General features: G+C 36.5%; 1 protein-coding gene across 2 annotated transcripts; it reads left to right on the top strand.

Annotated features, from left to right (window-relative positions):
* Positions 1–30016: 30016 nt before the first annotated feature.
* IRF8 (interferon regulatory factor 8) lies at positions 30017–67526 on the top strand. 2 transcript variants are annotated; one of them, XM_003758467.4, is made up of 9 exons: positions 30017–30144; positions 40321–40495; positions 46856–47039; positions 51939–52027; positions 56237–56342; positions 57525–57572; positions 60243–60629; positions 63092–63207; positions 65301–67526. In XM_003758467.4, the coding sequence occupies exons 2-9, from the start codon at positions 40322–40324 to the stop codon at positions 65475–65477; spliced, it is 1281 nt and encodes a 426-aa protein (XP_003758515.1). In that variant the 5' UTR covers positions 30017–30144; position 40321; the 3' UTR covers positions 65478–67526. The 2 variants fall into 2 exon arrangements, with proteins under 2 accessions (XP_003758515.1, XP_031806034.1); XM_031950174.1 differs by lacking the exon at positions 30017–30144 and adding an exon at positions 30850–31066.
* The last annotated feature ends 4563 nt before the right edge of the window (positions 67527–72089 follow it).

The raw sequence follows: 72089 nt of genomic DNA, 5'->3' as shown, positions 1-72089 counted from the left end.
AACAATGTGAGAACAAGCCTCAGTCTTCTGTTTAACCAAAACTTTACATTAAATGTGAAAACTGGTGTGATATTGACAGGAAAAAGTTTGGATTGGTGGGAGAGACTTAGTCTTGTTCTATGCATCTCTTAAAATAGCAGAGCGGCACCAAATTGAGAGAGATCCATCTTCTTGTGAGCAATGAGTGGAGAGAATGTTACAACTGAATCTCCAGAAAGGAAATTGCTTCAGGTGGGATGAGAGAAGCATTTTGGCTCGGGCTTGGTTTCCTTCTGTGAATTCTGCTGACCAGAGAGGCATCTCATGAATTTAGGAGGTCCTAATATCTTAGCAGCATCTCTATAGAGATGATGGAAGTGAAGGACATCTGAGCATTTCATAATCGGTACCAAAAAAACTACCACCATTTACATTCCAATAAAGTGACTTGATACTAAGGAGAAAAAAAAATTACAACTTTATTCACAAATTTTTAGGTCTACAAAGAATAAACCAAAGAAGCGTCTTCATAAATATGGGAAATTTCTTAAGCTCCCCACTCCCAAAAATCGAGGGGAAAGGATTTCTAGAAAATGGGAGCTATGAGTTATTACTTTGTCAAATGGATTCTCTAAACTTAAACTCACTTTGTAATGGAATCTTTATGTGCTGGTGAGAGTGTGTTATAGATTTGGGGGAAAGCTTTTATACCAATTTATTCCCTATTAGTATGAGTAAAACTTATCCCTAAAACTCTGAGGGGGTGTCATAATGGGCACTTGACACCTTAGGTAAGAAGGGAATTGAGAAAGTCAACTTAGAGTATGTTCCAGGGCTAAGATAACAACAGAAATAGAGGAAATCCTCCCCACATCTGAAATTTACAATGCACATCCAGTTAAAGATGGGCCATCTAAAAAATGCTCTTTCCCCCAGTGACTTGATTGTGACACTGAATCAACAATTTACTCTTATACAATTTTTCCGAATTATTTTTCTTTCTTAAAAAAATCCCCTAATAATGACCTATTCTCTTTTGAAAGAGGGAAAAATACATTTCCAAGTTTCATTTCACTTTCTCCAAGTGGAGATTTTCACTTATTTTCTTGTGTGATTGACTCATCCAATGAAAATATCAGATCATTTGTATTTCTAACTCAGTGAATTCCAATCCTGCCTCTGATACATATCCTCTCTGTGATCTTGAAGGACTCACTTACCTCTCAGACACCCAGGCAGCTCTTTTAGTAGCAGAAAATGTGTTGTTTTGTGCTGATTGAGGGGAGTTTCCTCATTGGGACTTCCTAATATCAGTGGCATCATATGTCTAGTATAAAAAGAAAACAAAAATTTCCAAGAATGATGCTAGGATTAAAATGAAGTATCTCTCTTCTTTTTCAACCCAGTTCTTTGTTGTTTATCCTTCTTTTCTTTCTTTCTTTCTTTCTTTCTTTCTTTCTTTCTTTCTTTCTTTCTTTCTTTCTCTCCCTCTTTCTTTCTCTCTTTCCTTCTCTCCCTTTCTTTCTCTTTTTTCTTCCTTCTTCCTTCCTCCTTCCTTTCTTCTATTCTTCTTTTCTTCTTTTGATTTTTATTTATTTTGTTAATTTTGAAAATAATAATGACTTTTTGTTTTTCAAAATACATGCGAAGGTAGTTTTCAACACTCACCTTTGCAAAACCTTGGGTTCCAAATTTTTCTCCCTCCCTCCCCCTTTCCCCTCTCCCCTGTACAGCAAGTAATCCAATAAAGGTTAAACATGTGCAATTCTTCTAAACATATTTCCACATTTATCACATTGGGTAAAAAACAAAATCAGATCGAAAGAAGAAAAAGGAAAAAAAGGGAAAAAAACCCCTAGCAAATAACAAAAAAGGTGAAAATGCAATGTTGTGAATCATATTCAGTCTCCATTGTCTTCTCTTTACATGAGGATGGCTCTTTCCATCACAAGTATATTGGGATTGCCTTGAATCACCTCATTGTTGAAAATAGTCAAGTCCATCACAGCTGATCATCACATAATGTTGTTGTTGCTATGTACAATGTTCTCTTGGTTCTACTTATTTCATTTAGCATCAGTTCATGTAAGTCTCTCCTGCCTTTCCTGAAATCAGCATGCTCATCATTTCTTACAGAATAATAATATTCCATGACATTTATATACCATAACTTATTCAATTCCCCAACTGATGGGCATCCACTCAGTTTCCAGTTCTTTGTCACTACAAAAAGAGCTGCTACAAATATTTTTGCACACACGGTTTGTTTTCCCTTTTTTATGATCTCTTTGGGATATAAACCCAGTAAAGACTGCTGGATCAAAAGGTATGGACAATTTTATTGCCCTTTGGGTATAGTTTAAATTGCTCTCTTGAATGGTTGTATCAGTTCACAACTCTATCAACAATGTATTAGCATTCCAGCTTTCCCACATCCCCTCCAACATTTATCATTATCTTTTCCTGTTATCTTAGACAATCTGATAGGAGTGAATATATCTCAGAGTTGTCTTAATTTGCATTTCTCTAATCAATAGTGATTTGGAACATTTTTTCAAATGACTAGAAATGGCTTTAATTTCTTCGTTTGAAAATTGTCTTTGATAATTTATCAGTTGGGCAATTGCTTGGTTTCTTATAAATTTAAGTCATTTCTCTATATATTTTAGAAATAACTCCTTAGGATGCCCATCAATTGGAGAATGGCTGAACAAGTTGTGTTATATGAATGTTATGGAATATTATTGTTTTATAAGAAATGATCAGCAGAATGATTTCAGAGAGGCTATGGAGAAATTTACATGAACTGATGCTAAGTGAAATGAGCAGAACCAGGACATTATTATACACTGCAACAGCAAGATTATGTGATGATCATTTCTGATGAACATGGCTCTTGTTAATAATGAGGTGATTCAGACCAGTTCCAATGGTCTTGTGATGAAGAAAGCCATCTGCACCAAGAGAGAGGATAGTGGGAACTGAATGTGGACTACAATATAGCATTTTCAATCTTTTTGTTGAAGTTTGCTTTTATTTTTTTTTCTCATTTTTTTCATTTTTGATCTGATTTTTCTTGTTCAGCATGATATTTGTGGAAATATGTATAGAAGAATTGCATGTGTTTAACATATATTGGATCACTTGCCAACTGAGGTGGGGAAAGTAGGGGAAAAATTAGTACATAGGGTTTTGTAGGGATGAATGTTGAAAATCATCCATGTATATATTTTGAAAATAAAAAAGCTATAATAAAAAGCGAAATTAGGCCTTAATTAGAAATATTGGATATAAATCCCTCCCCCACTTTTCTGCTTCCCTTTTAAAATTGGCTATATTGGTTTTATTTGTATAAAACTTTTTTAATTTAATATAATCAAAATTATCCATTTTGCATTTCAGAATGTTCTTGTTTTTCTTTGGCCATAAATTCCTCCCTTCTTCACAAATCTGACAGATAGACTATCCGTTGTCTTGCTCTTCTTTCCTGAAGAGTTCCATGACATCAGGGAGGTGGTCCTGATGTCCAATACACAAATGAGTTGGATTTAAGTGAGGGAAGGCTGTATAATAGGCTTTCTTCTCCAGAGCCATCTGGGTCTAATGGCAAGACATAGATCAGGAGGACTGGAGAAGCCCTCTACCCAGCTTTTAAAGTCCAAATGAAATATCATCCTCTTTTAGAGTCCTTCTCTGGTCTACCTCCCATGGCCCAGACCTCCCATAATATAGCATTCACCTCTTTTCTAATTCTCTACTGTTTGCCCTCTCATTGCTTCATGCTGCTTATTATGAGCCTGAGTTTTGTGTGTTGCTCATAGTAGGTATTTAATAAATGTTTGAAGCCTTGTACTCTATCACAATATATAGGTTCAGGCATACATAACACTTAAATTTAATAGTATATGTTACAAAATGCTATTAAATGCAAGGATGCTTGTAAAAAAAATCCAAGAACTTCTAGAGATTCTGAAGCTGAAGTTTATGTTCTATAAAACTGGTCTTTAGTCTTCTCTCCTGGTTAAGTTCTGTCATGTCCTGTGGGTCAAGAGTTTGAAAATTGGGGTTCTATGTTTTATCCTTCCAGTTTGCTGTTGCCCTTGTTTGAATTCATCTAATTTAGCTCCTCCACTCTCCAGAAGAGAAAGGGGAACCTCAGGGAGAGGAGGGGGCTGGCCCACTCTCACCCAGCTTTAAATCCAGGTCCTCTGATTAAAGCATGTGATCTAGTTCAGAGGGAATCGCATTCTCATGATTATGCAAATCTTACTTGGATTGTACTGGAAAGGACCAAGTTCCTTGTTGGAGAAACTGTTAGAATAATTAAGGTTAGGAACGGCTGAACAAAAAAAAAAGTTTTTTTCTTGAGAATCAGTAAAAGGTATCACATGTTAGTTACCAAAACCAAGGCAAGAAACAAATTTCAAAACATGGCATTGGAGATTCCCCCACCTCTTTCCTCTTCCTCCTTCCACCCCTTCAACAATTCCAATTACTGTTTTGAGAGGTGCTTGACAGAAATTTAGGTCCCTAATTATAATCATGGATAGGGCACTGACTGTATAGCTTTTCTAATTATAAGATCAAAACTTAGAAACTACTTAAAATAATAACTGGCATTTATATAACACTTTCATGTGTGCAAAACATTATATATATATATATATATTTATACACATATTTTATATACATTTATCTACATTGTATATATTATATACATTTTTATATATATTTATATACATTCTACAGAGTTAGAATAGAAAGGGAATGAATGAAAGCATTTAATAAATGCTTATTATGGGCCAGGCACTGAATTAAGCACTGAACATATAAATTTAAGCAAAGAAGATGGTTCCTGACCCCAAGGAACTTACATTCTAATAAGACAATATAACACATATCAGGAAGTGGTGGTCAGGGAAGAGTTTTTTTGGAGAGGGACACTAGGAATGATGATTTGTGTCATAGGGAAAAAAATAATTGATGTGTCCATTTTAGAAACAGTGTATGGCTTTGAATACTTTTCTCAGAGTTATACTTGGAAAGGGGGAGGTAAGATAAGGTTAATGCTTACCAATCAGAACCTGGGATCCCAGGGACAGTTTTACTCCAGGTTGGAAGAGGATACTGCAACGCAGGGGCCATGACACAGAACCTCTGAGATCATCTTGTTTATTTTGCAGATGAGGAAAATGAGGCTTGGAAAAATGAAATTATGTATCTGGGATCTCATATCTGGAAAGCAACGGAGGTGGGATTTGAACTCATGTTTTCCTGGCTGCAATTCCACCAGACTACTCACAGGCTGAGGGACAACTAGTGAAACCCAGGGAAACACAGAAAGCCAGGCTAAGAAGACCTGAATTCAAAACCAACCTCAGACACTTATTAGCTGTGTGATCCTGGGCAAGACACTTAACCTTGTTTGCCTCAGTCTCCTCATCTGTAAAATATGAGCTGGAGAAGGAAATGGCAAAGCAATCCAGTGTCTCTGCCAAGAAAATCCCAAATGGGATCAGGAAGAATTTGGTATTATTGAAAGAACTGAACAACAATACTCATAGCCTCATGTGACTTTCATGTGCCAGTTGTAACAGGGCTTAGAAATAGGAGGTTTGTGTAAATGAAGTTAAAATTTTCTGTGGATAGAATGACTTCCACAAATTCAGGTTCTGAATTTTATTCATTATATCCCTATGTACTCCCTGAGGAGTACATTGAAAATGATCATTCCTTAAGTACTTTTTGAATTGAGTGAATCTGAACTGAATTGGAACTTCAGGAAGATGTGAAATTCAGCTGAGGGCTTCAGTGCAATGTTTTAATGGAAGAAAGATTTGTGGTTTAATCAAGATTTGAGTTCAAATCTGTCACTTAAAAATTCTTTGACCTTGGCTATAAATCACCTTATCTTCCCGGTCCTTAGTTTGCTCATCTAACCAAGAGATTAGAATATAAAGTTTCTTTAATAAAGGCTATGTCCAACTTCAAATTCTATAATCTAGAGATTATATATACACACACACATATATGTATATATAGATATAGATAGATATCTTAGTGTGTAGAGTATGAAACTAAGAAAGGAAAGTAACAAAAACGTGCAAACACCTTTCTAAATTACTGCTTTCCTAGTTTGGGGTATTCTTGCCCTACATCCCCATCTCCTACCTCTTGCATGTCCCAGAACCATGATATGGTGAATGACTCCTCAAGAAGTCAGCTATGGCACTCCACTTGTGGCCCCTCAGCATCTTGGAGTGGAGGAGCAGAGCTAAGATTTCCCATTTGAATAAAAAGAGAGGGTTGGGCTAATGTCTAATGACTTTTTCACATTTATTGAGTCTTGTCATTATGTCTAAGAATAAGAATTTTTTTTTGAGTGCTTTGGGATTATGTTTTACATCACTTAGATGCAAATGTTAGGTGGCACAGCGAATAAAGAATTAAGTCAGGAATCAGTTTAAATCTAGTGTCAGATGCTTCCTAGCTGTGTGACCATGGACAAGTAACTTAACCACTGTCTCCCTCAGTTTCTTCAATTGTAAAATGGGGTTCATAATAGCACCTACTTCACAAAGTTATTGTGAAGATTGATTGAAATAATATCTCTAAAGAAGATGACATGGATCATCAAGTTGACAATGAATCATTAATGGCTAGACTCTGGGTCTAGTCATTCAAAATATTTAAATGTGTGCAAAGTACTTCATATGTGTTATTTAATTTTTTTAAAATTTTATTTTATTTTATTTTTTTGCGTTATTTAATTTATTCTCATAATAACCCTTTGAAGTAGGTGTTATTATCACCTCTCATTTTACAGATCCCAGAAACAAAAACCTTTGTTCAGGGTCACACAGCTAATTAAACTTTAAATGGAATTAATTTAATTTACATTATTCATAACATTCTATCTACCATACTATGCAGGTTGCTTAGTCAGAGAAAGGGCGTTTAGATGGGCCCCATCTAAGGACTTAAGGGGACCCTTAGTAGAAAGAGGGGGTGAGGAATTCAGAGATTCTCTTTGAGATTGCTCGCTTGTCAGAAATACAGAGATGAGGAAAACTCTGGGGCCTCCATTGTAATAGCAACATATGGGAAGCATTCACTTATAAAAGCAAGGGATCTTATATTAAAAGGGACCTCAGAGGCTGTCAAGTTTAATCTTGACTTAAATAGTATTCCTGTTGGTAACACTTCTGACATCCTTTAATTAAGAGAAGCTCATGACTTCTGAAGCATCTCAGTGTCATTTGGGGGCAGCTTTAATTATCACAACATTTTTCTCCTTTGTGGAGACAAATTCTGGTGTCATGAAGATGCAACTATTCCTCCAAGTTCTGCCCTTGAAGACCAACCAGAATAAGCCTAATCCCTCTTTCAAATGATGACTCAGTGATCATATTTCCCTTAAATCTTCTGATTTCCAGGCTTAAATCCCCAGTTGCTTCAAGAGAATCACTATGACATGATATTAGAGTCCCTTGTCACTTTGTTCAATGCTTTCCCTCAAATAGGTAATGAACACAATATATTAAGTGTAACCTGAATAGGAGTAACAAGAGTGGGAGACCCCTGGTTCTGGACACTATACATAGACTCTTTTTTTTTCCAATTTTTAAAAACATTTTTATTTAAAGTTTTGAGTTCCAAATTTTATCATTCTCTCTCACCTTCTTCACCCCACTTTCTGAGGTGGTAAACATTCAGATATAGATTATACATATGCAATTATGTAAAAAAAATACCACATTTTGTACAAGAAGACTTGAATAAAAGAAAAAGGATGAAAGAAAGAATGAAAATAGCATTTATCAGTCTGTATTCAAATAATATCAGTTCTTTCTCTGGAGGAGGATCGTATGTTTCATCATCAGTCCTTTGGGATTGTCTTGGATAATTATATTGCTGAGAACAGCTAAGTCATACATAGTTCTTCATTGTACAGTATTGCTATTACCATGTACACATTCTCCTGGTTCTGTTCACTTCACTTTGCATCATTTCGTGTAAGTCTTTTCAGGTTTTTTCAAATCATGCTCTTGATACACATTGAACTTGTGGTCCATTAATCCACATAAATATTTTTCAGAAAAAAAAAGATCTTATCCAGTGATGTCTCTTTTCCATTTTGTACTTATGAAGTTAAGTTTTTGAGCTTAAGCTTTAGACATTACATGTACTCCTGATCAATTCCATCCTCTTAGATTTGGTCCAGTATCTTAACCAGTCAAGATCTTAGATAACCATCTAAGAATATGTCTAAGCCATTGATGCAGATTTTAAAGGATGGTGTCAAGCACATATTGTTGGGGAGAGAGACTTTAGTAGCGATCTCCTATCAAGCTGACATTGAATCATTAACAAGTCTTTGAGTTCAATCATGAGTTCAAATACAACTTCAGATATTTACAAGCTATGTGACCCTGGACAAGTTTCCTCAACTGTAAAATGAGCTGGAGAAGGCAATTGCAAACCATTCCAATATCCTTCCCCAAAAAACTCAAAATGGGGTCATCAAGATTAAAAAACAAGAAAAACTATGTTATCATATAGCTCACATCTCTTTATCTTGTCCATAAGGTCAGCAGAGGAAACTTTGTCCAATGCTTTGATAAAAATCTAGATGAATTTGACCTACAATGTTCTCATTTAAAAAAAAATCTACTTATTGTGTCAATAACTCTAATCATTATTTACCTTTAGTTAGGTAGCATCATGTATAGAGTGCTAGACTTAGAGTCATGAAACCTTGAATTCAAATTTGACCTGATATTTATCAGCATGTACGACTTTAGACAAATCATTTTTATTTGCCTCAGTTTCTTCATCTGTAAAATGGGGATAACAACACAATCTACCTCTCAGGATTGCTTTGAAATAAAAAATAAGATAAAATTTGTAAGTGCTTGGCAAACCTTAACGTATCATATATATTCTAGCTATTATTATTATTATTATCACTAAAATAAGATTATAATGGCATGATCTACTCTTGATGAAGCCATTCTGGCTCTTTGTGATTATCACTTTTTTTTTGATAGATGCTCATTAATTATCTATATAATAAAATATTCAAAAAATTTGCCAGTAATAGAAATCAAACTCATTAGCTTATAATGTACAATTTCAATTCCTTATTAGCTTTTAGTTTTTTCCATTATAGTTAGAAGTTTATTTTTCTTGGCAAGAAAATAAAGAAAAGCCTATATGTTCATATATATTAACTCTTATGTTCTGCCTACTAGGAACAGGATGGTTTCCAAATTGAAGTTCTCTCTTTAAAGTCACCTGGGAGAGATAGCCAATGAAGTTGAGGTGAAGGGCAATTAAGAGTTTCTCTCATTTATGCTGCAAGTCTCAACCAGATGTGGCCAGTCAGAAGTCATCACCGAAAAAGCATCTGGGAGGTAAAGTCAAGGGCAGGAGAATGTGATGGAATCAGAGGAAATAGTTTGCTGTCTGCACCCCTTTACAATCTGCCTTTTGATTTCATCACTTAAATGAAACTTCTCTCTCTAAAGTAAATAACTATTTCTTAATTGTCAAATCTGATTATCTTTTCTCATTTTTCATCCTTCTCAGCTTTTCTACACCATTTATGACTTTCTTTTCTTGTAGACTCCCTCTTTTCTGAATTTTCTTTTTGGACATCTCTCTATTCTGATTCTCCTGCCTGAATGCCTACTTCTGTCAGTTTCTTTTGCTTGATGTTGATTCATATAATACCCAATAACTATTAGTGTACCTCAAAGTTCTATCTTGGTCCCTCTTCTCTTTTCTTTCTATATTCTACTTGTGACTTCTTAGCCCATATGGATTGAACTATCATCTTTCTATGGATGACGCCTAGATCTAGGTATCCAGCCCCATTATTTCCTTAGCTCCAGTCCTTTATCATCAATTACCCATTGGACATTTCACATTGGGATGCCCTAGTGACAACATGTACATATTTCCAGAACAGAGCTTATTACTTTTTTAATTCTCCCTTCTTCTGAGCTTCCCGTTTTTGTCAAGACCAGCACCCTTATTCTAGTCTCCTAGAGAGGTAACCTCATAGTCAACCTTTTCTTAATCAGCTTATTTAGTTTGTTGCCAATTGTTTTAATTTTTGTCTTTTGTGCCTCCTCTTTTCTCTACTATCTCCTCTCAACTTTATGCAGGAACTTATTAATTGGTTTAATTCTCTCAAGCTTCCCCCTACTCCAGTAATTTTTTTCAAGCATAAATTTGGGGCTCAAGGATGGACTGGAGCCAATTTAAATAGGCTCATAAGGTGATTATTAAATTTTTATGCTTTGAATATATATATATATATATAATATATATATATTCCAACATAAATACCACTTATGCTTTGGAAATCAATGAATGTCACAAATCAGGACTTGCTTTATTATTGTGTTGGTTGTCTAGACTTATGAAAGTAATGGAGAAAATATAAATAATAAAGATTCAATTTTGAAATGTGATGTGATTTCTGAGATCTGGGTAACCATTTATCAGGACACTCCTGATTCTGACCATAATCTCCTCCAATGAATCAGTATTGCCTCCAGGAAAAAATAAAACTATTTTGTTTACATAGGTTAAAAAATAGTTGTGTAAGGCTTTGCATCTGATGTTTTTATGGACTCCTAAATCTTTACAGACACATCACAGCTTTAACCATTATTTAGCAATTATATCATTAATGCTTTGTTACTCAACTCCACTCAAAATTTGTGAGGTCTTGTAGTAAAACTGTTTAGCTAATTGCTCATTCAAACTCTGAATGACTATTTCTAGGTTACTGATAGTAAATGTTATTTTGCCCAACACCATATTTCCACTTAATCGACGAATAGTGGTAGGCAAGGTATGCCTTAACATTTCTTGCATGTGACTAGGAGGACAGAGGTATCCCTAACTATAGTAAGGAAATTCAGAAGAGGAGAGAGTTTGAGATGTCTTTGGAACATCTGATTTTTGATGTCCAATAGACTTCTGGTGAAATAGGACTTGGGTGCAGGAGTGACATGATTGGGATCTGTGGTTAGAAGAACTGGGTTTTAATCCATATTTATTCTCAACTTCTTGTTGTCAATCATCTCATATACCCAATCAGTTACCAAATCTTGCCTTTTTTACCTTCAGAATTCTGTGGTATAAGTAACCTCTCTATTAACAAGGTCATCACCTAGTTCACTCTCTAGTATCACCTCTCTCTTAGATTAGCGTAAAAGCCAATGCACATTTGAAGAAATGACTGCAAAATAATTAATTAAGCACTCCTTATGTTCCAGGTACTGTGCTTAGCACCAATACAAAAAGAGATAATCAATCCTTACTGTCATGGAGTTTATACTTTAATAGGGATAAATAATACATACAGAGCATAGATGGCTAGGAAAAAGTGTTTTGGTCTGAGAAGTCATAAGAAAGTTGAATGGAGCCATATGAATTGTATGACTTAATGACCCTTTCCCCTAGGACTTGATCCATCCACACTCACATATTTATTCATATACTTACCTGTGTTAATCCCTTACTAGGCTATAAATTCTATTTGGACAGGTAAATTTTGTGTCTCCCTTCCAACCTTGTGTATAGTATCCTACACACTGTAGGTACTTAACATATTTGTTGTGGGGATGAAAGACACATTTGTGGTGTATTGCTACACCACAGAGACAAAGAATGTTATTTTTTCTGTGCTGTTATTTGTTAGTGCTTAGTAATCCTTCTATGTAATCCAGTTGGCCATTTTTTGGACTTTCAAGTTTTATTCCTTTAAAAATTTGAGGAAGTAAAACTTGAAATGTTACACTAATGTAATCTCAAGCAAAGTGCTCTCCACACTTTGGAAAAGTTTACTGTATATAGATGACAATCTGGACAATAGAATTATCATTGATAACATACTGCCTCATCTATGGATGATGAGAGATAGAAAACCCAAAATCACTCCTGGAAATCCCCAGTTTCGTAGCCACCCACTGAAAATTTTTCTGTATGACACAATATAGCATTTCAGAGGAAGACTGAGGGACTGCTAAAGAGGAAGAAAACACCTAGCAGACCTCGAAAGTATTCAGAACTCAGTGATAATGTGGATGGTAGCTGACTCATCTCTGATCCTGTCTACCTTTTCTTTCTCCTTACTGTTAGGCTCCACAAAAGAGCTTTTCAAATTTAAGGATCTGTTTAACATAAATAGGTTGATAGTATTTTTACCCATAATCAAAGGACTTAGAACTGAAAGAGATCTTAAAAACCTTCTGATATAAAGTCTTTTTAGACAGGGAGGAATTAAGAGTCCAGAGAGGTCAAATGTTTGGTCTATGATCACAAAGGGGATTTGTGGCACAGCTGAGATTCAAACCCAGGTCTTTTGACTATAGGTTCAATATTATAATAGTGATTCTCCTGAGATCTGGACCTGTAACACCAGTTCCTACATGGAAACCTCATATTGGGTGCCCATAGTGCAAAGATATATTAGTTCCCTTTTATTCCTATAGAAGGTACAACATGTTTCTCCTTGATGTAATTGGAGCGACAATTGTCATTGTTGGAATTGGAAGGGCCAACACCATTTCCTAGATAAAGACTGGTTGAATTCTTGATGACCCTAAAAGGCTGACCTCAACTGCTCAGATAGGAGTTCAGATAGGAACAGCTTTGTGGAATGACCACTGTGTTTATGCCAGAGGGGAGCAGGAGAAGAGAAAGAGAGATAGTTACCTAAAAGAGAACCAGCATTGGCAATGGAGAATTAAGGTGCAGAGATGAATAGACACAGGAAACCTATTTGAACCACCTGCCCAGGAGTTTGGGAATGGGGAAAATTTGGGGTGGGGAGGAGCTGATAAAGGACATTGAAACCCTGAATTACAGGAAACATAAAATGTTTTTTTTCCCCACTAATGCTTCCTACATATGTGCCTCACTCTAGTTTGTGTTTCTTTGGGCACTGTATATATTCATGGAAGAGAAGACCTTAAATTTTGGGATGGAGGACATTTTTGAAGCTATTGCTTTAACTATAAAATCCTAAGAAATATCTTTGCTTTGATCTAATTGTGTCGGCTCTCTGACTGTTAATACGAAACTCACTATTGTGAGCTATTCTTATGCACAGATAAATATAATGGATATAGTATAGATATACTATATCTATAGTAGAGATAATATAGAGTACTTTAAAATCTGGGAGTAATAGCCACTTTCTGGGAAATTTAAGTCAGCAAGGATTTGCTTGAAGCAGATTGAACACTAGGCATTAAGTAAAGGTAAAGCAAAGCAAAACAAAGCAAAAAATAAAATAAAAACAAAAAATTAAAAATTCTTGCTCTAAGGAACCTCATAGTTTAAAGCAAGACTCCTTTTCCCACTCATGACCCCTTTTGAGGTGACATGGGATATATAGGTATATAAAGTAGGTACACAAATCAAACATTTACTGATAATAAACTGTAATTTCGCAACTCCCACATTCAGTTATGATACCCCATATATTGTTACAAACCCCGGTTTAGGAAGTTGGGATCTAAAGTAACTCAGCTAAGATGTTACATTTTATTTTATCATACTTCATTTCACATTTATAGATTGATTTCAGGCCTGGTCAGTGAAAATTAATGCAAGCAATTTAGCACCACACCATAGTCACAAATAGGTTTGGTAATGAAGGAGCAACTTACACAGTTGTAAGCTGAACAATTCTATGGTAACCAAGTGAGATATTGTAACTTTTTAGGAAAGCTAACAGTACAGGGATCACAGAGACTAACAGAGTTGGTTTGGTGACTCAAGTAGAAAACTACATGTTATGCTTTCTTGCTGGATTGCTAATATAGTAGCATGTTGTTTTTCTATAAGTTTTAGGAAGACAATCCTCATGTCATACATTTCAACGATTCCAAGTAGATCAGTGCCACATTTGCATCCCCTATATTTCTTAAAACAGCACTAAACCTATATGCTGCTGTATAAAGGTCTTAATTGAATTGAAAACATATAGTTAGCCAGCCAATCAACAAATATTTATTAAATGCTAGGCACTATGCTAAGTTCTGATAACACAAAAAAGAGTAAAAACACAGTCTCTGATCTTAAGGAGCTCCCATTCCAATGAGAGAGAATATATAAACAACTAATGTACATACCAGCTATTTACAGTATATACTGGAGGTCATCTCAGAGGGAAAACTCTAGAACTGGTACCTGGGGAAGGGATGACTAGAAAAGTCTCACAGAAGATACAATTTGGATAGTGTGTCCAAATAAGCCAAGGAAATCAGGAGGCAGAAGTCAAGACAAAAGCATTCCAGACATGAAAAAAAATAGTCAGGGAAAAAGCATGGAATTGGAAATGGTGTGTTGTATGTGAGAAATAGCAAGAAAACCAGTGCCACTGGATTACGGATCTTCTGTCCTCAACAATTCCAAATCCATGCATTTGGAAGGTTCTAAGATCTGAAAGTGAAGAGAAGTATAATTTGTTTCAGATCCTTAGAGCCCATATGTTTTACCCTTCCTCCATCTTTCAAATACAAGCATAATATTCCTTTTAAAAAATAAACCTTAAATTTTTTCACTTAATATTTTATTTTCTCCAATTACATATACAGAGTTTTCATCATTCAATATTTTTTAAGCATTTAACATTCTTTTAAAAAATTTTATTTTACAATCAATAGTATTTTAGTTTTCAAAATACATATATAGTTTTCAACCTTTATTTTTGTGTTTTCTTTTTTTCTTATTTTTGTTTTCTTTTATAAAAAAAAAATCAGAGCAAAAGGAAAAAATTACAAGAAAGCAAAAGCAAAAAAAAAAAAAGTGAAAATAGTATGCTTTGATCCACATTCAATCTCCACAATTTTTCTTTGGAGGTGGATGGCATTTTCCATCCCAAGTCCACTGGAATGGTGCAAGTACAGTATTCTTCAAGTATTTGTATGATTGACACTTTCTGAAGAAACTTGATGACTTCAAGGATAAAATCCCAGTGCTTCAGATTGACATTTCATGTCCTTCACAGCTGGCTTCCCCTCCCATCTTCTCATCCTTATTTCACTTTCCTTCATTTTACTCACTAGTCTCTAAACAAATTAGCCTAACTTGATCTTCCTCAACTCTGAATTCTAGCTCTCAACTTGACACCTACACACTATGCCTCCTGCTTGTGACACAGACTCTGCACCTCTATTTCTTAAAATTCTCAGCCTTCTTCAAGGCTCAGAGCAGGTGCTATCTCCTAACAGAAGTCTTTGCTGATTCCCTCAATTACCTACTGCTATTGCTCTTTCCCTTCCCAAATTATCTTCTAGTTACTTCTCTGTGTAAATGTCACATTCTCTCAATAGAACATAAGTTCCCTATAAGAAAAAAATAGTATAAGATGATATAATATAATGTCATGTAATGGGACATGATATAAAACAATGTGAATGTAATTGAGGTGGGGAGACATTACATAATAGAATATGACTTGGCATATGATATAATTACATTTACCCAAATTATTTTATATTTACATCTCTGTGTAAATGTCAGCTTCCTCCCAAGAGAATATAAATTCCTTGAAAGGAATAATATATGATAGGATATAATGTAATGTTCTACAGTTGAAGTGGAAGACATAAGATAATATGCAATAGCATGACATATGACAATATAATATGACACATAAATATGACAATAAAATAATGAATAAATAAGATAATATGAAATAGTATATGATATAATGTAACATGATATGATGTAATGATATAATGTAGAACAATGTAACATTCCACAGTTGGAGTGGAAGATATAACAAGATAATATGCAGTAGTATGACATGACAATATAATATGACATATAAATATGACAACAAAATAAATAATGAATAAATAAAATAACATGAAATAGTATGACATGATATAAATATAAAAATTAAATAAACAATAAATATGATAATATAAATATGATTTAGTATAATATAACATTTAATCATATTTATCAAAATTATGTTTTTATCTCTGTATAAATGTCATTTTTTCCCTAGCAGAATGGAAGCTTCTTAAGATAAAGGGCTTTTTTTTTTAAATATCTGATTGGAGCAGCTAGTTGGGATAGTAGATAGAGCACCAGCCCTGAAGTCAGGAGTACCTGACTTCAAATTTGACCTCCAACAGTTAATAAATACTTCCTAGCTGTGTGACGCTGGACAAGTCACTTAACCCCAATTGCCCCCCCCCCCAAAAAAAAGGATCTGATACCTTGCACATGGTGGGTAGTGTTTAATTCATGCTTATTAACTAAATGCTCTGAGGTATGTGTGTATAGTGGGTAGAGGCAGGTAGAAGGAGATGCCGTATGGTCAGGGGAATTATTGATATTACTTAAAAGTTTTCATTTTAAAAATAATTTTACCTACAGTTTTTTTTAAGGTCTCTCTAGTCCCAGACTAGCTTATTGCTCAGGTGTAGATACACCTTGGGTTTGGAGAACTGTTTCATCTTTTCTTTCTTCATATGCCTCAGGGGCTTTGGAAGAATATGGGATGCTCCTCAAACCTCAAACTGGGTGCCTTCTCAAACAACAGTAAAGAATCTTTGGACTCTCCCACTCAGTGAGAGTTTTGAAAAATACTCGTGGTCAGAAAGGCAGAGACTATTTAGCCTTTGCCTTTGTACCTCCTGTGCCTTGTAAATGCTGCATCATCATCTAAATCATTTTAACATGTCAAATGTTTCATAGATGATCCTCAAAACAACCTTGGGGAGGATCTGCTGTTATTAACTCTCATTTTACAGATAAGGAAACTGAAACAAAGAGTAAGTGACTTGACCAGAGCCACACAGCTAAAGAGTGTCTGAGGCAAGTTTTGAACTCAAATCTTCCTGACTTTGAGTCCTGTGTTCTATTCCTTGTGCCACCTGATTTAATATATATTTTTTGAAATTCTTGGTTGTAGGGCTGTGATCAACATGGGTCCAATTATCATATTTCCCTGCTTTAACTACTCCATATCTGTCTCTCACTCATCTTACTTCTGCTTTTTTAGTGAGAAAGAGCTAATGTATACAGATAAAGAAAGGAAGGAAATGAGCATTTATTAAGTCCCTATTATGTATCAGACACTAGTTAAGCACTTCACAAAAATCATCTCCTTGATTTTTGATCCTAGAATTGTGCAAGGTAGATGATATTATTATCCCCATTTTATAGTTGACAACACTGAGGTAGCTACAAGATACTTAATGAAAATATCATGACTGACTGATATGTGGACAGAGGACTAAGTGAGGAGTCAGAATATTTGTATTTAAGTCTAAGGTATGTTATAGAGAAGCAGTTTAGGCTCAATATAAGGAAAACTATTTCTAATAATTAGTTAACCAAAGGCAGAATAGGATTCTTTTGAGGTAGCAGATTTTCCATTATTAGAAGTCTTCAAGAGGATGTTAATGAGTCTTTTTCAAGGATGAGAAGAGGATTCTCTTTCACTTTAACCTCTATAAACTAAGGCTAGAGGGAACCTGTCTTGATGATCGCAGAGCTAGGAATGGCTTTCACATTTTTAAACATAATAAAATTTTCTTAAAATATAAATATGATTCTTTCTTTGGAGTCATGCAAAAAAGCTGTAGTTTCTGACTGCTGGTAGACAAGTTAACCTTTGAGGTTACAGAATCACAGAATCCTAGAGTTGGAAGGATCTTCAGATGCTATCTAGACAAAAAAAGAAACCTAGCAATATATAGCTAGGTTTATGAACCTAAACAAGAATCTATTTTACAACTCATCCCATAAGATGTCCTATTCTCTTGGTTCAAAGATGGCTAGTGAAAGGATTTGTTCTCTATGCATTTGGGATTCTGTGATACTTGCTACTTTTGTTACCCTTGGCAGTATTCATTAGCATTAGCTCATTCTGGCCTTTAGCACTCTTGGCAAAATTCTTATAGAATCATTCTTCTCTTGTTTTTAATGCCCATTATTTTCTATAGATTTAAACACTGAACTTGCAAGGTCCTATAAGCAAAAAACTACAAGGCTAAATTTTAAAGAAGTCACAATGAATTAATTGAAGGGCAGAGATTTACATATCACTAAGATAACCAAAGTTTTGCTATTAGGGAAATTACTCCACAAATGTTATCTTTTAGGAGGTTTCTTCCTTCCTTTTTTTTTTCCTTTTATTTGGTTTCTTATCTCAAGATAGTGAAAAGTCTTCCCTTGGTATTATCATTCTGTGAGTTAGATTTTAATTAAGCTAGGTTAATATAAGCAGGAAATAATCTTCAGTCACCCACATATTTCAAAAGGAATTACATAATTTAATTGAATAAAAGGAAAATGAAAAAAATTCTCAGCATTGTATTAACGGTGTATAAATATTGGATGGGTGGTAAGTGGTGGTGTAAAGTCTGAAATTTAAGTGCTATGTGCAATCAAGGAAATTATAGTACAATTGATTATGAAGGAACCTTCAAAGTCAGATAGTCTAGTTAATCACCAAATGAAGTTATATCACTTACAACACAAGAAGCAGATACAAATCCAATCTCTGAACATTTCTGGTCTTTTGTCAATGTTTTAAGATTTAGAGCTAGGAAAGGGCCTTGTACTTCTAGAGTATTTCCATTGCAAATAATTCTGACCTTTAGTTTTAGATATGCACTTTTCATGATATTAAAAATGGAATTAAAAATTAAAAATGATAAAAATTCTTTGCCTTTGCTGTGCACTTTTAAAAGCATAAATGAGTGTTGTTGTTACGGTTGTTCAGTTGTTTTCAGTCAGGTCCAATTCTTCATGATCTCATTTGGGGTTTTCTTGGCAAAGATACTGGAGTAGTTTGCCATTTCTTTGTCCAACTCACTTTACAGATGAGGAATCAAAAGGGTTTGTCTAGGATTTGTCTAGGATCACACAGGTCGGAAGTATCTGAGATCACATTTGAACTCATGTAGATGACTCTAGGCCCAGAATTCTATCTACTGTAATCGTTACATTTCATTAAAGACTTTCTCTCTTGATATTGATATAATTATGTGTTTGGGGATACTTACATTTTTAATATGATTATCTTAATCATTTTCCTAATATTAAACCACAATAAACCATTATTTTGACATCTTTCCTCAGTGCTGGTATTAACAATAATTCTGATCAGCTCAGATTGGATAAAACATTTATTAAGTATTTACTATATGCTAATTACAGTGCCAAGTGTTGAGAATTAAAATATAAGTAAAGAGAGACAAACTTTGCTCTCAAGGAGTTACTAATCTACTGGAGAAAGGCAAATAGGGAGCTGGAAAGAAGGGTTGGGAAGGAAGGCATGGGAAAAACCCAGGCTGTGTTAGGTTAAGAATAAGCATGGTAGAATGGGCATTTCCTCAAATGGAGGTTTTAGGGAGGAACTCATCAGTTGAAGGAGGAGGCTATAAGCAAAGAAGTATTGCCACCATGAGAGGACCTTGAAGGTGGAGGTGAAAAGTTCTGGGGAACTGGGGTGGAGTCTGTTTAGATGAAGTAATGAAAACTAAAGTGAGCAAAACCAGGAGAATGTTATACTTAGTAACAGCAATATTATTCAATAAAGAATTGTAGCTAACTTAGCTGTTCTCAGCAATACAATGATCCAAGCCATTCTCAAATGACTAATAATAAATCATACTATTTAACTCCAGCGAAAGAACTGATATCATTTGAATACATTTTGAAATTTACATTTTTCTCTTTCATTCTTTTTCTTTTGAGTCTTCTTATATAAAATGACTAATATGGAGTTTTTTTTTTACATGATTGCATATGTATTAAACTATATCTGATTGTTTATTATCTCAAGGGGGGGAACAAAAAAGGGGGACAGTGCAAATCTGAATCAAAATGTTAAAAAAAAAAACATCCAAATGTTAAATAGTGTTTTAACATGCAGTTTGGAAAAAAAATATTAAAAAAGAAATGAGTATAATTGATGTGTTCACTTCCTCAAAAGCAACTAAATTAAAGCCCTACAATCATTTGTTGTATATTTACTCTATGCATTACTCTATACTATGCATTAAAATGAATCAAATTGGATATGAAATAAATAAGATGTGATTGCTGCCATCATGAAAATGGAAAGAGCACTGGATTTGGCATTAGAGCACCTGGTATTTGGATTGCAGCTCTTCCAATTAGTTATGTCAACTTAGTCAATCATTTAATAATAATCTGGGTATTAAATGTAATAATATTTAATTTATATAGATTTATTAAATTATTAATTGATTATTTTAATTATTAAATTGAATTAAGTTATTATGAATTTTTTTCTCATTTATAAAATGAGGGAGTTGAAGCTGAAACTCCTCATTTTATAGATGTCATTGAACTTGACTTCAAAGATCCCTTTCAAGTCTAAAATTATTATTTTATGATCTTGTAAGTCTATATGATTGGGAGAATGATAGTAGTACTGACAGACAAAGAAGGGATATAAAAAAGAATGTGAGTTTTGGGGAGACATAATGAACTTGGTTTTGAATAATTGTATTTGGAATTAAAGCAGAATAATTAAGTAGAGATGTTTAGCAGCAACTGAAGACTAAGGCTGGAAATAACATAAATGAGCATCACTGACTTACAAGTATTTGCTGAAACTTCAAGAGATAATGAATTATTTTAAGGAAAGACTATTTAGAGAAAGAAAAGAAAGGAGAAAATAATTTTTACTCCTGTTAGCGCCCTCCCAGAATTGTTTTGAAGATCAAATGAGATAAGCACTTTTGTAAGCACTATCCAGCATATAGCAAGGGCAACATAAATGCTAATTGTAGTTATTATTATTGTAAGATGATCTAGAGAAAACATAAAACATATTTGAAGTTGCAGATAAACTAAGATAATGTACTTTTATGGAAGTCAAAAAAGAAAAAAAAAAGAAATAACATAAAAGCTGGCAGAGAAATCAGTAAATATATACACAGAAGAGGATACCAAATTGCAATAAAGAGGTCATTGATAGTAGTTTCTTCAGAACCGTCTTGCTAGAATGGCGAGAACAGAAGTCAGACTGATAAAAGAAATGAATAGTAGGACAAGGAAATAAGGTATAGATCACGGCAAGAAGTTCGAGAGCACCAGAAAAGAAAGGAACAGAACAATAGTTAGAGGCTATAGGATGAAGAGGTGTGAGTTGGGCTCTTCCCCCACCTCCATTTTGGGAGATATACTAAATTCATATTTTAAAGCAGAAAGATAGGAACTAATGAAGAGAAAGATTGAAAATGCAAAATTTGGGACCCTTAGGAAGTTGTAAAATGAGTGAAATCATAGCATGATGTAGGACACATTCTCCAAGCCTTAAATTAAGAAAAGGAAGTAATGAGATTAGTGAGTGAAGAGGGAATCACCAAAGTTGCATTTTTAGATGTCAGGATTAGAACAAATTGCGTTTGCTTGACTCATAAGCAAGCAGTAAAGACTTAGTGGATAACATTTCAGAACTTATTTTAATCAGTCCATTGTCTATTAGTCTATTTTAAGACAGTCCATTGAGAAAAATTCTCAAAATGTATAGAGTGACACCTACTGCCAACATTAGTGTTTCTCACATAGTTCAGAAGAGAGTTCTAAGAAAATTCTCATTAAAAGCAATTCTTACAATAACCTCTCTGAAAAAAGCCATTAATTATCACCAATTATATCTGGTTGTTGAAAGAAATTCTATTAAAATGTTAATTGACATTTACTACAGTTCCTCAAGGAAAGACTGGGATGGCCTTTAGGTTGGGTATGTGATGGAGTATTTGTTCAAATACTGAGGTCAGAGAATCCTAGATTTAGGACTTGCTGGGATCTCAGAGATCTTCATTTTACTGATAAAAAACAAACTGATGCTGAGAGATTAGTGACATGCTAAGAGTAACATGTCTGTCTTGGGCTATCACCAGTGATCCTAACTTTTGTATGGCTATTGGATCTCAATGACTCTGTAGGAGAAAAAGAGAGGCTGATGACTTTTCCTAGTTCTGGCTCATTTAAATCCAATCCCTGGCAAGTCAAGATATCATGACTTTGATCTTCTTCAAAAACAAAGAATGAACAATAATAGCTAGTAATTGTCTGAGGCAGGATTTGAACTCATCTCCCTGTTTCTGAGCCCAGATCCCTTTTGTCTCTGAGATTCTGCTGTTCTGTGATCTGTTAGAAATATAATAGTAATATTAAATCTGTATCCCCAAAAGATCATAAAAGAGGGAAAAGAGGCAAAATGTTCATGGCAGATCTTTTTGTAGTGGCAAGGAACTGGAAATTGAGTGAGTGGATGCTTGGAGAATAGCTGAATAGGTCATGGTATATGAAAGTAATGCAATATTGTTGTCCTATAACAAATGATGAGCAAATATTTCAGAAAAGCCTGCAAAGACATATAAAAACTGATCCTGAGCAAAATGAGCAGAACCAGGAGTACATTGTACATAGTAACAGCAAGATTATGTGACGATCAACTCTGATGGAGTTGACTCTTCTCAGCAATGTGGTGATTCAAAACAATTTCAATAGACTGGGATGGAAAATGCCATCTGCATCTAGAGAAAGAACTATGGAGGCTGAATATGGATCAAAGCACAGATTTTTCACTTTTTTGTTTGCCTTTTCTTTCTTGTGGTTTTCCTTTTTTGGTCTAATTTTTCTCGCACAAAATGACAAATATTGGAATATGTTTAAAAGGATTACACATGTTTGCTGTCTTGGGGAGGGGGGAGTTAAGAGTAGGAAGGAGAAAAATTTGGAACACAAAGTCTTACGCAAATGAGCGTTGAAAACTATTTTTACATGTTTTGGAAAAATAAAATATAATTGGAAAAAAAAAGAAATATGATAGTGATGACCATCTCAGCAGTGTCATTGGGGAGGGAGTGGAATAGACAAGATAAGCAAACAGTTACAAACAAGTAAGATTACATCAATTCATGCATGAATAATAATCAAGAAGATAGCCTCCTTATGCTGTTACTTTGAATAACTCATTGTAGACCTTAAATAATCAGGATTTGGAGAAAGGAAAAAAAGAGGTATAATACATAATAAATATCAAAAGTAATAATGAGCTGTTTTAGGTTGCCTGTATTCAAGGCTAGTAGGTTGGCATTAAAGTCTGTCACTAATACTTTATAACAGTGTGGAGAGAATCTTGGATTTTTGAAGGTGACATCAAAGGAATCTAAGCTCTGACAAATTCTACTGACACAGAAGGGCTTCAAGTACCATCCTGTAGAGAGCTGGATACCAGTGACTCCATGGATCTGATGTCCCAGCACCAGCCTGGTGACTGGGTTTGAGATCTTCAATTTTATGAGGCAGTGTTACCAGGCAATTCTAGTAGGAAGTTTGACTACTCCATGATATTTTATTTTTGGCCACGGCAACTCATGAAGCATATGTTCTGCTATATCAGGTGTTGGGGTTCGGGGTGGGAATGGGGTGAAGTAACGTTTTTTTTTTTTTTTTTAGGTGGAGGGAATGTCTATACTTAAATCATGAATCAAAGACATTGCTGAACAAGTTATGGTTATATAATTGTGATGAATTATTATTGTGTTATAAGAAATGAGAAGCAGGATCATTTCAGAAAAACTTGGAAAGACTTACATGAATTGATGCAAAGTAAAGTTAGCAGAACCAGGAGAAAGCTGGATACAGTAACAGCAATATTGTTCAACGACTTAGCTATTCCTAGCAATACAATGTTTCAAAACAATCCCAAAGAACTCATGATAAAGCCTGGTACCTTCCTCCAAATAAAGAACCCAATACATTCTGAATTACAGAATGAGCATGCTATTTGTACTTTGTTTTTATTTAAGTCTTTTTGCAAAAAAATGTCTAATATGGAAATGGTGATTTATGTATAAATTGTCTTAATTGCTCACTGTCTTAGGGAGGACAGAGGAGAAGGAGAGAGGAAAGAATAGAATATGGAATTAAAACTTTAAAAAGTTTGTAATTGGGAAATATTAGATGTTAATATATTGGGAAAATAAAATTATTAAGATGTAAGCTAAAAAAAGAAATCACGATCCCTTTGAATTTTTGACATACATATAAACATTGGGCAAGGGCTAGTCAGGTACCTGAAAATAGTAATACATCACTAGGGGGTGACCACTAGGGAGTGCCATAGTGCACAGAAGCAGACCAGGCCTGAAATCAGGAAGACACACTTCCCTAAGTTCAAATCCTGCCTCAGACACTTACTAGCTATATGCTCCTGGGCAAGTCACTTAACCCTGTTTGCCTCAGTTCCTCATCTACAAAATAAACTAGATAAGGAAATGGCAAACCATTCCAGTATCTTTGCCAAGAAACCCCCAAACAGGGTAATGAAAAGTCAGATACGACTGGAAAATGATTGAAAAATGAAAATTACACTGGAAAATTAAATTTCTTCAGGTTGCTAATGTTCATTGTTAAAAATAATTATTATGAAGATTGGTAAAATGTTTTAAAGTTTGATTTTTTGGGGGAAATTTTAGCAAAACCTAGTCAATTTTGACATTAATTTGAAATTTATGAGAAGTCAACATCACCTGGAATCAAGTTTTACTATTTATGAGAAAGGTTGTCTGAGAAAATTGATAGGATTATTATTCCAGAGCTAGAAGGGACTTTCTTCCAGTCCCTCCCTCCCCAACTTTGTTGATATCAATCAATAACCTGGATTACTGATTTTAGGACGTTTCACCTAAGGTCTTCATTTTAAGTGTGAGAAAATTGAGGCCTGAGGTTTTTAAGTGACCCTCCAAGGTCATAGTTAGAAGCTGAATTTGAGCATTTCTTTAAATTTCTCCTATTCCTCAGTTCACAATCTAATGTGGGAGATAACACGCAAACAACTGTGTGCACATGAGATATATAAAGAATAACTAGGAAAAATCAACAGAGGGAGTTAAGAAAAAGGCTTCCTTGTGTAACACAGACCACTGTGGCACTCTGTGCCTGAAGAGATGTGTTACATATTACTGCACTCCCCAAAGGTTCTCTGGTACCCTTAAATTGATTTGAGGGTTCTGGGTTCTCTGCAAATGGTTCCAGTCCCACTAATGGTGTTCCCTAATCATAGAAGGGTTCCCCTGCATCTCAGTCTCATTTGACTGTGAACAGATTAGCTTTTACATAGAAATATTTCCTTCAAAAGGCACAATCACAAATATACAAATTTATTTCCTGGCACTTGGGAGGCTCCTCTCTCAAACCACCTTGGCTTCTCAGGGCTTCCATGCCAGATTGGCTGGTGGCTCAAACTCCTTGTCTGTGAGAATCATCTCTAATACCTGAAACTGAAAATAAATAACATAGAACAGAAGCAAACATTCCCTTCTCCACCCCCACCCTATCTAGGAGCAAGAGCAAAAGAAGAGCAGGGAAAGCCAAGTCCTTCCTCTCTCCCCAGTTCAATTCATGGCACCCATCCTCTGGCTCAGCTCTCATCTTCACCCTTTGTATACATCAGATTAGAGTTGAGGAAAAGACTGCATATAAGAGAGACTGAATAGCAACCAGGAGGCAATGGAAATGCATGAAGTAGCTGGGCCCTATATCAGGTTGGGAGCAGTATCTAAAGAGAGAAGGGGGATTATTTGAGGTATTAAATTGATGGACCCTGGCAGCAGTTTGGAAATGGGAGAAAAGAGAGAATGAGATAAATGGATGACACTTGTATTGGAGATCTAGGGTTGGAAAGATTGTGGTCATCCTAACAATAATTGGGTGATTTCAAAGAGGGCAGTGTTTGGGTGGAAATAGATTATAAAAAAATGACTCAAAAAGACATTATAATTTTTAAGTGTGGATAGGTATAGAGGAAATCTTCCACTTAAGCCATTTTCCGATAGTGTGTTGTCACAGAGTGGTTGATTTGATTGACTTATCAAATTTGGATACTAATTTAGAGTAAAGAATCTGAGGAAATGAAATAGAGAAGAGATAAGTTTCAGTGGTTGTGTTAGATGTTGGTGGTAATATACATGGCAGAGATATGTCCTTGATAGCAAAGGGCCAGTCAAGTACTTGGCTTAAAAAACAGGTCCTAGGTGGGTGTCAAAAGGGGAGACAGGGCTTTTAAGACAAACTTCACCTGCTTGACATTTTTCTTTGGCTCCATAATTGTCTTTTAGAATCTACCAGGTTCTGGCATAATTGCTAATTGTTAATTAACAAAAGATGCATCACATTCATTTGGGGAATAATTAAAAGCAGGTCTATTCTCACCACTAATTTTGATCAAATTCTCGTATGTGTGTATATTTAAAGATGAAAAGCAAAAATGGACATTAAATAGTTCATGGGACTTTGATATTGTTTAAATGATCTACGGAGTGAAAAAAAATGTTTGAGAACTACTCTAAAGTGACCAATGAACTATTTTCTATTAAGTCCATCTCTTTGTAGGTATAGATCTATCAGGGCAATAGAAATATACCTTACTAATCTTTTGTCCAGCTTTTTCTACCAACCCCGTCACCACAATCTCAATGCAGCCCATATAAAAGTCGTCAGAAGAGACCATTCCCTCTTTTATTCTTTCAAGCAATGCAACAGATTGGCTGATCAGCATTATTTCCTTCCCTTGGCTCCCCTTCTTCCTTTCCATCCCTTCCCTACTCTCCATTAACTTTTGTTTCCCTTTCCTCCCCTCCCCTCCAATTGCTCTCATCTGTTTCCCTTCCTTTACCCTTCTTTTTTCTTTTTCCTTTCCTCCCCTTTCTTCCCTTCCATTGATCCTTCCCTTTCCTCAATTCCCCTCCTCTTTTCCCCTCTTCTCCTCCCCCCTTTCCTCCTCTGATCCACAATAATCCTGTGAATTACACAAGGTATAAAGTAGCATATAAGAAATTTCTATGAATAGCTGTACTTTATACTTTAGGTTTATTATCTCACTTGATCCTTACAACAACCTAGTGAAACAGGTTCAATTTATCTTATTATTCTTATTTTATAGATAAGGAAATGAGGGTTCAGAGCAATTCAGTGACTTGCCCAATCATAATTAGTAGGTAAAAAGGAGGATTTCAGAGAGAGAGAGAGAGAGAGAGAGAGAGAGAGAGAGAGAGAGAGAGAGAGAGAGAGAGAGAGAGAGATCCGTCTTCCTTGCGTCTAAATTCAGTGCTTTTTCCATTACACCACAATACAAGGGGTCTAAATCGAGAAATGCTCATTTTAATTTGCTCTTGTTCATTTGGTAGTGGTTCCAATCTCTTTAGCAGGAATAGTTTTACTGACATTTCCCTATAAATACTTATTTAAATGATTCCCTTTGTGAGGAACAAAGCATTCTGTAAAAGGAATAGAAAGCTCTTTACATAAAGCTCTATTTGATTCTTACATGAGGTGTTGAATAAAGTGTGCAAGTGTTTATCTTTCCACAAGAAAGTGATTTGCCAAAGATTGCACAGAATGAAGTCTGGGGGGTCTTCTTTCTATAACTATTACTACCACTATCACCAGTATCACTACTATAACTCCTATTACTATTATTACTTCTACTATTACTACTACTACTACCACCACTAATACAATTACTAATATTAGTACCTACCACTACTGCCACTACTACTACTGCTACTGCTACTATTATTACCACCACCACTACTACTGCTGCTACTGTTACTACTGCCGCTACTACCACTATTACTACTACTATTGCTGCCACTATTACTACTGTTGATACCAACTACTACCAGTACTACCATCACTACTACTACTACTATTAATATTACTTACTGCTACTATTACTACCACCACTACTGCTACTACTATTGCTACTGCTGCTGCTGCTTTTGCTTCTGCTGCTATTACTACTACTATACTAAATCCATTTCAATGGCTCTTTAACATTTGCAAAATACCTGCTTCACAAAAATCTTATAAAAAAGCAGTGTAGCCTCCACTCCCTGGGGAACCTAGGAAAAATCAGCTCCCTTCTCTGAGTCCCAGTTTCCTCTTTTATGAAATAAAAAGCTAAGATTAAATGAGCCCTAAGTTTTAAAGAGTCTTCAGGTAAGTAAAAGCTCTGTTCACAGAGTTAAAAAGTGAGCCCAAATTCTAAAGCTAACCAAAAGAATTGTCATATAGCTCTACAATACATTATATATATGTCACATATATCTTTCTCTTTATATAGTTGTCTTACATACATATATCTCTGTATATACAGTTAAAGAAGGAAATAAACAGTCTAAATTTCCTTGGTCAAGCCTGATTTGGAATCTCTAATAAATGAATTCTTGTGGTTTAATTGGTTAGGGTATATCCCTCAGCCCCATGAAACTAATCAGTGCTTTGAAGGTCACTATTTTTCTATTATCTATTCATCTATCTATCTGTGCATCCCTCCATCCATCTATCCATCTATATATATATATATATCCCTCTCTCTCTCTATATATATATCCCTCTATGTATGTATATATATGTGTATGTACACATAATGGATATTATATATAGATCTGAATGTTACATATGATATACAATACACATCATATACACATACAATCATATAATGGTATAAATATGTATACATGTGTAATATATGTCATATATCTCTACAATGTTATTTCTATGTATAGTTGTCATATACACATATATTTCTTTATATAGTTGTCATATATATGACACAATATATGTACATATTATGCATCTAAAATATGTGTGTGTGTGGCTTTGGATCTGGAAGCTCAAATAGTAAATTTTGAGAGAGGAATCTGTAGTCCAGAGATGCTAAGAAAAGGCAGCTTGACTCTAGTCAGGTAGTGGGGGAAGGGAGGAGATAGTTTATTTTAAATGGAAGTTAATAGGGTGTGTTTATGCTTTGAAGAACTCCTATGTGTAGTGAAAGGTGGCTTTTATCTAAAAGAGATTGAATGACTTTGGGGCTGAGATAACCAATTCATTTTGTAGAGGGGACTGTTCCGAGGTCACACAATTAGTGTATGTCCATATAATTTAAAGATCAAGTTTAGTGTCTAATGGGCTCCCCTTCCCACTATGAGAATGAATTATAAGATTTTTTAAGGACTCAGAGGAACAGAGGTGGAAGAGGATTGACCAACTGCCCCTAAAAAGTTTCCATTCGGTTCCCCGGTTCCTAATTCTTTTGAGCAGCTTTGGAATCTGGGCTCACTTCTTAACTCTGTGAGCAGGGCTTTAACCCAAGGACTCTTTGAGAGTCGGAGCTCATATAGTCCCACCTCCTCATATTTACAAAAGAGGGAAACTGAGAAGGGAACAGACTCTTCCAAGGCTCTTCAGGTAGTGTGAACTGCTCCGCTTAAAAAAAAAAAAAATCATACAAGCCTTTTAATCGATGTGTTTTATTTATAGGTAAATAACATTTATATTTTTAAACTTTATAAAAATAAATACCTTCTTCCTGCCCTCCTAGACCCTGCCTCTCTTTTCGGGAATAATTAAACAAAGAAATCCCTTCTCCCCCCTCCAAGGGCCGGGAGACGGGCGCTGGGCTAAGGCCAGCATAGCGTCGGGGTCGCCGGTGGGGGCGGTTCACTGATCAGCTCGGGTTCTATTTTTCCTCCTGGCAGAGTCAGTTTAGGGTCTCGGGACTCTGATTTCCAGGAAATTCCCGCCTCCGCCTCCGCTCGGACCCGGCTGAGCCGAGTCACTTTCGGCCATAGCCTCCCACCCCTGGAAGCCCGGGACCCCAGTCGTCCCACGCTCCTCCGAGCAGCCAGAGCCGCCCACGGGCCGCCCCCTCTCAGTCCTCAGGCGGCTTGGGCTCCAGGAGACCTGGATGGGGAACGGTGAGCTCTCAGTAGGAGGGGGAAGTTCCCGTAGCCACCTCCAAGCTCACAATTACGGCCACGGCCGCCTCCTGGACTGCACTCGTTTCTCGGAAAAGCTGCGCTTAGAAGAAGGGTCTCCGCATGGCGGGCACCCATTGGTCCATACGTTCCCCTTTCTTTGGCAGCCATTGGTCCCAGTCCCCGTCAGTCCGGTCAGGAGGCGGGACGGTCGGGACACTCCCCGAGCTCATATACAGCCCCGCCCGGGACTACTGTCACCCTCCGGGTCTCAGGACTACCCAATTACTCTCTAGCTCCCGATTTCTGCAGCCGGGAAAGCTGCTGCAGGCTAGGACCTTTTTCTGACGCTGCTGGCTAACAGGTAGGGACCTTCCCCTCCCCCTTTCTTCTGAGGCTTTCCCAGGAAAAGAATTGACAATGGGTCCTTATACATAGACAACTCAATCTAGTGCCTCCTAATATAATGGGCAGAATAAATGACCGTACGCACATGTCTTTATATGTTATGGCACTAAATTTGGAGACAGAGGACCGGTGTAGCAATCTTAGTCCTTCTGTTCTTCTTCCTCTTGTGGAGAATGAGTGGACTGGTCTAAAGGCTCTCTCTAAATGTGCTTTCCAGCTTTCTAACTCTATTAGCCTATAATCTGAGGCTCTACTGAGAGAGGTCAAACGTCCAGAAAGAGGAAGGGATAATTCCTTTGGCCCGATTAGACATAGAAAATAACTGTGTTTGGTTCTGTATGTCACATTTTAGGAGGAACATTGACAAGCTGGGGTCCTCCAGAGGAGGGAAACCATTGGATATTGACTATTCTTAGTATCATATTAGATAAGGTCTGCTTGGGGAAAAAAATGGAAATATTTAGCTCAGAGAAGAGAGAACTTGGTGGTGGCGAACATAATCATGCTAATACTAGGTGAGATCTGCTGGAAAAAATTGGAAATTTTTAGCTCAGAGAAGAGAGAACTTGGTGGTGGTGAACATAATAGTTGTCTTCCTTTATTTAAAAGACTTTCTGAGGATGTGGGTTTTGATTTATTTTGCTTGGGGAGGGTTGGGATGGAGGTGGGGGGAAGGCAGAACAAGAAGCAAAGATTGGGAAATTGCAGAGGCTAATTTAGGCTTCCTATCAGGGAAAACAAAAATCTCTAACAATTAGCACATCTATTCAAGAATGAAATGGGCTGCCTTGAGCCTTGGGTCCTTCTCCATTTAGACACCTTCAAGCTAAGACTGGATGATCATTTGTTGGATAATTGTAGTGGAGATTCTCATTCAGGTAGGGATTGGACTAGTGACCTCTGAGGTCTCTCACCTGTGAAATTCTGGGAATCTATTCCTTGAAGCTTGGTCTATAGTCTTTGTTTTAAGGCTCTTTTTGGTGCTGGCATTATGTGTTTTATATTTCTTTTAGCTCTGCCATTGTCAAGTGTTTAAATGTCTCAGCACTTCATTTTCTTCATCTTTTTAAATGATCTTTTAAATGAAAGACAACTCAGTCTCATCTTTTTTAAAATGATGACCATCATTTTAAAGTGAATTTTTTTTTTTTTTATGAAGAGATCTGATTAAATTTTTCAGGCCCCTTCTAATTCTAAATCCCATAATGGAAATCTCTCAAAGTGCCTACATATTATATTTCTTGATTCCTCTCTTTGGTCATTTAGTTTAAGGGTTTTGAAGTACTTTATTTGTTGATTCATACTGAGGTGAGCTCCCTGAAGGCAAGAATAATCTAAACTTTGGTATCTTTCTCAGTGCTACAGGGCTTTGCAAGTACAAATGTTTAAACTATGCCCAACTTTGTAAGCATTCTTTAGCACCCAACTCTGAGAAGTTTTGTTTTCTTTCTTTCTTTCTTTCTTTCTTTTTATTTTTGCTTGTGCAGCTATTAAAAAATTAATGCTTTAACTTCCTCTTTGGAAGTGGGATTTGAACTCTGCTCAGGGTTAGCAAAGTGTCTTTTCAAACAACTGAGCCAGAGGAAATAAACTTCTTGTCTTTCTTTTGTACTCCTGCATTCTTCTTTCACAAAGTCACAGATCATATGAACTAGGAGGGATAAAACAGACCATCTAGTCCAACATCTTCATTTTACAGATGGAGAAAGTGAGATAGAAAAAGGCCAAATTACTTGCTCAAAGTCACACAGCAAGTTAAATGTAGTTTAGAAATCTATATTTGGGTTTTTTGACTTTAAGATTTATTCCTCTATTACTACATATCCTTTGAATGTCATTCTTCTATTCTCTGTATACTTGAAGAAAACTCTAATAGACCTCCATGCTGTCTCTGGTTAAAAATTGCCCATACCTTTCTGACAGTGGGCAAAGGCTTCTGATAAATGTATGCACAGAAGTGGTATTGATATCTTACAACTGGTTTAATCTATCTTTTCTAACAGGTGTCAAAAATCACTTAGTTTCAGGTGTCAGTGGGCTGTTCCTTCAGAGAAAGACTCCCATTAACTAATTAAATAATAATTTTTTTTTGAGGTTGGGTAACATAGAGTGGCTTCTGGACCTCTATGTGTCCATGTCGTACTGAAGAAATGAGATGTTCCCATTCAGGGATACCTTAGACACAATCAGAAACTTGTGGATCAAAAAGGCATCCTGGATATTGCCTGTTTTTTGGACAAGATTTATTTGAAGCTGGCAAGTGATGTGTGTGCGTGTGCGTGTGCGTGTGTGTGTGTGTATGTAACAGTATCAAACACTTTAAAAAATGAGGCAGGTAAGTCCATTTTGTAGAAATCTTTCTAATTTGACAACATGGGATAACGAACCCCATTTGTTCTGGTTGGATTAGTGGAATTTGTAGCTGATCTTAGACTGATTTGGCCAACTTAATGCCACTTTTCTAAGCATAATTCCCAAGAGAGTCTGATTTAGGAAAAGTGCTGCCCAAAAGGAAATCTCCAACCCTCACTTGTATTTTGTACCCTTGCTCATGGCTAATCATTTGTGATGAAAATAAAAATGAAATATGGTATTATTCTCTCCCCTTTCTCAAGTGTGACAAACTAAAATAAGAGGGAAATTGTGTCTCAAATCTCTATCTCTCTTTGAAGGAAAGTTGGATTTCTCTGCCACAGAGATTAGGGGATTGGGAGAGAAAAGAAAGACAGAGAAATAATCACTCTTTCGCTCCATTGCCTAAGCATATGTCTTTTAAAAACTCAGTTTTGTCTATATACTTCCTCATTTTTCCTATTCTTCCCCCACCATAACCATCACCGAAGTGATTTTCATTGTCTAAATGATCCTTTGTTTTTATTCACCAATTCCTCATCACTTGGTAGAGTTGATCTGGGATTTCAAAGACTGTGTCTATGAAGTTTAGATTGTGGTAGATCCCACTTAGCTGGAGGAGCTTCAGATTCCAGTTGTGTATTTATTATGCATCTGTTGATTCAAGAGCAGTCTACTTAAATTCAGAGAACCACCTCACTCTAAGGTGGCCACCAGGTGATCCACTTACTTCCTCTACTCCCTAACAACTCATTAACACCATCTATATGCCAAGGGACTGTGTTTCACTGGTTGAGGGGGTGGCCCCATTGTTGAAATCATGTATTACTAGTAATTCTTTTAGGGAATTTTCAGATGCCAAAAGAATTGTATTAGACCATCTCCCTCATGATGGAATTTAGAACCAGAACGAACCTTAGAAGTTTAAGATCTTGTCCAACACAGATGAGGAGACTGAGGTCTAAGAGAGTAGAGTGTGACTTGACTAGATCTTGTATGAGTTAAACCAGGTCTTGGATTTCAGAAGCAGCATTTGCATTCCTGCATACCACCTTCCTATATTTAACATTCTGTCCTTTTTTTCATCTCCTATCTCAAACTAAATTTAAAGTGATTATATAAAGATGAACATACATATCTGGCTCAGGTAAATTTTCCCCATCTCTCCACTTCTTCACATGGCTTTCTGAACTTTGATAAAGGTCCATCATTAGAATCTTACTGTTACCAAACTCCAGACTTTTCTCCAGTAGTGGAATGAATGTAAAGTTCAGAGCAGGGTGGTTCATACTGGGTGTTTGAGAAATGTTTATTCTTTCCCCCCCTTTCTTTCCTTCCACCCTTGCCGAGGTTCATGAAGGTAGTTAAGTAGTAGGATCAAGATTTGAATCTAGTTCCCCCCCCCAATTTTGGATGGTTGGATGGCACGGTGGATAGAATGCTGATCTTGGAGTCAGGGGAGACTGGAGTCTAGCCTCAGTCACTTATTAACTGTGTGACTGTGGGAAAGCCACTTAACCCTGTTTGCCTCAGTTTTCTCATCTGTTACATGAGCTGGAGAAGAAAATAGCAAACCACTCCAGTGTCTTTGCCAAGAGAACCCCAAATGGGGCCACTAAGAATTGTACATGATGAATCCAATAAACAACTTCTTCCCAATTTAGATCTCTTTCTAATGAGTTGTGTTTCTCAATCTTCCTAATATTTCAATTGCTTGAATTATATAGAGGCTGCTCCACTTAGGCACCTGACTTTTTCCTCTTTTTTCACAGTAAATACAATGGTATTAAATACACTGTCAAGATTCATATTTATTGGTCTGATTTTAGGTCCTTTGCTTTATGTCCTAGGCTCCCTCCTCCCCACTACAACATAACAATGATTTCCTTTGCTGGTTTATTGCTTCTGATCAACTTTTGTGCAAATCACCCAAAATCATGGTTTGATTTAATAAGATATTTCATATAATTAATAGCGGGTAAGGTACTTTCTAACTGATGAACTATTAATTGATTCTTTTAAATAAGAGTTTGTCTACATTAATCTCTATCACATTGGATTATAAAATCCCCAAGAGCAAGAACTATTTTTGCCTTTCTTTCTATCTCCAACTCTTAGCACAAGGTCCTGTTGAGTCCTAAGCACTTACTAAATGCTTGTTGCCTATTGCTTGCTGGACAGCACTTTATAACCATTATTATCTCATCTGAGCCTTGGTTGTTTTTCCCCAAGGAGAGGGTGCTTGATGATTTGTGATTATAGATCGATACCTTTAAATTTGGCATAAGGTTTTCTGAAATAAAACTGGAATTGTTCTTATCAGTTCAAGAATGTTGAGGGCCAAAAAAGAAGGAAAGAAGCTGAAGCAGTTTCCAAGCTTTTCTGGTAGAATAGGAGGGAAGAATAGGGGAAATTATATGCTCAGTCCAAAGGGTACTTGATAGAGTGAGTGCGTTACCTTTTCTCAGACACACCTCTGCTGTTTAGTACATGGATTTCCAAATTGGATAGAACTGGTTTAATCCTAGATCTGGGGAGCTTTACTATCTGACAGATTTGTAGGGATGCAGATTATTTCTAGATAGGACTTGGCAGGTAGGAAAAATTATTATCTTGAAATTAAGGAAGAGGAAGTTAGTTGTAAGCACATGATCCTGTTTCTGAATTGTTCCTGCCAAGGCATTGGGTTAGGGTTGGCACATAGGTAAATTTATCAGAACTCCAAAAAGAATTTTCATCCTGACAGTTAATAAAGACAATAAAATAATAGAATTTCATCACGGAAATGTTGTTTCTCCCAGCATTTGGAATCTAATTTGGAATCAGAAATTTATCTCTGAATCCTATCCTCTAATAGGAGATGTGGATTTAAGCAACTCATCTTACTACTTGATGCTCCTTTTTTCCTTTGTAAAAGGGAGGTTGTGACAATAAAATGAGGAACCAATGTTATCTAAAGAACTTCACAACACAAGATTCTAAACAAGTTGAGCTGGCTCCTATTTCTATCACATTCTATGGCTTCCAAAGAGCATTCCTCTCAACAAGCATAGATGAGGGAGGGAGGTAGCTTTCCATTTTACAAGTGAGTAGAGTGAGTCCTCAAGAGGGGAAGTGACTTGCTTTCTAGTGTTGGAATTAGAGTTTCAAAACAGTTTTCCTCTGATTAAATCCAGACCTTCTTCTTTTGGACCACAGTCCAATGAAAATTAAGATAAGTATGCATATGTGCTAAAAATTTAAATCTTGCTTCTTCCTTTTATTACTCTGCTGTAGTGTAAAGGATACTCACTAGACTGGGGAGATCTACTTTCAAGGTTGGATTCAACCAACTGTTGTATATCTTTGGCCAAGTCATCTTATTTTCCAATTCCATTATTTATTAAGTGCTGAATAGGGTGGGGTGGAACGGGGTGGTAGAGGTTAGATTAGCTCAGGAGTTCTTAACACTTTTTTAAAGTATCAAAATATTTTTCACTTCCATGTTCATAAAATCTCTGAAATCCATTAAGAACTCCTGGTATTAAAGTGAGCTGGATGGTACAATGGATGCCACCCTTAGTGTTAGGAGGACCAGGATTCAAATCAAGTCTAAGATAATGTATGATCCTGGGCTAGTCATTTAACTCCATTGCCAGGGGGGAAAAAAGAACTTTTAGTCTACAGGCCATCTAAACTGAATTTCAGAAAACCGTTTAGAAAGATAGGCAAAAGTGATATATAAATGCTAATGACTTTAGATGACTAATTTAGTAAAAGGAGGAAGCAAGGAGCTTCAGTTGTATATTGCGTGCTTTCCTCTCATCATGGAGTATTCCAAAGAGCAATAATTTCTAAATTTTTTTTTTTTTTACTTAGGCAATTAGGGTTAAGTGACTGTCCCAGGGTCACATAGCTAGAAAGTATTGCCTGAAGCCGGATTTGAACTCAGGTCCTCCTTACCTCAGGGCCAGAACTTTATCTAGCTGTTCCAACAATTTCTAATTTTAATGAAGTCTCCTATGAGATTTTTCCTTATTCTATACATTGTGTTATTCTGTTTCAGGAGGTTGTTTGATTTTGTTTTATTGTTCTAGCACAGCTCCCCTCCATGATGCCTTCCCTTCCGTGATAAAGACACTGATTTTTCTTGGCTGTTCAGCTGGCTGACTCAGTCAAGCTTCATCTGAAAGTTTATAGTTATAAGACATAACATACTGAAGAATATAATCCTATTCAAAATAAGACTGCATTTAATAAAATTGCAATATTATCTCACACTTTCACAATACTTTAAAATTTATAAATATCTTCTGGATAGTCCCACTAATGCATGTATTATTCTCATTTTATAGATGAAGAATTTGAACTTTCAGGGAAATAAAGTAAGTTAGCTAAAATCATACAGCTGCTAAGTGTTGAGTCTGGAAGTTCAATGTTTATTCTTCCATACTCATCCCCACCATGGGAAAAGGATCACAGTTAGAATGATTTTTTAGAAGTATAGAATCTTTCATTTTATTGATATGGAACTTGTATCACTTATTCAGTCAGTCATCAGTCACTCTTGTGGATAGAACACTTTCTCTCTGGGAGAGAGTTGAAGTCTTAGTCCTTAACCCTTAGGAGACTGATAGCTGGCAAACAACAGAAAGATTGAAAAATGATGTTTGGGATATATGTTAAGGATAAAATGGTGCTAAATGAAATACTCTCTGTAGCCCAATTGAGAACATCACTGCTGATAGGGAGAAACAGAGAAACCTTCAGTGCAAGGCTAGTTGGTGACCCAACAGAAACTGCATTCCTTGATTTTTAAATTCATTAAGCAACAACAGAGTGGGATGAACTAAAGTTTTCATATGAGTTGGACAAAAGTACCTTTGGCAGAAATTTGACCAGAAATTCTTTGTCTTCTCATACAATGTAAAATGATCTTTTAATATAAGTGGATCTCCAGGCTACAGAAAAGTGGAACCTTTCCCTGAGGATAATGGGCAGTGTCATCTTAAGGATTAGTTTACCTCGGATGGTATCCAATCATGTTTTGTGTTGTGCTTTGTAACTATTGATTATTGCCCATCAGGAAGGCAGGAAGAGGTTATATTTTACTCCACAGAACATATTTTATGTTATTTTCTGGGTGGGCGTCTGGCTTAAAGTCTAGGGGATTTCTAGCTGTTGTTTTTGTAAATGATTACTGTAAGATAATAAAGCATGGTTGACACTCTTATGATTCTTGGGAAAATGGACATGTTCTGGCATGGTGTTTAGGTTCCAAAGACTGTTCTTACAAGAGATAGATCTGAGAAACTGGAGAGAGTTATTCCTGTTTTTTTCCTATGGTTGGTTTGTAGCCCAAATTGCTTAGAAAATGGTGCTAAAGAGATTAATGGGTTTGATCACTAAAGAGACAGTTGACTTTGTTCTGTTCTTGTACTATAGCTATGCCCCTTGGTCTTCTTGGCCAGTTACCTACCAGGTATATATGATTGATATTATAAAGACATAGAAGGAACAGGTATTTTAAAGTTATAATCAACTTATTCATTCCACAATTCTCTTCCATAAACGTTTAATAAGCTGTGTGCAAAAACAGTGTGCTAGATCCTGGGAATACAAACACAAAAATGAAATAATTCCTGCCCTCAAAGAAGTTACATTCTATAGGAGGGGAGGCAGAGACAGTATTACATGTACACAATTAAGTAAATAAATGGTTAAGTAAATGAAGTAATTTCAAAAAGGAAAGAAAACTAACAATTGGGTGGAATGGGGTAGGATGGAACCATGTGAGTTGATGTATTCATGGGTATCCCTTACCTTAAAGTCATCTTGGTGACTGTTGTGTTTTTAATAAATATACTTAATTAAATTAATTAAATCTGATCACTCCACAGGAATGACAAAATCCTGCATCTGAATCTTAGCTCTGTTTTGTACTATGTGATTTTAGGCAACATACTTTACTTCTCTAAAACTGATTTTCCTTTTATGTGAAGTGATAGCTTTGGATGAAGTGAGTTCCAAGATTCCTTGCCACTCTGAATCTTATAATCCTATAAATTGTGGCTCTGATACTTGTTAGCTTTGTGACCCTGGGTCAGTCATACTATCTCTCTTTCCTCAGTTAGAAAATGGGAGTAATAATAGACACACTATCCGCATAATAGGGTTACTAAAAGAATAAAAAGCTTTTTGTGAATATCATAGTATTATATAAACATGATTTAATATTACTGTTCTAATGGATCAAAGATATTAGATAGAATATGTCATTATTGGAAGAGAAAAACCCCCCCCTCAAAATCTCATGTTCTACATATTAGATCAATGATGTAATTTTGCTAAGTCAGGGACAATATTTTATCCTATTTTTGAATTATAATCAATTTATTCATCCAGTAATTCTATTCAGCAAACATTTATTAAGCACTTACTATGTCCAAAACGCTGTGCCACAAGCATAAAGAAAAAATTGAAATCATTTCTGCCTTCAAAGAGCTTGCATTCTCTGGTGGGATGGGGTGGGAATATTACATGTATACAAGGTAGTACATAAATATAACATACAGTAATTTCGAGAAGAATAGATCACTAATAATTGGGTAGAGTGAGCAGGGTTCAGAAAAGCTCTTCTATAGGAGGCAGCACCTGAAAGATGCTTAGGATTCTCCTGGACCTAAGTAAGGAATGAATGCATTAAAAAAGATCATTGCATCTCAGATTTGGAGCTGAGGCCATTAAGTCCAATGTTTGCATTTGACAGTTGAGGAAACTGAGTCCCAGAGATGTTGGAACTCAGTTGTTGCCCAAAGTAACACAAGTAGGAAGGTGAGATTAGCATTAGGTTACAAACTCTAGGGTTTTCCTCTTTAAGTATGAAGGTAGCTTTCCCAAAGGGGTGTATTCTATGTTCAGGGAGGATGAGCACCTCTGATGTGAGCTCTTTTCAGCGCTGCTTATCCACCTTTGGTGTCTACTTTCATCCAACTCTCACCTGTAGCTCCAAATAATTGTAGCATGCCCAGCCGCCATATGCCAGTAAAACTCTTTTGGCAGACTGGCTAAATCAGGTTCAGGATAACTGACAAGCCTCAAACTCATTAGTGAGTTGGGGGTGTTTACCCTAATTTTGTGAAGACTTCCTTCCCCCCTCAAAATGGACTGATTAGAGTAATTTGTTCCAACCGTCATGAAAACAGTTGTGGAATATTTAGAACTTATTCAGGTATTAGAAATGCCAAGGTCATCCACTGCATCCCAGGCCATCTTGACTTTTGTCTTTCCACTGGATTTTGATGACCCAAGAAGAGAGAGATTGATAACTTTGTGCAACTGTGACTCATTTTAAATCCAATTCATTTACAAGTCAAGACATCACCCAAGATTCACTAGTCCTCTTTGAAAATGAAAGACTGACAACAACACAGTAGACTGAAGGGAGTACTTCGACTTTGTCTTTGTCTATATTTTACTACAAAGTTGATAAAACTTGAAAAATTAATTTTTTTCTTCAAAAAATCCCAAGAGAATTTTCTCACATTTGGAAATTGGCCATTATATAATTTGTAATATTGACAATTAAGAATGAGATTTCTTGTTTTTGTTGAAGCATTTGATCTCTTAGAGGTAGCAACTGTCTCTTTCCTACAGTGACTTCTCAGGTTTCTGGATTTTCCCTGTTTCTGATGAAGAACGCGCATATGCTTCCCAAGCTCAGATAACTCCATTTTCTGATATGGCATTTCTGGCAGGAAACTGGCTGAAAAGTATTTGATTTTTGATTGCTTTCCTTCAGGATGTGTGACAGAAATAGTGGAAGACGGCTCCGGCAGTGGCTGATTGAACAAATTGACAGTAATATGTATCCTGGACTCATCTGGGAAAATGAGGAGAAAAGCATGTTTCGGATCCCTTGGAAACATGCCGGCAAGCAGGATTATAATCAGGAGGTGGATGCTTCTATTTTCAAGGTATGGAGAGGCATTTCTTTCCTAAGGAAATCTGCCTGAATTGGGATCATTCCTCAATTTAGAGGGCAGGTTGAAATGTTTAATAATTAGTTTTCTTTAAATTACTGGATCTTCCAGTTTTAAAAGAACCCAGAAATTCAGAAATAACATTTTCTTCTCTCTCTTTCTCTATTGTATCTGTGGTATATATTTTGAAACCAAGGATCTATCATTTTATGAACATCTTGGTATTTCCTCCATAGATAGAGATTACAACCCATCCTTGTTTTCTTATGTATTACTTGTTTGTGTGTTTCCCCAAATCCTTTATGGAGGACTCATCTTATACCCTTGAAGCTGATTCATACACCTGTCTCATCCCTTTTTCTTAGTTCATGAACAATCTTCTGCTTTCCCAATTATTTGATGATTAATTGATAGTAGGCTCGCAAAAAACAACTGAGAAATATTTCTTGGTTCCTAATCTAAAACCTGATGTACATTTGAATTATTTCAGTGCTAACTACAAATGGCAGATGGGTGCTAATTCTTTGTATCTTCATTGAGTGCTTCCAAATAACCCATCATTATCAACTTACTGAAAAAATGTGGATCTGCATTGGTAGAGTTTCCCATCTGGGAGTTTCCTATATCAACAAAATCATATCTATGGGGTTAAAAAAGTGTAAGGCATTGTGTTCAGCTTTGCCTCAGATTAAAAAAAAAAAGAATGAATCATGGATCTTTGTTCTCAGGAACTTATTATTTAAGGTTCTTGAGCTAGAGAGCAGTCTGATTCATAAAATCATGAAATTTAAGTTCTTGACTATAATTTCTTTGTCTTTGTATCAATAATCCTAATCCATACTTTTTAATGCTTTATAATTTATTAAATGATTTTCATAACCATTGCTCTCTGAAATAGTTACTGCAAATAATGTTATTACCAATATACAGATGGAGAAATACAGTCTCATGGCGGGTAAGCCATGTGCCTAAAGCTACAAAAGCATTATAAGGGATAAATATGGAACAGGAATCCAGATCATCTGACTGCTATTACATCACATAGTGATTAATTGAAACACATAAGATGGATCTGTGCTTTTACCATTTTGTGGGCTTAAGACTAAAATATAAATCATTCAAAATGAATATTTATTATAGCATTTTTGTTAAGTTATATAACCTTTATATAATATTTTAAGGTTTCTAAATTGCTTTTTGCACTGCTAGCCTGGGAGGTAAGGAATGAGAGTATTTCAGTCACCACTGACTTTGCCTAAGATAACATAGGTAACAAGGGAGAGAGCAAGTATATAAACTCAGGTTCTCTGACTCTCTTGACACCCCACCTCAACTACATCATTTCTTTGGAACTTGGACTCATTTGGGCTGGATGAGTTCTAAATTCCCTTCTAGCTCTGCCATTGTCATTCTGTGAGACATAACCATGCCCAAATTAAGAGATAGGACGCAGGCCCTTTTGACTAGTGTTCCAGAGTTTGTTGAGCCATAGGATAAAGAAACAAGTATGACTATATAATCTAGCACCTTTAAGCCAGATGGGGAAAATAGAGCGCAAAAAACATGACAAATTGGAAGTGAAGTTGGCAGTGGGTCCATCTGGTTTCCTAATTCTCAGCTCTCTGCTTATGCCATTACCACATATTTCTAAATCAGCTCCCTTTATATCAAGGAATCTTAGTCCTTTTTGTGTCCTAAAGGCCTTTGGCAATAGACTGGGGAAAGCTATGAACTTCTCAGAAGAATGTTTTTAAATACATAAAACAAAATACAGATGATTGCAGAAATGACTCATATTGAAATAGTTATAAAATATAGAATAATAATAATAGCTAGTATTTAAGTACTCTGTTAAAGCTTGCAATGCTCTTTACAAATGTCTCATAGACAAATATAAATACTGTACTGTATAATATAAAATATATAATGCATTGTGTTATACAATGTATAATATACATACAAATATTATCTCATTATACAAATACAAATATATTATACAATACAAAATATATAACCCATTATGTTATACAATGTATTTTACAAATACAAACATTATCTCATTATACAAATACAAATATATTATACAATACAAAATATATAATCCATTATGTTACACAATGTATTACATAAATAAAAATATTATATTATACAATACAAAATATATAACCCATTATGATACACAGTATATTATACAAATATAAATATTATCTCATTATACAAATTCCAATATTGAATTATACTATACAAAATATGTAACCCATTGTGTTACATAATGTATTATATAAATATAAATATTATCTCATGTTATACAAATATTATCCCATTTTATACAAGGTCATGGGCCCCAGATTAAAAATCTCTGTTTAATGACAACAATATAGTAACAAACTTTTGTAAACTCTAGAGTGTATAGGATCTTGTGTTGGGCACTGGAAGTTATATACATTTATATGAGACATGGTTCCCTGCCCTTGGAATTTACAGTCTACTGATTTATTCAAATATCAATAGCCATTTCCCTGTTCTCACTGGTAGCATTTTTGTTTGGTTATAGATTTTTCTGCCAGTTGAAATGTGATATATTCCTTTATAGGGCTGAGCTGAGATTATGTATGACAGTCAAATTGTCAGCCAATCTAGAATTGCTGGTTTTAGAGCTAGAAAGGGATTGTAGAGTTGGTCTAGGTAACCTATTTTACAGAAGAAGAAACTGACGTCCAGAGAGAGGATGTACTTATGGTTAAACAGGTTTTCTTACTCCAAATTCAGGGCTCTTACCAGTCTATACTGTTTTCTGATACAATAACTAATGAGTGAATTGATGGCCTCACTTTCACACTGTCATATGGTTGGTACCACGTAGATAAAACATCTGATAAACTTTACTTGTTGCCTCAGTATTGAGATGTCCTAAGATACATGTTAATAATAATTCACAACCCTACTAGATCGCAATCTCTATGAAGGCAGTGACCCCATTGTACTTTAACTTTTTATCTCACCCAGTGCTGAGCATTTGTAGATTCTTAGTTGGTATGGCTTGGATTGAATGAAATTTAGAAAGTGGACTTTGGTCCACTTATTTCTTTGGACCTTCAGGATATCCCTGGGAAGAAGGAGGTTCAAGTGTTGTTGTTTTAATTTCACAAATGAGCATCCTGAAGCCCCCAGAAGCAAAGGATCAGTGCTGTCTTCTGGCTCCAAGCTCTATAATCCTTCCTCTCTCTAGGCATTCTTTTTCTCATCTGTAAAATGAGGGGATTGAATTAGGTGAAATCTCAATTCCCTTCCTCCTCTAAATGTGTAGGTATCATTAAGATACTGAAGAAAGAACATCTATTTGTCCTGCTGTCTGAAGACCTAGGTTCTACTTTCCTCTCTAATCCTTATTATCCATGTGATCCTGGGGCAATCAATGAACACTCCCAGGATGGTTTCTTCATCTGTAAAAGAGGAAATTGGCTTCTGAGATAGTTTCCAGATCTAAATCTGTGACGCAGTCCCACCCTGTTATTATTATTATTGAGGCAGTCATGATTAAATGATTTGCGCAGGATTATACAGCTAGTAAGTATCTGAGGCTAGATTTGGATTCAGGTTCTCTGGAGGACTGGGGCTCTAAATCACCTAACTACCCTTGTACCCTGTTATTTTGCAGATGAAGAAACTGAGGTTCAGAGAGAGGGTTTCCCAGAACTACTTGAGAGCTAGGTGATACAGTGAATTTAATTTTGGACCCAGAGTTAGGAAAACCCAAGTTCAAATGTGGCTTCATGCATTTACTAGTTGTAAATGCCTGGGCAAGCCAAACCATCTTTGCCTCAGTTTCCTTATTTGTAAAATGGGGATAATAATGCCTCATCCTTCCCAGAGTTATTGTGAAAATAAAATGAGTTAATATTTACAAAATTATTTGGAAACCTCCCCAAAAATGCTATTTAATGCTATATATGTTTTGTTGTTGGTTAGTCACAGAACCAGTAACTAAATCCAGATCCTTGGATGCTAAATCTGTTGCTTTTCCTGTATAGGCAGTTTTGTCTTCAAAGTCAGAACACAGAGAGTAATCAGAATAGAGAATGCTGCCCTTTAACCTTAAGTTTCCTTGTCATATTTGTTTATTAAACAATGCCAGTGTTACAGCTCCATGTCGTAAGGACCGTTTTAGTGCAGAGAGATATTGAGAAGCAACTCTGACCTGTTGGGGTTGGGACTGGGCTGCATGGACTGTCCTGTCCTAGCTGAAGTTGGGCAGGTTCCATTCCCTCTCTGGGTGTTGGTAAAATGAAAGTATGTGACTTAGGCGGTCTCAAGAATTCCTCCCACTGCTGAAATCACTTTCAGATATGGCAGCCACATCATCCAATTCTCTAGATGAAAAGTTACAAAATTCACTCAAACATCTGGAAGTTTGATCCATAGAAAATGATGTGTGAAGGATGGTCTCCTGAGACCTTCTATTGGACCAGCAGCCAGTAAGAACGAAAGCTGAATTCTCTTTCTCACAAGTTCATCTCCTAATAGATTTAGTTTGTGATTAGGAGGCTGCAGGATGTGCCAATTAAACTATTTGTTGGAAACAAAATCTCACATTCACACTTCAGCTGCCTTCTGTCTCTTTACGGTGGGATTTTTGGGGGTCCTGTTCATACTGATCACGAGGTTTGTAAGGATCAGAAAATAGTGGTCACCCCAAAACAAGAAAAGGGAGGCAATAATTTATTAGCTTTTAAAAATAGAGTCTGGGGGTGGGTTTAGGGGGAGGGATGCTATGTAAATGCAAAATACCTTTTTGTTAAAAATAACAAGGGGAATAGGTGACTAAATTAAGACCATTTGCATAATATCCCTTACAGGCTAAATTGTCGCCTGGGTCTGGTTTTTATAAAAAATTGATAGAAGTTCAATGTGTGAAAAATTCATGAACTGGAGTCACTTCCTCTTTCTGCTCTTTAACCTCAAAGGGATAAGGCCCTTTGGTGAAGGGAGAGTGTGTTTTAAAAGGTGCTAGGACACTGTGGAAAGAGCCCTAAATTGGGAGGCAGCAGAGTACCTTTGCTCATTTGTTAACCCAGGCTGGGCTTTTCACAACTTCTTTCAGCTTTGATAGCTGTTAAATGAAGCCAACTTTGATGTAGTGATGAGTTCACTGGCTCTGGCAGAACTGGGTTCAAGTTCTGCCCTGGGTGATTTTAGGCAAGTTGAGGGATAGAGAGCTTGGCTCGAAGTCAGGAAGACCTTGGTCAGAATTCTCCCTTAGGCACTTGTTAGCTACTTCTGGGCAAATTTCTTCACCTTCTTGGCCCTCATATGTAAAATGAAGGGGCTGAACTTGATGGCCTTTAAGGACTCTCTCAGCTATCTATGATTCTAAGTCTGTGAGCCTCAGTTTCCCTATCTGCAAAAGGAGGAGGGTCTGACTAGATGGGCTCTGAAGTCTCTTTCCCAGCTATCAATGATTCTAAGTCTGTGAGCCTCAGTTTCCCTATCTATAAAAGGAGAAGGATCTGACTAGATGGATTCTGAAGTCCCTTCCCCAGCTATCTATAATTCTACTTTGTGGGCCTCAGTTTCCCTCTCTATAAAAGGAGGAGGATCTGATTAGAGGAACTCTGATGTCCCTTTCCCAGATATCTATAATTCTAATCTGTGGGCTTTAATTTCTTTCATATGTAAGATGAGAAGGTCAGATTAGATGTCTTTTCAGGATTCTTCCAGTTTAAATCCTGTAATGAAATTCTCTAAAGATCCTTCCTAGTTCCATTATGGAGGAGAATCTTTGTCTGGGAGCCAGGAAACCTGGGTCCTGGTGGGATTTCTGTCATTAAAAGGTCTGGGACCTTGGACAAACCATTTCCTCTTCCTAGGGAGAAGGAGAAGGGTTGCAGGAGAGACTCTCCAAGATTCCCACCAGCATGTTGTTTTTAACATTTTCATGGCAGATATTCTTGGGTGAACTCAGAATTTGGGCAGAGTATTGAATCTCTCTCTCTCTCTCTCTCTCTCTCTCTCTCTCTCTCTCTCTCTCTCTCTCTCCCTCTCTCTCTTTCTTACTCCCTCCTTTGTCTCTCTCTATCTCTTTTTCTCTTTCCCCCATCTGTTTCTCTCTCTCTCTTTCTTCTTCCCTCTTTCTCCCTCTCTGTTTCCCTCTCTCTCTCTTTCCCCCTCCTCTCTCTCTGTTTCTCTCTCTCTTTTTCCTTCCTTTGTCTCTCTCTCTTTTTCTGTTTCCCTCTCTCTTTCCCCCTCCTCTGTCTCTTTCTGTTTCTCTTTCTTTCTCCCTTCTTTGTCTCTCTCTCTGTCTCTCTTTCTGTTTCTGTTTCTCTCTCTCTCTTTCTGTCCTTCCTCTTCTTTTAGGCCTGGGCAGTTTTTAAAGGAAAGTTTAAAGAAGGTGACAAAGCTGAACCAGCCACTTGGAAGACGAGGTTACGCTGTGCATTGAACAAGAGTCCTGATTTTGAGGAGGTGACAGACCGGTCCCAATTGGACATTTCTGAGCCATACAAAGTTTACCGCATAGTTCCTGAAGAAGAGCAAAAATGTAAGTAGCCTTCAGGCGTGGAAAGCCATCTAGGTTTATTGCTCCAATTAATAATGATATCTAACATTTATGTAGCCCATTAAGGTTTGCAATAAAATGTATGTAAATCATCTTATTTGATCCTCACAACAAGCTTGGGAAGTAGATACTAACCCCAGTGAGGTGTTAACCTTATTTTACAGATGAAGAAACTGAGGTAGTACAAGTTAAGGGATTTGCTCAGCTAGTAAGTGTCAGGAGTAGAATATGAATTTAAAAAAAGGCTGTTCCTTATTCTTTTGGGGAATCTTGAAAATGGCAAAGAATGCAATGTGGTAAAAGAAATGTGTGGCAATCACTACCATTTTGTTGTATGACATTTTCCAATCAATTTGCAGATTCTAATTGGGGATAACTGGGGATGATACCCTAAGATCTTGCCAGCTCTAAAATTCCATTAAAATATTTGAGAATGAAATTTTTTTCAAAAGGAAGTTTACTTTTCAGAACAATTCAATTAGAATCCTGGCATAACAGACTGGAATTTTGTCCAGGAACTTATTAGCCTTTCCCCAGAAGCTCATCATCACACTTGCCTGTAAGAAATAGATGTCTTAAAAATACATTTAGGGCAGCATCTCAGCTCTGGGTCTAGACCTGGTCTTTTCACTTATGTGTACGAATCAATGGTGACTTGACTGTGGAGGGACAATAGGATCTATCTCTCCTGGCCTTTCAGATCTTCTGGATCTAAATCTAAGGAGGTAGGAGCAATCCTAAATACATGCACTTGCAAGGACTTCTGAACACCTTTGGGAAGATGCCTTTTAAACTAGAAGTATGTAGTAGAATGACCACTGATTTGGAGTCAATCCTGATGGCTACGACCAGTGGGATCTTGGGAAAATCACTTAGCACTTCTGTACCTCGGTTTCCTCATCTGTAAAAAAGAGAGGGGTTGGACCAGATCAAACATTTCTTAACTTTGAATTTTATATATAGAGATATATATATCTTGATGAGCAAATTTCAGTATAAGTGTTTCATGATTTTAGAGGGGGGTCCACAGATTTCATAAATTTATTACCAAAGAAGTGAATGGCTTAAAAAAGGTTAAGAAATTCAGGGCTAGATAATCTCTAAGGACCCTTACTGGTCCAAATTCTATAATTTTTGAAAGAACATAACAGCAGAATCAGTAAATCCCTAGACTCCTGCTCTAGACCGAAACCTAGAGTCTGTTAAATTTATCGCCTGCTAATAGCATGATTTTGGTCAAATCACTTGACCTGTTAGGCCACCAGTTTCCTGATATAGCAAATGGGGAGGGACATTGTAGATAGGTTTAAGCTTCCTATTTCATGGGGTTATGAGGAAATAACTTTGTAAGTAGCAAAAGACTATAGAAATGCAAATGATTTTTAATGGGGAGGGAACATTATTCAGATGTTTTGAGGCTCACAAATGTCTACAAAATGGCTATATAAACAACAAGCCTCCGGAAATGTTTTTTAAAAAAATACCCTGATTTAAAAAAAAAAAAGAAGCAGATTTGGGTTATCTGGGGTAAGGAAATGAAACATTTGCATATTGTCCAAACAACCAAACTTTCTTTCCTGCTCAAGCAGTTTGCAAATCTTACCCTTGCCTGTGTAAACTTCCCAGAATTTCATACCCATGGAAAAAAAGTGGGGGCAGGGGACAGAGAACCTAGTGGGGAGAATTTCTTTGATTCTGATTAAAGTACAAGTTATTGAAACACAATTTAGGCTAACTTTCTTAGTTATATGTGTTGGGCTAAATCCTGTACTTCTCCAAAGTCCTTTATGAGTAATTAATTTTTTAAGATACTCTGGAGAAATAAGAGAATCCCATTGCTATAAGTAATTTAGGGAGGCAGTGTTGCATAGTGGAAGGACTAATGACATTAGTGTCAGAGGACCTGGATGTCAAATTTGGCTTTGCCACTAAATAATTGTGAACAAATCCTTTAGATTCTCTGGAGTTTGGTTTCCTTGTCTGTAAAAAGATAATAATTTTGGATCCTTCCTTTGAGGCTTTTATTACTGCAGTCTATTGGATATTAACCACTCACTTAGTATTAGTGGGCCAGTTCATCTGGGATCTATAATTTCCTTTACCAATAGTCTGTCACTTTGGAGATATGTCTTAGAGAGTCCTCAGAGTGACTAAAAGCCTATTCCATGGCTACATAGTAAAGGTAAATGCCAGGTTTGAAAGGAAGAGATCCTAGTTAACTGTATTATAACATAGTGTCTTACCTCTTGACAATCTGAGAGAGAAACATTAGTAGGACTGGAGTGAGAAACATAATGATTTGTCCTATAATTTTTACTAGAAAAATTTCCATTCATTTGGGGTATTTGGGGAGCAGTTGCTAGCGAATTTGGTCTAATTTTCTGCATAAGTGAATCTTTATGCTTTGTGTGTAAGCATATGTTCAGAAAGACTGAAAAGAGATTTCCTGTCAGTATGATTTTTTTAAATTGCCAAATGCAGTTGGCCGAAAATCTTTGATCTTCAAGCTACTTAGTTTACAAATTTAATTCTTTTGTGACTTTTTGGTGTCCTTATGAAGATAAAGCAAAAAAAAAAACAACTTTATTATTTGTTATGAAAACAATAGAAAGGACAATGTGGAAAGCAAAGATAATATCTGAAGACCTAGCTTACAGTGTGGACTCTGTCACTTAGCTTGGAGACATCGCCCTGAGTTTTTATCTCTTTTATGCTCTCAGTTTCCTTCTCTATAGATGGATATTAGTGCTTTCTTAACTTCTCAATACCCTAAAAATTTTTCTAAGGCTCATCTGAGTTTCAGATGGAATGCTGGTTTGCATAAGGGGAGGATGCTTCTACGTTAGTAGTCCTGTTTACCAATGAAATCCCACATTCTCCCACAAGCCCTGATACACCACCTACATCATAGGCTTCCTACTAATAACTCCCATTCTTATAATGCTTTATGGTTTGTATGATACTTTCTTCACAGCATCCCCGATAAAGGAAGTAGAGCAAATCTCACCCCAATTTTATAGATGAGAAACCTGGGACTCGGAGAAATGATTTTTTTTTCACATAGTTTGTGTGTCACAGCTAGTATATGAACACAAATATGTAAGTGCCAAATTTACATAAACAATCCAAAACACTTTGTAAGTCTTAAAGCACTATATGAATGTGAATGATTAGTGTTACCAATGCAAAAAAATTCTGTCTTTGGTCATAATTGGAATTGCTGTTTTTTCCTAAACCAATAGATGAGCTAATTTATTTATTTAAGATTTTTTTCTTCTTAAAATTCAGATTTAGTGATCAAAGGTCTTAAAAAGCATTTCTTCATTTTGAAAAAAATATATATCAATATAACTTGCCTTACCACAACAGACACTGTCTAATGAGTGACCAAACAAATTCCTTTATAAAGAACTTTGACATTCTGAAAAATCTATAAGGAAATTAGGGGGAGAAGAGATAAAATAAGGTAGGGTATAGATTTGTGTCAGTTTGTTTAAGTGTGTAGATTAAGGGATGAGGGTTAAAGGATCTGGTGGGGTAGAGAAAAATGTGTAGAATAATGGTTGTGGGACAAGGTATATATGGGAAAGGGATAAAGAGGGTGAGAAAGGGTTGCATAGGATAAAGTGGGGTACAGAAGGGTATTTAGATTAATTGCAGTGGGATAAAATGTGTAGATTAATGGAAATGGAAGAAAGAGGAGAGGAAAAGGTGGGGGGGGGAAGAAGATGAGGGAAGGATCCGTGGATGGGAGGAGGTTAAGTAATAAGGCAAGTTAAGGAGCAGAATTAAAGAAGAGTTAGCAGGGATAGAAAGTAAAAGATATATAGAAATAATACAACAAGGATCAGGAGTAGAATTTATTAGAAAAAAAAGTAGGGCACTATCACTGATCTTAGACAAAGTCAAACAAAGATTCAATCAAAAGAGAAATCTACAGTGCATATCAGCCATATTAATATTGTTTTAGATGCATATTTACATATGAGTAAATGCATATGTGTCTAAGTATATGTGATTGTGTATGCATGTAGATCTATATATGTGTATATAGATATATGTATATACATCTGTGAGTGGGTGTGTGCTTAACTGTATGTAGCCTGCTTGGGGGAGGTGAGGGGAGGATGGAAAGGAAAAAAAGAATAAAGTAAAAAGTATGCAGCAGAGAACAAAAGAATAATCTGCAAAGAAGCAAAGAAAAGATGGGTATTCATGAATATAATTTCTTCTATTATTATATATGCTTTCTTGAAATGGAAATTTATTGTTATTTATTTATTTTAGTATACATTGCTTTATGAATCATGCTGGGAGAGAGAAATCAGAACAAAAGGGAAAAACCATGGGAGAGAAAAAAACAGAAAAAAGAAGTGACAGAGCATGTGTTGATTTACATTTAACCTGCTCAGTTCTTTTTCTGGTTGTAGATGGCTATTGTTAGTTATTTTGAATTTTCTCTGATGTTCTCTGGGCACATGACAATGTTTTTATTCATTCATTCATGCATCCATATATTTATTTATTTGTTTTTTTTTCTTTTTCTATCTTTTTTCTATTTTGTTTTTTTCTTATTTTGTATTTAATTCAATAAATAAAATTTTAAAACAAATTTGGTAGGAAACAAATCATTTATGGGTTCATAGGAAGAAGCACTGTGAGTGTCCTTTAATTTTGTCAGGATACTAACATTGACTATTATAAATTGTCTAGTCTCTAAATGCTGCCTTTATTTACACTACAATTAGTCACTGAAAAATTGCCCTTTTGGTTTTTCTTCCTTCATTCTGCATTACTTCTTTTAAATCTTCCCACTGGCCATCAACACAATTTATGGGGACTGGGTTCTCTTTCTCATGATGTTTTTTTGGTTTTCTTTAGGCAAAATAGGGATGCCAAACAGCAGCTCTTCTAGTGAAGTTGCTGACATGAATTGCAGTCGATCTGAATTAGAGGATCTGATGAAAGAGGTAAGTAACCACTGCCTTCTAAGCTCTTATTCTCTGAAAAGTCCCTTTTCTTTTGGACCTCCCTGGAGTCTGACTTTTACGGTTATCCCTTTCACCCTATAACTTTCCCCATCATGGTTTCCCTATATTGCACTTCGGTATGAGAAATTAAATGGAAATTTTTGGGAATTTTGCCAAATTCATAGACAGCAATTGAAGGTCAGGAGACAACAGAAAAAAGTTTAGAAATTCAGAAATGCACAAAATATTATATAACATCAACATATTTTATCTTTTAATATAATAATTCAGACTTCTTCTATGATAGGAAATTAAGGCCAAAAAAATTTTTGTGGGGTAGGTAGAATTGGAGGACGGAGTATTGTCTCCTCTTCCTCCCCTGCCTCCTAGATGTGCAAGGGATAACTAGTGCCTCTGCAAAGATGATGCCTTGAACTCTATTAATTTCAGGTTATTGGATGGTTGATCATACAAGTTCCTTTTCATTGATTTCTACTTTCTAGACAGTGTTTTGGATTGAAGATAATGCACCAAGACCCATAACAAATGAGGTGCCAATGTCAGCAAAATTGCCAATTGCCAATATGCCAATAAATTTATGCCCAAAATTATTTTTGTTAAATAATTTTCGACATAAATTTATTTTATTACTTAAATTTCACAAAATGATTTTTATTGATAATAAAAATCATCTTGTGAATGAAATTTAAATAATAAAATAATTTTATGCCAAAAATTATTTTGTTTCTGTGTGATACTGTTTATATATAGATCACAGAAACAATCTGATACAAGTGCATGTCAGGATGATACTAATCTTAACATAGTCCCTAGTCTTTAGTATAGCCTCTGGTAGACAAGAACCATTGAGAGTTCCTGAAAGGCCTTTGTATTAATTCCTAACTGCTCATATCATGTAGGTGGAAGGGTTATCCATAAGTTTCCTGTTTTTTGTGTTTTACTTTCCCACTGAATCATCTCAAAGAGGAAGACAAGTTGATTGCCACATTAAGGTCACAAGAAAATCAAATTACCAAATGTTTCATAATCAGATTTGTGACTTAAATTTCAGAAGCAGGGCAGAAATCTAGAGCAGGTATAGAAATATGACACAATAAAGGTTATTGTTGTTGTTGCTGTTTTTGGAAAGTTTTGGAGGACTTTGCTTTTAATTTATTCTTGATTGAAGACCATGCCATATGAAGAGTGGTTAGAAAGCAAAGCAAAACAAAACAAAACTATGGTTGCTTTGGCTGAAAAAGACAAGACAAGGATGACATAGTAGTTTTCTTCAAATCAATCAGTTAATAGTTATTAAACACTTACTATGTGCCAGGAACTGTGCAAGTCACGGGGGACACACAGAGACACAAAATAGCCCCCACTCCCAAGGAACTAAGTCTAATGGGGAGACAACATACAAACAACAATATGTAAACAGGTTCATACAGGATAAATTGGAGATACTCTCAGTGGTATTAAGTACTTACTGTGTGCCAAGTAGTGTTTGAAAGCTTGCTAGGTAGAAGAGGATATTCTTTAGCTCCAGATAAAAGAACTAGGATTAATAATTGGAAGTGGCAGAGGGACAGCTTTCAATATAAAAAAATCCTGAAAATTAGAATTGTCCCAATGTGATGAAGTCCTTATCATTCAGAGTCTTCAATCAGAAGCTGTGTGGATGGGGACCTGCTGAGGATGGATGATCTCCCATCCTGGAGGTTCTGTGATTCTGGGAACTTGGGCTATGTCCGTAGGACACACACCAAAGTAACTCATTATTTTAATCAACCAAGTGCCTACTATGTTCCGGATACTGTGCTGGGGATTCAAATACAAAGAATGAAATATTCTTTTTTTGAAATGAGCAAGCTTACAATGGAATGGGGAAGATAACAAGTACCCATAAAATATGTATAGCATAAAGGAAATAAATATGGGAGCAGCTAGATGGTGCAGTGGATAGAGCACCAGCACTGAAGTCAAGAAGACCTGGTTCAAATCTGATACTTAACACTTCCCAGCTGTGTGACCCTGGGCAAGTCACTTAATCCAAATTGCCTCAGCAAAAAAAAAAAAAAAAAAAAAAAAAAAAAAAAAAAAAAAAGTAACAAATATGTATAAATGTTTATAAGTAAAATGCATATGTATATGCACATACACAAAATAGCTAAGCATGAGATAGTTTGGCATTAACAGTCAAGAGGAAGTGTTAGGAAAGAGATCTTTTCATTTATTCTACTTTTCAACTAATTTGATTTTCTATCTATTGTCGTGCCTTTGTATTAGCTTCCCAGCATGTGCAGAATGCACTCTCTTCTTACTTCTTACTGAACCTTCTTGGAATCTTAATCTTCCTCCATTCAAGTGCCATATGTCATATGGAACTTCTCCTAATGCCCCTTGGCTTTCTCCCTAGCCTTAAGCTACCTTATATTCGATCATCCATTTATATGTTGTATCTGCCAGAAGGACGAGGATTCCTCAAAGACCTTTTTTTTTGGTCCTTGTTTCTCCATTGCTTGGCTCAACCCTGTGAGTATTGTTGGTCAGTCTTGACTCCATAGATGGGATTTTCTTGGCAAAGATACTGGAGGGGTTTGTGGTTTTTTCCCCCCAGTGGATCTATTTTGTCAAGTAATAAGAGATTAACTCACTTGTCCAGCGACACACAGATAGGAAGTGTTTTAGGTTGGATTTGAACTCAGTTCTTCCTGACTCCAGCCCCAGTTCTCTATCCATTGAGTCACCTTGAGTTTAGTAGTTACTTTAAATAAATGCAAAATTAAATTGACTTCTGTGGGGGAAATCTGTTATTGTTGTTTCATGGAATTCACTAATGAATTATTTCAAAATGGGTCATCTGTTACGTCAGTGTAGAGAACCACTTAGAGATATTTTAAACTAACGTACTGAAAACTGACTTCATCTTTCCCCCCAAACCCTGCCCTCTTCCAAACTAACATTTCTGTCAAAGGTACCCTCATCATCTAGCCTCTCAGGTTTGTAGTTTCAACATTGTCCTTGACTTCCAACCACGCATGCAATTAGTGGTCAGTTCTTGTCATTTCTATCTTCACATTAGCTCTTATATCAGTCACACAGAAACCACCCTAATTCAGGCTTCATTACCTTTCTTAGATTATTGCAACAACCTATTAATTGGTCTTTATGCTTCAAGAGTTTTTCCACTCCAGTCCATCCTCCACATTGCTGCCAAAGTAAACACGGATCTGACTACATGATCTACCTACTCTATAAACTCCAGTGACTTCCTCTTGCCTGTAGGAAACTAATCTAAACTTAGTTGAGCTATAAAAGCCCTCTGTCATCTGTCTCCAACTTACTTTCTCATTAGACCTTACTTTCCCCCTTGCCCTTTGAGATCCAACCAAACTGACTTTTTTCCTGTTCTTCACATACAACACTCCATTCCCCATCATTATTTCTTTGCATTGGTCATTCCATATGCCAGAATACACTTGCTCCTTACCTCTAACTCATAAAGCCCCTCTCCTTCTTTAAGATTCAGATCAGTCACCATCTTTTTTATGGAACCTTTCCTAATTCCCGCAACTGTTTATCCATTAGCTTTTGTTGTTGTTTAGTCATTTTCATTTGTGTCCAATTCTTTGGGGTTTTCTTGGGCAAAGACACCAGAATGATTTCCCATTTCTTTCTCCAGCTCATTTTATAGATGAGGAAACTGAGGCAAACAGTGTGAAGTGATTTGTCCTAGTCACAGAGCTAGTAAGTGTCTGAAGTCAGATTGATCTTGGGTCTTCTTCATTCCAAGTCTAGTACTCTATCTATGTGCCACCTAGTTACCCTTTATCCTTTAACTATTTTGTATATGTTTGTATATGTACATATACCCACAGCATAAAATAAAATGAGTAAATACAAGCATATATATATATATACACATACATATGTATATTATGCACACTTGTCTTTCCTATTAGAATGGAAACTGTGAGTAGGGATTGTTTCATTCTTTGTACTTGTATCCATTGCATTGGGTATAGTTCTTAATAAATATTTGTTGATTGATATCTCATAAATGGAGAAAAAAGTTCTTGAAAACTAACTGCTAAAGATGGCATAAAGACATTAATTATAAAAGTCTTCACTGAGATACAAACTGAAAGCTAAATAATGGTACTTCTCTTCCTTCCTCCTCCACTTCTACTCCACTATATTGTATAGCCCATGGTAGATGAATACCTTGGTATAATTAAAAGGAGCCCTTCACCCCAGGAGGCCTGTAGGAGCCAGCCAATTCCAGACTGGTGGATCCAACAATCCAGTACAGGTGAGAAAGAAGCATTTGCTACAAGATAGTGGATCTCAACATGTTTTGCTTTATAAAACCATTTTAACAACAACCACCAGAACCCTGAGGATAATTTACTATACACTTGTAATATTCTTTCCAATTTCTGCTTAAGGTGCCATTGAAGAATTTTTAGAGCAAATGCCTTAGACCATCAGAATAAATCACTAGATGGGAACTGTTGCTATAAGAGATTGGGGTCTTTTGGTCTCCACAGCAGTCTGGAGAATATGCTGCTTATCACTTCATACCTTCTTTTGCTATTATATTAGGATTATTATATTTGGATATAATATATATTAGGATATTATATTTATATATGTAATTATATTATATTATATTATAATAATTATATTATATTAAGCATTTCCTTAAATGCTTTAAGGAAACTCTGATCACACCCCTACAGGTGGTGGCCCTTCCCCCCTGAATGTGAGAATGGATATTCAGCTTCCCCTTTCCCTATTTTTAAGGCAAGAACCAGGTTTGAAAGCTTGGTTTGCAGTTCCCAAAAGGATGCTGTAACCAGTTGTAATGGCATTGTGGGGTGTCAAGTGGATATGTGTCTGCAATGGGCAGAGGGGGACAGATGTGGGGAGAAAGGGGTTAGAGAACCATTCTGACTCTTCACTATAAATAATGTTGTATATTATATATTTGATATATTATACATATAAAGAAAATCCTTACATGTCTTAGAAAATTACCTGTATTATATGTTATCATAATTGTATGAATTATATGGAAAATCCATGGACAATGGACATGGGTAGGTAGTTTATTCTGTATTTATTGTGAAATTCAGGGGATGAGGTCATGGGGATCAAGTGGTGATGGGTTTAAGAACAGCTAAACATTAATATTCTTCAAGGCTTGCTAAGATTCTTGAGCACATTTAAAGAATTCATCCCCACTGGACAGAGGAAGTACAAACCTCTATTCTGAGTCTGGGTGAGACTTTGGTTTTCTGCTCTTATGAAACCATGAGTCTATGTTATGGTTGGGAGGAACACTCAGAATTCAGCGGAAGTCTGTACTGTGGCCTAAAAACTTTTAAAGAAAATGGTTTTGTTTTGTTTTTTGGAGGGGGGACAGGGAAGGATGTGTTGTTTGAACCTGTCTTTTATGTCTTTAAATTTATTTATTTTTTCCTTCTAATAGCCATGCCTTTGATGACTGGGTATCCTGCTTATGAATCTCACCATCCAGGTAAAGTAGCAGATGGGTTGACTGTTAGCTGACAAGTCACAGAGTCATCTATGAAAGAAAGCTCTTCTCTCTCAGTTCTCCTTGGCCCGATGTTGACTGGAAATTCTCCAAGGCTGTTCCCAGGGAATATGTGGTTTTTTAACCTTTTGATCTGGAAAAAACTTTCAGTATGAGCCTACTGTTGCTTAGCTAAACTAGACTATGACCAATCATCTGTTGAAAGTCTAGTCTAGTCCCCTTTTCCTCTTACATGGTTGTATAGAAACCTCCTAATTGCTATGGGCCTCTCTGTGAGTTAACAAAATATTATGTTCAAAAAAAGCCTGGAAAGCAAATTAAGTTCCTTAGAGAAAAATGATTTAGAACAAGAGGTCTGTGAACTTAGAAAAAAAAGTTTTTATTTCAAAACCTCTAATTTAAATTGAGCATTTCCTTTAATTATGATAAAAAACAAACTTTTTTTTTTTTTTAAAGAAATGGTCCATAATACCCCAAAAGTTCAGAACTCCTGGACTAAAAGCTAGTTAATATTTATTTCTCCACAATTAGTTTTCTTTGATCATGCTTTAGGTGAATTTTTGAATAATTCTTCAGTCTTTTGAGTTGAGTGTGACTCTTTGTGACCTCCATATGGATTTTTCTTGGTGAAGATACTGGAGTGGTTTGCCAGTTCCTTCTCCAGCTCATTTTACAGATGAGGAAACTAAAGCAAATGGAGTTAAATGATTTGCCAGTTTAGAGTTCATGGCTCCATCCTTCTAAGACAATCTTGTTCACATCCCTCCTTTGATAAAGGAGGAGACTGAGAGAATTCTCCCTTTCCCCTCCCTTCTATAATTTTGCATTGAATTATGTACAAAATGTTATCAGTTCCTCTGAGTAATCATTGCTGAATGTCTGTGAGTTGGATCAAGTCTGGAGACCCCTTTCTTTATGCAGAGTTATTTGATTGATATGCGTAGTCAGTCAACAAGTATTTTATTAGGTAGTTTATCTGCCATTAGGTGCAATGTCAATAGTGTTGTATTCAAACTAGCTAAAGAACCCCAACTTTCCTTCCTGTAGTCAGCTGACATTACCTTCTCCAGAGATGTGAAAATTGCTTTTTATAATCTGGGCTTTTGAAGAGTGATTTAAGAAACTGTCCATAGCCTCAAGGAATGGATCAGATGTTGTAGTGTACAGTCCTAGAAAGGAACTCAAAAAAATCAGTTTCAAGTGGAGAGGGGAGGGAGATACGGCTAGACAACAATTTGTGTGGGAAAAGATCTTAAGGTTTGAGTGGAACCTTAATAATATTAATATTATTAATAATGTAAATAATATTCATAATCATAATATAAAACTAACATGTCAATATTAATAATATTGATATGGCAATGAAAAGAGATAAGGTCATTTTAGTTTTCATGAAAAGAACCCTAATATATAGAGTGCTAACCTCCTTAGACAACATCCAGAATATTGTTTTCAGTTTTGGATTCCCTATTTTAGGAAGCCCAAACTAGGTTAGTTAGATGGTACAGTGGACAGAGCCCTGCGCTTGGAGTCAGGAAGACTCATCTCTATGAGTTCAAATGTGGTCTCAGACACTTACTAATTGTGTGGTCATAGGCAAGTCACACAATCCCGTTTGCCTCAGTTTCTCATCTGTAAAATGAACTAGAGAAGGAAATGGCAAAACATTCCAGTATCTTTGTCGAGAAAATGTGACCCAAATAGGGTCACAAAAAATCAGATCTGGCTGAAAACAACTGATCAATGATAGTCTTTTGATATACTCACCCTTAATCACATTAACCAATTAGATTTGCTTTCTGTTTGATGGACCACTTTCTGTTTTGAAGAGTACATAAAATCAGGGTGCACAGCGGTTCATTCAGAAAGGCTTTTATAGAAGAAATGATATTTGAGCGGGGCATTGAAGGATGGATAAAATTGAAATAGAGTAGAAAGGTAAGGGAATTCTCAACATCACCAAATCTGACTCTCAGTCAAATCACCATCTGGATCTTCTGCCGTGTTTGTCTTTGGTTTAAGAGAGATAATCAAATGATTAATCCTTTATTAATAATCTGCTGGATTTATTAATAAAATGATTAAATTACCCAGAAATCATCTCTTGAACATTTTTAAACATCACACTTATTTTTCTCATTCCTGAAACTCAGTCTGATTTCTATTGCATCTCTTCTACTCATGAAGTTAGTCAATCTAAAACATTGATTTAGTGCCAACTGTGCAAACCACGGCCATACAAAGAAAAGCAAAACAAAATCCCCGCCCTCAAGGAGCTAACAACCTAATGGAGGAAACAACATGCAAATTTTAACCATTTACCAATTTTGTCCAGTACTTAGGAGATGCATAATATGGGAAAAAGTCAACTTCTTTCCCGAACCCAGCTCCCTAAGTTGGATTTGGAATTAGAGAGCTTTGGAATTAAATTGAAATACTTTTTCTCTCTGTGATCTGAGCCGAATTTCTTAATCTTTTTGTCCCTCATTTCCCTCATTTGACACATTTGCAGTTTTCCAGCTCGGGAATGGATCAGATTCAATAGCCTCTACAGTCCCTGTACCTTAATGCTTCTGATCTCTATGATCCTTTCTAATTCTGGCTTGCGAGGCCATCTACAGGCTTATGGTCTTGTTTCTTCCTTTTCTACAGCTTACTCCCTGATGGTGATCTCTTTTTATTATGGAGGAAAATTAGTGGGCCACACTACCACTTCTTACCCCGAGGGCTGCCGGATCTCCCTGAGCCTCCCTCCTCAGCACCTGGAGAAGATGTATGGTTCCGAAAGCTTGGAGCTCATTTGCTTCCCGCCGGCAGACTTCATCCAGAATGACCGTCAGAAGCAGGTCACCAAGAAGCTCTTTGGTCACCTGGAGCGCGGAGTCCTGTTACACAGCAACAAAAACGGAGTCTTCATTAAGAGATTGTGCCAAGGGAGAGTCTTCTGCAGCGGGAACTCCATGATGTTTAAGGACAGGCCCAACAAATTGGAACGGGATGAAGTGGTCAAAATTTTTGACACAAACCAGTTTTTCAGAGGTGGGTATAAGGTTTATCAAACTTGAAATAGTGTCACCATCTTGTACCATTTACATTTTAAGGGCTCAGAGGCATAGAAGAGATACAGAAAGATGGGACTCCTGGTGCCATAGGGCTTACAAAGCACTTTGCTCACAGTTCCCACATGAGTATCATTTAGCAAGTCAACCAGCATTTATTAAGCACCTACTATTGTGCTAAGTTCTTGAATTTCAAAGAAGGAGGTTATGATCAATCTGGGGTCCCATAACCAGTAAGTGGAAGAGCAGAGATTTCCCAGTTCTCCATGTAGTATTCTTTCTATTATACTATATTCTCTTTTGCTCCAACCACCTTGTGGGTCTACACATGTTACCCTGTTGAATTTTTTTTCAAGAATCCTGTGAGATAGGCAATGTGGTTTTTCATTCACATTTTATGGATGAGAAATAAGAGGCTTAGAAAATTGAGAAATGTCTAGATTAAGGTCTCTACTGAAAGATGAATTTTGAACCTAGGTCTTTCATTGTTATTCAGTCTTTTCAATCATACCCTACTCTTTGTGACCCCCTTTGGGGTTTTTGGCAGAGATACTTGAATGGTTTTCCATTTCCTTTCCTTTTTTTTTTTTTAGTGTTGTATCTGAGGCCAAATTTGAACTCAAGTCCTCCTGACTTCAGGGCTGGTGCTCTATCCACTGCACCACCTAGCTTCCCCCTTTTCTAGCTCATTATACAGATAAGTAAACTGAGGCAAAGAGAGATAAGTGGCTTCTCCCAGTCACATAGCTAGTAAGCGTCTGAGGCCAGATTTGAACTCTAGGCCTGGCACTTTATACTCTGCACCACCTAGCCCTTAGGTCTTCCCGCTTCTAATTTAGCATCCCTTTGACTACCAATGGCTTTCTCCTGTGACATTCATCAAGGCCTTTTGACTGTGGGTCCTTCCTGTGATTGGATTTGAAAGCTTAGAGTTTATATCATATGTGCAAGATTCAATCTAAGCACATCTTTTTTGACCTTAATTGGGATGCTGAATACTGTGAGGAATGTCAAGAAATAGAAGATATTTAACAGAAAATGGTTCTTTCCTTCATGGATCTTGCAGTCTTTGGGGAGATTAGACCATATGTATATATTTGCAAAAAAAAAATGCCTATGCTACAAGATAGTACCTGCTAAGTAACAGATGACAGTTATAGAAGATTACAAATATGTAGAGATCAGGGGAAACATGGGATAGTGGAAAGATTATTGGACTTGGAATTAGGCTCATCTCCTGATTCCAGTCCTTACTAGTTCTATGACTTTGAGTAAGGCCATGAGTATCTCATTTCTCTAAGACTCAGTTTCCTCATCTGTAATATTTTTGCACCAGATCTGTGATATCTTCAATTGGTGATCTCCTTTTTGATAGTATTTTCTCTATCAATGCAAATTTATGACTGTTTTGTGACTTATGGTTTGAAAGAGCTATCTGAGACACTGAGAGGGTATGGGTCTGGGGCCATGGATCAGAAGTGGACTTGAATCCATTTTGATCTGACTCCATGGCTGTATCTTTAACTGTTCTGCCTCTCCATCCATATTATGGCACTAATGAACCTTCCACTGCTTATCTTACAGGTTGGTTTAGGGGGAAGGTGCTTGGTAAAGGCCATAGAAATGCAAATTATTATTAGTAATTCAGTGTGCACAGTGGGTCATTCAGGAAGTCTTTTATAGAAGTGATGTTTGCGCTAGGCATTGAAGGATGGATAAGATTGAAATAGAGTTGAAAGGGAAGGGAATTCTGAACATCACCATGTGGGAGAACACAAGAAGTGTTTGGGGGCTTGACTGGACCAAATCTGCAAATATTTATTAAGTGCTTACTATGTGCCAGACACAAAGATTTTATTTTTATCTTTTTTAGGGTAATAGTTGGGCATAAGGCTGGAAGGTTTCCACAGGTTTCCCTATGATTTGAAACATTCAATATCATTGTACTGTTGTATTTCTCCCATTTAGATCCATGTCTAGAAATCCTAGCACCTGGACAAATTCAATTTGTGGGAGAAAAGAGGGAAACATGGTGAGCTAGTGCCATCATCACATTGGTCCTAAAGCTGGTCCTGGGTGTCCTACATGGCATGGATGCTCAGGATAGAACAAATGCTGAGACTCTACCCTGGATAAATGCAGTTCTGCAAAAGTGGCAGTTGAGGTGGGAGGAGGGAGACCAGGTGATGAGGATGCCATTAACAAGGTTCTTGGGGAATGATGGTCTGGGGCTATGGAGAGAGAGTGAGGATATTCTTCTTTTTGTGACTGTGAAAGATAATTGTACTTCATGATCCTCTGACACAACTTTCTGGCCTTAATTTATAAAGAATCCCAATTTTATGAATTTTGCGGTCAATTGTAATATTTGCTGTAGGGGTAAGGCATGGGGAGGGCCTTTTTGCCCTTGACTTAAAATTTCCTTTTTTGCCTTCTTGACAGAACTGCAGCAGTTTTACAACAACCAAAGTCAGTTTCCTGACAGCAGAGTGATGTTATGCTTTGGTGAAGAGTTCCCTGACATGACTCCATTGCGTTCCAAACTCATCCTTGTTCAGGTGAGAAACAGTCCATCCTTACCTAAGCACACTGTTTGCCCATATGAAATGTACTAAGTCAAGGCTGAGTTCTCAGGTGGGATGGAGGCAAATCTGGGAGTGTTGCAGCTGGCCAGGTAAATAGGTGAGCTCTGCTTGGGGGCCACAGTGGAGTTGGCAAAGCTGATACTCAACACTTAAGAGTCTCCCTATTCTATAATCATTTCTAGCCCCCCCCATATTATCTTTTTCACACAAGGCTTGTTGCCAATAAGGTGTAAATGACTGAAAAAAGTTTCTTGGGTTCCATTTCCAGATGGAGAATTCTCCATTAAAATCAAATAGTGAAATTTCAGATATCTGTCATTGAATTTGTGAAGGAGATAATTTGGGGGGCACCTTTGGGGTTCTTGTAATCCCACTCACTGGATGCCTGGCACTTCTCTATCAAAAACCAGTTGCTGACACTTGCAACAAACGACATTTGAGATGTCTGTTTTTGTCAGGAGTAAATTGATGAGTCATACGCTGGAGATATCTGAAGGGGAGCTGAGAAGCTGTAGGGGAAGTTCATCCCAGTCTTCAAATACTTAAAGAAATTAGAGGCAGATTTTTGGCTAGATGTGAAAAAAAACTTCTAGCAATTAGTGGTATCCAAGAGCAGTATGGATTGTCTTGGGAAAGAGTGGGTTCCCTATCACTCAGTGTCTTCAAATGAAATGACCACTTGCCATGGATGTCGCCCAGGGTTTTCTGTTTGAATATACTGTTGGTCTCTATAAGCTCTGCCGTCCATTTCTGTGTTCTAAGGTCCTGTGATGTTTTGCTTGATTCCAGAGAGAACAAAATTTAGCAGGCAGAAATTATCAGCATGCATTTTTAAATTTCATGTAGGGAAAAACTTCTTTTTGTTTGTTTTTATTATTTAGCATTTTATTTTCCCCAGTTACAGGTAAAACAGTTTTAAATATTTGTTTTTAAAATTTTGAATTCAAGATTTTCTCCCTTGTCATCACTGAGAAGGCATATGTGAAGTTATGTAAAACATGAGAAAAACTTCTTAAAGAGTGGATGCCTTGTGTGATATTGAGTCCTCTGTTGCTGAAGGGTTCAAGGAGAAGGTGGATGACTATTTTTCAGGGATTCTATGCAGGGCATTTATGTATCTTGTGAGGATTATGCAGAATGATCTCTAATAGTAATAGACTGGATCTCTAACATATTAAGATTTACAAAAATTTAGTGACAGTGGATATATATATATATATATATATATATATATATATATATACACATATATATATGTGTGTGTGTGTGTATAGCTGAGGCAATTGGGGTTAAATGACTTGCCCAGGATCACATAGCTAGGATGTGTTAAGTGTCCAAGGCTAGATTTGAACTCAGGTCCTCCTGACTTCAGGTCTGGTGCTTTATCCACTGAGCCACCTAGCTGCCACATATATATGTATATATAATATATATATATATTATACCTTTGCACTGATTGTCTGCCAGGATTAGGATGCTCTCCCTTCTCATTGCTATCTCCTTATTTTTCTGCATTCCTTTAAGAAAGCTAAAATCATACCTTCTTCGGGAGGTACCCCCAGGCCTTCCTTTCCCCTCTCTCATGCCTTCTCTCTGAGACTGCTTTATACTTAAACTGCATATATTTTGAGTGTGCTTTGTTATTTGCATGTTGTGTCAGTCTAATGACATTAGACATTAGAAGGCAGGGAATATATTTTAGCTTTTCTTTTAACCTTTGTGCTTAGTACAACATTTGGTACATGGTAAGGGCTTAAGAAAGGCTTGTTGCTAGACTGACCCATTTACAGATGAGAAAACTGAGCCCCAGAGAGGTTATATTTGCTCTAGGTAATAAGCCTTATGAGCACTGGAAATAGATCTCAAACCTTGATCTTAGAATTTAAATCCTCCTCCCATAATTCTGCTTGGCTTTTCTGGCTTTAGAATTCTATGATGAATATATGTTCTGATCAAATGAATTAACATCTATAAAAATATATGTAAAATATGTAAAAATTTTAAAGTGTTGCATAAATTCTCACTGTCATTATTGATTTAACCTCCAATTCTTTGCTTAACTCCAGGTGGAGCAGCTTTATGTAAAGAAATTGAGGGATGATATTGGAAAAAATTGCAGCAATGGCCTTATGCTCCAGACTCCAGAGGATATGGCCCAGTCTGAGCAAATCTTCAGATTCCAGGATATCTGCGGACCCCATCAAAGACCCTTTTTTAGAGAAAATCAGCAGATCACTGTCTAGAGTACCCTTGTGTCTCTCCCCCACCCCAGTGGGCCCTCCTCCTCTTATCCCATTTCCCATCGTTCTAGGGGTTTTGGGGAGGAGGATTCTGTGGGACATTCATTTGGGGAGAAATATTTTTGTCAAGTCCTTTATAAGCCAAGGTCTTGAAAAAATGACGTTTGAAAGAAAAATGGAGTCATCTCTCTAGCCATCATTGATGTATTTTGGTAACTGGGACAGAACTGCCCAGATCTGTAAATATTGTAAAGACAATCCACTATTTTCTGCATTTAGTTTGATTGTCATTTGCACTGAATTTTTTTTCCTTCTGCATCTCGAGATTGCCGATATTTCCATTGTCTAGGAATTGCTGTACAAATATTCAGTATTGGTAGCCCAAATAGTCGAGCAATACACTCAGTTAGGAAGACCTGAATTAAAACCTGGCCTCATATATTTACGACCTATGTGGCTCTGAGTGAGAACTTGACATCCCTCAGCCTCAGCTTTCTTATTTCTCAAATTTCTCAAGTATAGTATAGTTTCTATCTCACAGTATTGTGAGGTTCACGGGAGATGATACATAAAGCAGTTTGCAAGCTTAATAAACTCTAATGTTTAAGCTGTTTGTAAACACTGGTTATTAGTATCAAAGAACATCTGAGTAGGACATTTTAGTGATTGTCAGTCACCAGTAGCCAAGCTTTTGTTTTATTCATTCTTTTATTTCAGTGCCATTCAAGAAACATTCATGAAGTGCCTTTTTTTGGGTAAGGCACTGTGCTAGGCCCAAAGAATACCAAAAACATTCCAACAAACATTCAAAATGGGCCTGCCTTCAAGGAATTTACATTTTCCAGTAGTTAAATCTGTACGCCTGTGGCTACCCATACTGATTTCTGGATGGAAGTGCCTTTTCATTTTTAAAGCATTTTAATAGGGATTGTAGATTTTTGAGACACTAGCCCTTATCATATCAGAAGATTGTTGGAGGTACAGTAGAAAGTGGGTCTGACCAGGAGTCACAAGATGTGGATTCTAATGTCAGCTCTTGACTTTACCATAACCTCATTAGCTGTATATATTTCTTTATTATTAAAATGGATTAGATATTTGAAAGACCCTTTTTAACTCCCCCATTCTGCGCTCTAAGAACTCCATTCCTCTCTAAAAAATCTGCTCTGATCTTTTTAAAAGCCCTACTTCATTATGTTATTTCAGGCAAATCACTTCACTTTTCCTTCATTTCTAAGGGTCCTTCTTAGTTCTAATTCTTATAATGTAAGAAGCCATTCTAATGCCTACTATGTACAGTGTTCAGCACTGGGAAGATTGGTGCTTTTCTGATCTCAATGTGAAATCCTCAGCACTACCCTTCCCCTAACTTTATACTAAAAACAAAGGCAGAAGGAATATATTCTGACTCTTTTCTCTTCCACCTTCCCTTCTGTTCTGAGTGAAGGGAGAGTACAGGGGCTAACTTTCCATGATATCCTTAGCCCCTTTTTATTCTCATCTCTTTGTCTGGTTTTAAGAATAGGCACAGAACCCTGGGATACATATATGTATATTTGCATTGTGTATAAATAATAGATATAAAACACACATCAACAAGGATTTTTACAGATCACAGTTAAATTGAAGTGATTACTGGGGAGCTCTGATTTAAATTTGAATAACCAAAGAGAAATAATTCACTTTTTTTTTCTACTGGAATATTTTTGGGGGCAATGGGAAAATATTTTGTGGTTTAAGGAGCAAGAATAGGACATAAAGTTCTGTATGTATATGTGTATAAAGGACTACACCACTAGCAAAAAAGGCTTTGTAATGCTTGAAAATGAGATTTTAACATTAAAAATAATCAAACCTGTTTTAAAAGTCTGATGTAAAGTAATAGCAGATTCCAATCTGTGTTCTTTTCAGCTCGAAATGAATGTCAAAATGTACATCTTTAATGTGCTAAATGAATATTTATTTTTATGTCCATTTAAAAAGTAGCTTGGTTCCCTCTTTTTTTTCCTCCTCACTCTGGCCTTGCAAATAAAATGTTATATTTTGTATTGATTTGGTCTCCTACCTTTGTTGTTGTTGTTGATTATTTGTGTGTGTGTGTTAAATATAATTTCTACCATACTCTGGATACTCTGTAAGTCCAGTTAAAAAACACATTTAAAACAAAAACCTTCCAATCTCCAAACCTTTATTAAGGAGGGTTAAAAAAAAATCCTTCCACCTCTTCACAAAGTGGTAGAGAAAGACCTCAGTCTTGCCTTCAAGCTCCCAAATCCTCTACTTATATTAACTAAGGGACTTTCTTTTTTAGGGGGTGGGCAGTGGAAGTGGGTCGAGCATTTATCAAACAAACAGAAAACTTGGAGGAAACAGGAATGAAGTGAAGCCAGCTTTATAGAATAGAATTGGGTTAAATAATTGCATTTTCAATCTCACTGGGTTGTTGACTAAATTCTAAATTCTCTCCCTTTTCCTCTCCACTTCTTTTTGCCTTCCCGTCTTTCTCTCTGTCTCTGTTGCTCTCATTTATTCTCTGTCTTTTTTATCTCTCCCTCTCTCCTTCTTTCTTCTTCTCTTACACACACACACACACACACACACACACACACACACACACACACACATCCTGGCTATGTGGGTTTCTGGAAGATATCATCTCAGACATATGACATTTACTTTCCTTCTTGGGACTGAACCTATGTGAAGCTCTGAGCCAGTCAGGGGTGTAGGGCTCAAGCAGTTAGCATAGAGATCTGTCTGCCAGGAATCTTGGCACTGAGATCAATAAGTCACTAAGTGATTTTAGGGAGTGCCTTTTCGGTGCCAGGCACTATGCAAGGCACCGGGCATTCAGGTGCATGGAATCAAACAATCTTGGACTGCAATAAGTTTATTGGGGAGGGAAGTACTTAGAAAAATAGACCCTGCAAAAAAATATAAAATGAAAGATACCAATTTTTAAAAATTTAATTGTTTATTTTCTAACACATTGCTTTATGAATCATATTGGGAGAGAAAAATCAGAGCAAAAGAGCATAAGAGACTTAAAAAAAAACAGGAAAAAGAAGTGAACATAGCATGTGTTAATTTACATTGTCTCCTTAATTCTTTTCCTGGATGCAGATGGCATTTTCTGTACAAAGTCAATTGGGATTGCTTTAGATTACTGAACCACTGAGATGAACCAAGTCTTTCATAGTTGATCATTGCACATTTTTGCTGTTACTATGTACAATGTATTCCTGGTTCTGCTTGTTTTGCTCAACATCAGATCATGTAAATCTTTCCAGGCCTTTCTAAAATCAGCTCGTTCATTTTTTTATAGAAAAATTGTCCAGAGCCACAATAGTAAAGGGATTCCTGGAAAAAGTATAAGACCCTTTTGTGCTTGGAGAACTTTGCTAACCAGATCTGGCTCGGCTTCTCCATTCCTTCCCTCCACCCCCACAGGTGGCAAGTCTTCTGAGACATCGGAAGATGTGTCTAACCTTGCTGAATACTAGTACCAAGAATCTTGGGAGAAAGGCGTGATTGCTGATTTCTAAGAAAAGCATCTGGAGGACGTCTACCAGACATTCTACTATCTGTTATCTGCTATCTGAATACCCCTGTGTATCATGTATTGATTATTATTAGAATACAGATATAATAGTAATGTAATTTAGGCATTTGTAATCGATAACGTAGGCCTTAGATACATGTAGATTAGCACTGGTGTAATCCTGAATAAATTGGACTCATGTTTTCATCACTCTGCTGAGTCCCACCTCTTCACTTGGCTATGAATCAGGGTACAGGACTGGCACCTGCAGCTCTCCCATGAGCAGATCCAGACAAAAAATAACATTTCATTATCTGCATATACCACAACTTATTCAGCCATTTCCCAACTGATGTCCATCACTCCTTTTTCAATTCTTTGTTACCACAAAAATTGCTGCTACAAATATTTTTGCACATGTGGCTCCTTTTCCCTCCTTTATGATTTCCTTTAGATACAGACCCACTAACAGCACTGCTGGGTCAAAGGGTATGTACAATTTTATAGCCCTTTGGGCATAATTCCAGATTGCTCTCCAGAATGGTTGAATTGAAAACCCAAAGTAGTTAAATATAAGGCAGTTTAGAAGGAAGGGCACTAGGAGTTGAGAGATATGGGAAAAAACAATGGTATCTGATCTGCATGATTAGGGAAGAAAGGGACCTTTCTGAGAGAAGGGCAAGGAGAAATGCATTATGGGTACATGGGACAGCCAGTGCCGTGGTTGAGGGGAGATGTGTGAGGTACAAAGAGAAAATCACTTTGGCTGGATTTAGGAGAGCAACAGAGAGAGCATTGTTCAGGAAGGTTAGAGAGGTTGGGGTCAGCTTGTAAAGGGCTTCAAAAGTTCCTCAGCAGAGATGACCTTTTATCCTAGAGGAACCAATGGAGTTTATTGAATAGGAGAATTCCATGATTAGTCATGTATTTAAGGAAAATGATATTGGCAAAAATGGAGAGAATGGACCAGAGTGGAGAGAGCTTTGAAACAGGGAGACAAATTAGGAGGTTGTTGCAATGATCTTGGGGAGAAGAGAGATGAGGAGGGCTGGAATTAAGGTGGTTACTGTGTGAATAGAGAGAGGGACTGGATACAAAAGATGGTTTGAAGGTTGGAATGGCAAACTTGTATGACTGATCGGAAATGTGTTGTGAAGAAGCTTGAGGAGGTGAGTCTAAATCCATGATCATAAATTTGATTGACTGGGAGGATGTTGCTGCCTTTAACAGGAATCTTCAACAACCAGAAAGTAAGAAAATTTGGCAGAGGGGACGATTAGGACAAAAGATAATGAGCCCAATTTTAGACATGTTGATAATAAAATATCTTCTGGATGTCCAGTTGAAATGATGGTGATAATGATGTAGGAATTAAACCCAGAGGAGAGCCTGGAGTTGGCTGTTTGAGGTCTGGTAGTCATTTGCATGGCAATGAGAATTACAATTGTAGGAACATGCAGCACAGTTGCCATAAGCTGTTGTGAGGAAATGAAATGTCAACTGGAGTCAGAAACTAGAGACTGTATAGCTGAGAGCTGAGGTGCAGCAGCCTTCAGGTCAGCTGATTGAGCCCTGGGTGGGGTGACTGCCTCTGCTTTCAGTTAAGAGGTCAGTATGGGCTTACAGTAGTAGGGAGGAAGTGTTTGGGAATTGGGTAGGTCAGCAGAAATCTTGGTGAAAAGATTTGCTGACTTTGCATTTGGGAAAACAGGTACCCGGTCAGAAAGTATGGCCTCTTCTTCCTTCCCTGCCCTCCTTAGAAAAGCTACTTTTATAATTTTGGTTTAAGTCATTCAAATTTATTTTGCCTGAAAAATAAATCCTACTAATCTAACTAATCTAGATCTTTGTGTTGAGAATAGGTGGCTACAGCAGGTAGGAAGAATGTTTGAGTTTTGGTATACAGAGATCTAGAAAGGACCAAAAATGCCAAGCTTTTCCTTGTCTGAGGGCTGATTCAAATTGTGTCAGAGAATACCATAGTTTTGCTTTCTTATTCACTTATTTTTGAATAAACTGCTCAAATGGTAGGCTAAGATCAGAGCCAGGATTTTCCTGCCATTGTCCTCTGTTAAAAATGAGTCAGATAATTTTCAGATAAAGAAATTGAAACTATTTCTAGTTATATGAAAAGGTGCTCTAAATCACTATTGATCAGAGAAATGCAAATTAAGACAACTCTGAGCTACCATTATATACCTCTCAGATTGGCTAAGATGACAGGAAAAAATAAGGACGAATGTTGGAGGGGATGTGGGAAAACTGGGACACTGATACATTGTTGGTGGAGTTGTGAACTGATGTAACTATTCTAGAGAGCAATTTGGAATTATGCCCAAAGGGCTATCTAACTGTTCACATTCTTTGATCTAGCAATATCTCTACCGGGTTTATATCCCAAAGAAATCTTAATGGAGGGAAAGGGATCCATGTATGCAAAAATGTTTGTGGCAGCCCTTTTTGTATTGGCAAGGAACTGGAAACTGAATGGTTGCCCATTAACTGGGGAATGGCTGAATAAATTGTGGTATATGAATGTTATGGAATATTATTATTCTATAAAAAAAGATCAGCAGGATGGTTTCAGAATGACCTGGAGAGACTTACATGAACTGATGCTAAGTGAAGTGAATAGAAACAGGAGGTCATTGTACATGACCACAGTAAGAGTATATGATAATCAATTCTGATTGATGTGACTTTTCAACAATGCAATGATTCAGGCCAATTCCAATGATCTTGCGATGGAGAGAGCCATCTGCACCCAGAGAGAGAACTGTGGGGACTGAGTGTGGATCACAACATAATATTTTCATTCCTTTTGGTGTTATTTGCTTGCATTTTGTTTTCTTTCTCATTTTTTTCTTTTTTGATTTGATTTTTTTTCTTGTGCAGTATGATAAGTGTGGAAATAGGTATGGAAGGATTGTAAATAGAAGAATTTAACATATATTGCATTACTTGCCTTCTAGGGGAGAGGATGGGAATAAGGGAGGGAAAAATTGTGGAACACAAGGTTTTGCAAGGGTGAATGTTGAAAACTATCCATACATATGTTTTGAAAATAAAAAACT

The sequence above is a fragment of the Sarcophilus harrisii genome, chromosome 2 (assembly GCF_902635505.1).
Source record: "Sarcophilus harrisii chromosome 2, mSarHar1.11, whole genome shotgun sequence".
Lineage (NCBI taxonomy): Eukaryota > Metazoa > Chordata > Mammalia > Dasyuromorphia > Dasyuridae > Sarcophilus > Sarcophilus harrisii.
This window is presented reverse-complemented; position numbering and strand designations above follow the sequence as displayed.

Bases quoted from the DNA above. Each gene is read 5' to 3' on its own strand.
- IRF8 (XM_003758467.4), top strand. From the start codon at position 40,322: ATGTGTGACAGAAATAGTGGAAGACGGCTCCGGCAGTGGCTGATTGAA. The intron at 47,040-51,938 runs GTAAGTAGCCTT...GGTTTTCTTTAG, and splicing joins TCCTGAAGAAGAGCAAAAAT to GCAAAATAGGGATGCCAAAC. The intron at 52,028-56,236 runs GTAAGTAACCAC...TATATTGTATAG, and splicing joins TAGAGGATCTGATGAAAGAG to CCCATGGTAGATGAATACCT.